The 54840-nt window shown below is 36.1% G+C and overlaps 4 protein-coding genes, 2 long non-coding RNA genes and 1 pseudogene across 19 annotated transcripts; 2 read left to right on the top strand and 5 right to left on the bottom strand.

Annotated features, from left to right (window-relative positions):
• Positions 1 to 757: 757 nt before the first annotated feature.
• On the top strand, positions 758 to 2849 carry LOC130050612 (uncharacterized; annotated as a pseudogene).
• A 2260-nt stretch (positions 2850 to 5109) lies between these two features.
• LOC130050429 (peptidoglycan-recognition protein SC2-like) lies at positions 5110 to 28281 on the bottom strand. 9 transcript variants are annotated; one of them, XM_056150505.1, is made up of 6 exons: positions 27912 to 28281; positions 21324 to 21440; positions 19340 to 19474; positions 7141 to 7257; positions 5617 to 5817; positions 5110 to 5500 (listed from the first exon to the last, which is right to left on the bottom strand). In XM_056150505.1, the coding sequence occupies exons 1-6, from the start codon at positions 28138 to 28140 to the stop codon at positions 5166 to 5168; spliced, it is 1134 nt and encodes a 377-aa protein (XP_056006480.1). In that variant the 5' UTR covers positions 28141 to 28281; the 3' UTR covers positions 5110 to 5165. The 9 variants fall into 9 exon arrangements, with proteins under 9 accessions (XP_056006480.1, XP_056006481.1, XP_056006484.1 ...); XM_056150506.1 differs by having other exon boundaries at positions 19340 to 19471; positions 27912 to 28279; XM_056150509.1 differs by lacking the exon at positions 27912 to 28281 and adding an exon at positions 21598 to 21723.
• A 1369-nt stretch (positions 28282 to 29650) lies between these two features.
• LOC130050435 (uncharacterized) lies at positions 29651 to 30295 on the bottom strand. The gene is made up of 2 exons (XR_008798863.1): positions 30046 to 30295; positions 29651 to 29875 (listed from the first exon to the last, which is right to left on the bottom strand). It is a non-coding gene; the product is annotated as an uncharacterized LOC130050435 (long non-coding RNA).
• Positions 30296 to 30470: 175 nt separating this feature from the next.
• On the bottom strand, positions 30471 to 32117 carry LOC130050431 (peptidoglycan-recognition protein SC2-like). Its single transcript, XM_056150517.1, has 4 exons — positions 31578 to 32117; positions 31223 to 31342; positions 30915 to 31115; positions 30471 to 30824 (listed from the first exon to the last, which is right to left on the bottom strand). Exons 1-4 carry the CDS (start codon positions 31642 to 31644, stop codon positions 30496 to 30498), a joined length of 717 nt encoding a protein of 238 aa, XP_056006492.1. The 5' UTR covers positions 31645 to 32117; the 3' UTR covers positions 30471 to 30495.
• Positions 32118 to 34828: 2711 nt separating this feature from the next.
• Positions 34829 to 45302, bottom strand: LOC130050432 (peptidoglycan-recognition protein SC2-like). Of its 4 annotated transcripts, none has more exons than XM_056150519.1 (4): positions 44284 to 45302; positions 38611 to 38678; positions 35567 to 35755; positions 34829 to 35281 (listed from the first exon to the last, which is right to left on the bottom strand). In XM_056150519.1, exons 2-4 carry the CDS (start codon positions 38660 to 38662, stop codon positions 34929 to 34931), a joined length of 594 nt encoding a protein of 197 aa, XP_056006494.1. In that variant the 5' UTR covers positions 38663 to 38678; positions 44284 to 45302; the 3' UTR covers positions 34829 to 34928. The 4 variants fall into 4 exon arrangements, with proteins under 4 accessions (XP_056006494.1, XP_056006496.1, XP_056006495.1 ...); XM_056150521.1 differs by lacking the exon at positions 44284 to 45302 and adding an exon at positions 39563 to 40964; XM_056150520.1 differs by lacking the exon at positions 44284 to 45302 and adding an exon at positions 40204 to 40639.
• A 1204-nt stretch (positions 45303 to 46506) lies between these two features.
• Positions 46507 to 51596, bottom strand: LOC125659578 (uncharacterized). Of its 3 annotated transcripts, XM_056150515.1 has the most exons (5): positions 50283 to 50925; positions 50112 to 50178; positions 48413 to 49751; positions 48250 to 48322; positions 46507 to 46942 (listed from the first exon to the last, which is right to left on the bottom strand). In XM_056150515.1, exons 3-5 carry the CDS (start codon positions 48767 to 48769, stop codon positions 46554 to 46556), a joined length of 819 nt encoding a protein of 272 aa, XP_056006490.1. In that variant the 5' UTR covers positions 48770 to 49751; positions 50112 to 50178; positions 50283 to 50925; the 3' UTR covers positions 46507 to 46553. The 3 variants fall into 3 exon arrangements, with proteins under 3 accessions (XP_056006490.1, XP_056006491.1, XP_048747251.2); XM_056150516.1 differs by having other exon boundaries at positions 48413 to 50178; positions 50283 to 50782; XM_048891294.2 differs by lacking the exons at positions 46507 to 46942; positions 48250 to 48322 and having other exon boundaries at positions 49040 to 49751; positions 50283 to 51596.
• On the top strand, positions 47301 to 48088 carry LOC130050434 (uncharacterized). Its single transcript, XR_008798862.1, has 2 exons — positions 47301 to 47710; positions 48031 to 48088. It is a non-coding gene; the product is annotated as an uncharacterized LOC130050434 (long non-coding RNA).
• Positions 51597 to 54840: the final 3244 nt, after the last annotated feature.

Genomic DNA, 54840 nt, shown 5'->3' with positions numbered 1-54840 from the left:
AGGTTGTCGAATGATTACTAATCTGTCTTACCCTCCAGGCGTTAATGATTTCATAGATCCTAATATTTGTTCAGTAAAATATTCAATTTTGATGATGTAATCGCATTGATTGCTTCAATGGGTCCAGGTGCATTACTAGCAAAAATGGATATTTCAAGCGCATTTCGTCTTTTACCAGTGTCACCAAATGATTTTTGTTTATTGGATTTCAAACACTTAGGGGCATATGATATAGATAAGTTTTTGCCAATGGGATGTTCGTTATCATGTGAGTTATTTGAGAAGTTTTCTCCATTTCTCCATTGGGAATTGACCCGTAGGTCTAATTTACATTCAGTTGTTCACTATTGAGATGATTTTATGTTCATTGGTGGAGCTAGTTCATCTGATTGCATGGAATTGATTATGCAATTTGAAGGTTTGTGTTTCGAGTTAGGTATTCCTTTGGCCATAGAAAAAACTGAAGGGCCAACTCATCATTTGACATTTTTAGGTTTGGGAATCAATACTGTTTGTATGACTATTTTTTGTACCAGAAGAAAAAGTCCAGGAGCTTCTAAGCAAACTTTATGCAGTTTTGGAATTGAAAAAAGTAACTTTAAAACAATTGCAATCATTAGCAGGTGCACTTGCATTTGTGGTCAAAGCATTGTCAGCAGGTAGGGCTTTTTGTACTAGGATTTACGCTTCCTTTGTTGGGATTAAGAAACCATTTCATTTTGTAAGGATAACAACAGAGATTAGGTCGGACTTGTTAATGTGGGTTCAGTTCCTCAGCCAGTTTAATGGTATCACACCGTTTCCAGGTCTTATTTGGGAGGAAGCAAATGCACTGGATTTTTATTCGGATAGTTCCGGTTCTCTGGGCTGTGGTATTGTGTTTGGTAGACATTGGTGTTGTATGAATTGGCCTACTTGTTGGATATTTCTTTGTTAGAACTCATTCCCATAGTGTTAGGAGTTGTTATTTGGGCTGAGAATTTGAGGAATAAAAAGCTCCTTCTTCATATTGATAATGTAGCCTTGGTTTACATTATTAATCGCAAATCTTCCAAAAAAAAGAGAGTTATGACTTTAATTAGGATGTTGGTTTTGTAGACGTTCAAATTCAATATACAAGTAAGGGCCCAGCATATTCCAGGTGTAAAAAATTAAATTGCAGATGTTAATTTTCGCTTGCAGTTGTCCAGGTTTCGGCAACTGGCTCCCTGTGCAGATCCATATCCCTTCACGGTTCCTATGGAGCTTTGGACTGTTATTCAGCAACCATAGACAGTCTCCTGCAGGCTAGTGTTTTTCAAAACACAGCTAGGGAATATTGTCAAGGATGGCGATGTTTTAGCTAGAATCATCATTTCAGCAAGTTTGGCCTCCTCCAATAGATCATGTCATAAATTTTATAGCCTATCTTTTAGAAAGTGGACTGGCTTTTTCTACTGCCAAATGCTATTTGTCAGGATTAAGTTTTCTGGTCAATTTACATGGTTGGGAAAATCCAGTTGACTCTTTTATTGTAAAGAAGTTATTGACAGGTTATAAGAAATCTAATATATCTCAAGCTATCAGAAAGCCCATTTCACTGTGTTTGTTTTTCACTAATTATCAATGCGTTGCCTCATGTGTGTTATTCCACTTACGAGGTAACTCTATTTCAGTCTGCCTTTACATTGGCATTTTTTGCATTACTCAGAGTGAGCAAGGTGGTGAGATTAGGTGTTGATCATGTAACTGCATCTTGGGATACTATTTCAGTTTTTATAAAAATTCAAAGACTGGCCAATCTGGCTTGGGGGCAGTTGTTCAGGTCCAAAGATCAAATGATACAGCAGTGTTGTTTCAAGCTTTGAAGAATTATTCTGCTTTATCTAAACATATGCAGAAGGTGTTTTCCTTTTGCACCTGAACTCAAAACCCTTAACCCAATACCAATTTTCATCCATGTTGAACAAGGCTTTACAATTTTTGCATATTCAATCATCTGATTTTAAGACCCATTCATTTCGGATTGGGGGCAACCTACTTGTATATCAAGGGTTATTCCGAGAAACATATTAAGCAGATGGGAAGGTGGCATTCAGTTGCTTACAAATCTTACATTAGACCATTGTCATGTACCACTTAAGTAGCTAGTAAGTTGCTAGATAGGTATTAAGAATTTATTACCTAATTTAAAGACACCACTTTACATAATTATTCCTAACTAAACATCAAATTAAATCTGTTTATCTTGGTTCATTCATTTTAATTTCTCTAGATTCCATTTGGATCATAGGTTCATCCATAATACATTGGGCCAATCTCTATGCACAGAACTCCAATAGAGAACATCTTTGTCTGGAGTCATTCACCATTTTATGGCACGGGATTCGGGGTATGGTTTGGGAGCAGTTATATCCAACAATTCAATTTTTATCATCCAGAAACAAAGCTCCAAGGATAATTGTCATTCACTGTGGTGGCAATAATATAGGTCAACCTCGCAACACATTAAGAGGCCTCCAAAAATTTTTCAAATCTACTTTAGCTGATATTGCTCATTTACTCCTCCACACTGCTCTGATTTGGTCACATATTTTGCCACGTAAAAGTTGGGTTCATTGTCTCGCAAACATGGAGGGTAAAAAATGCAGAGTAGAATCAACAGTGCTTGTGCAACATTTGTCATTAATAGATTTCAGGGGCGGGGGACATCTATTAGTTACCCAGACATTAATGCACAGCAAAGGGCTTTGTTCAGGAGGGATGGGGTTCATTTATCTGACTTGGGCAATTCCATCTTTATTAATACATTGAGCAATACACTACATCATTTTATTAAGTTTCACTTTTCTTCACCTATATTCCCATAATCCAAAGTCACCAACCCCCATATATTGTCTTCAGTTTGTATTCTAATGGGGATGGAATTCTTCCTCTCAAAATGTGTTAATGCTTGTCATGTGTCTTTGCGAGTGCAATTTATCAGTTAAATTGTATTAGCAAATTTAATGTTTTGCATTAAATTGTGTCAATCATATTACTCAGTGCGGTATCATCTGTACATTACCATTTATTTCGGTTGGTAATTTTCAGTGTTCTGAAGCGTTATCTACGCTTTCATATATATCCTTATAAATCATATAGTGGTACCATCTGTACCAAAATTATCTGTATTTCAAATATAGTGTTTTGAAGCACCATCTGTGCTTCTCTCTCTCTCTCTCTCTCTCTCTCTCTCTATATATATATATATATATATATATATATATATATATATATATAGTTATTTGTTTTGGGGCTGCAAAATTGCCGCCCCACCTTGGTTGTGGCGGATGGGTCTTGGGACAACGTCCTCTGACCCATTTGGCATAATTTTGCATAGATTGCTGTCTACGGGGGGTACTGTTTTTTTTTAAGGCTCCCTTGATGAAGATGGCACTTCTATTGCGGAATGTTTATACTGCCAAATATATCTCATCGGCGCATACATTTCTTCATTATTTGTAATTTCTGATGTATTTTATTTATATTAAATGGTCATGACAAGCACGCCAAAACACATTTTTACTTATTCATTTGTTATCAACTTGTACCTTTGTTTAAGGGTATTTTTGATCAAAATGTCTTTTGTCGTGGTTATATTGAAACTGTCACGAAATAACTCAGTGAACTCAAAATAATTGGTCGACTTTTAGCTGGGCCCTGACACCATATCACTAAACAGACTGTTTGCGCTTTGCAACAAGCTATTACATAGAATCTGCAGCATTAGATAATGTTATCATTTTTAAGTTGATTTTTTTTATCCCAATTCACAAACTGAAGTCCGTAATAACTCCAAGTGACTGAACATTGTACAACCGTCTGTACTTTCACTTATCACTGCTATTTTGACCGGTGCAACTAATTACCCCAAAATGATGAAAGGACCTTCAACGATTTAGAGAGTTCTTTGTTATTTATATCAATATCAATTAATTAAATGAATTAATAAATCAACCGCCGCGGTGTATGAGAGGTCAGAGCGTTCGTCCCGCATGCGGAAGGCCGGGGTTCGAATCCCGGCCGCGGCAGACCTCAGTCTTTAAAACAGGTAGTGACAGTTCCATCGCCAAACGCTCGGCATTAAGTGTGAATGTCACGCGTCCTAGGAGATGACCTTAAAAACGGATACATCGTGTCACAGTTGGTGTGGCACGCTAAAGAACCCTTACTGCTCAATGGCCGTAAGCGCCGAGCAAAGGCCCAAATTTCAAGCTCTTCACCGGTCTTGGTGACCTCTCCATATGAGTGAAAAATTCTCGAGTGAGACGTTAAGCAAGATACAATCAATCAATTAATAAATCATGCTAATAATACCTCTTTATAAAGAGGGGAGACAAATTGTTTTAGTATATGAAAATATTCCATGATAAGACAGTTATTGTAAAGGCCATTTTTTGTCCGAAACATAACGTTTTCCTCTTTTAAGACAGACCTTTGATAGTTGGCCGTCAGACTCTCGACCGAAAGGTCATGGGTTCGAGTCTTGGCCTAGGGAAAGGCACTTTACATGAATTTCCTCACTCCACACAAGTGTAAAAGGGGTACCTGGCTATAGACAGTGAAAGATATTGTTAGAATGTTAGTGCTCTAGCGCTTGTAATGGCAGCTTGCGCTGTATGCTTCCTAGGAGGCTGAGAAAGTTCTAGATTGATATAAGGTGTGCCGGGGTAATAATGTACATTGATTATTGTAAAGCGCTTTGAGCAGCATACGCTGGAAAGGGCGGTATATAAAACCAATCATTATTATTATTATTATTTGGTTTGTGGGAACACCATAAGACACTGGGTCACGTGTCATTTTTGATGACCTTTGACATGACATTTTATGTGAAGGTCAAATAAGAGAATGGATCAGAAGATGAAGTGTAAGTTACTTTGATAAATATTTCATGGTTCGCAATTACAATAGGTCTCTCCAAGATCAATGCCCAGATCGTTTAGCATAGATCTAAATACATGCAAATCTATTTCATTATGGTGACGTCTCTTCAGGAGTGGAACGTAAAACTTCCATTCTTCTATACATTTTTCCTTCCATGAATTAATTCTAGAAGAAACGTATTACATAGATATAAAACGGAAGTAGAGATTTTCATATCTATATTTTTCGCAGCAAATGCTTTCATTACATTTCGTTCTTCACCGTTGTGGTTTCTGGGTGTTGTAATGTGACCACGTTCTTATTTCATTATACAGATAATCTCCTGGACAATCAGTGGTTCCGACATCACGGTGTCCATAGAGACTGTAACCAGAGGTGATGTAACCCTTGTCAATACCGCATTGCATCAGGTCTTTGGTCGCATTTAAGGCTGCGTTATTTGGCTTTCTGTGCATGAAATTCCCCATGACGGCGACGCCAAATCCTCGGCTGTTGTAGTTCTTTGTGTGTGCTCCCACGTGATTCCAACCGCGGCCTTCATAGACAGCACCGTCCTCACCAACAAGGAAGCTGTATCCGATGTCTGACCAGCCTTAAAATGAATTGATATTTTTGTTTTGGAATTTTCTGTTAATGTAATTTGCTTATTCAAATATCCATTTTATTTATCATGATCCACCATCGATCGATCCCTATCTATCTATTTACCTTTTGTAGCCATATGATAGTTCTGGATATTGCGCATTTGTTTTGCACAGGAAGTGAAATCACGACAGGCATTTCCTTCTGTGTGATGGACGAAGAAGAAACCGACAGGTTTGCGCATAGTGCTCACATGCGTTGGAGATTTGGCGCCCCAAGTGGCGCGGGAGTACACTTTGACGTTAGAACACATTCCACTGTCTGTACCTGTAATTCAGTATTGTCAAAACTATACCACCGTAACGAAAAAGCAATAAATCTTAAAAGCAGTGTTCATTTTCCTATCTGATCATTACCTTTAAATTGTATGAAAATATTCTCAAGTTACTGCGTGCCAAAGAAGGTGCTATTATTTTATTAATATAATAAAAACTTAGGTCCCATAATTCTAACTCTACAGCGACATTCGGTAAATCTGAAAAATCAAAAGTGGTCTTCCTTCGCCCAATTCAAGTATTTATGAAAATGTTCCCAAAGAAACTTAAGATATCGCGTACCAAAGAAAGTACTGACGGACAGATAGACAGAGTGCTTACTCTTGGGCTCCCGCTATGTGACGCAACCGCAATAAATAAACACACAAAACACCTGTATATAAATTAGAACAACACCGAACGTGTGCTTGTTGTTTTACGTCTCATTCGAGGATTTTTCACTGATATAGAAACGTCATCAGCTGTAAATGAAGTGCCACAAATGGTGCCCTATACATGACAACCGCGACAAGAACCTCCGTTCTGGAGGTCATATTCAAAAGACCCGAGGCTTTCACTTGCAATGGCGGACGCTAGGCAAACGCCTTGGGTTAAATGCGGCGCCTGGACCTCCCGTTGACGAAACTAACGCCTAAACATTGGCTACAGCGGCCGGAACCCTCGGTATAAGCAGTAATCAATCATAAATGAATGTGTGGTACTTGTGGGAAGAGTGCTGTACGTGTGCATTTTTTAATGCATTGTAAAGAATGTAGATAAGGACTATGTCTAACAAACTATACCTGAAGAAGATTGTGTTGAACAACATTGTCGATGGGTATTAAACGGAAATCATCCCATTTGTCATGAAGTAGAGTTGTTAGTTTTATTTTTATATCTATTTTCAACAAAATATCTAAGTATGAAGCAGAAGTGAACGACTCTGTGGTGTCTTTTATTTGGAGTTCACGAAGATATATCGAATCAACATATGAGTGATATCTCATCTACATTTGTTTTAATATCGTAACGTATGACTGTAACGTTATAGTTCTATTTTTGTGCACATAGCAACAAACTATGAAGGTGTTGACTTATTTGTTGTTACAGAAATAACCGAGTTGGTAAGATTGAGTCATAACCATGCCTATCAAAATAGATAACCAAATTTTCGCACAGGGTAGTTTTCGTAACACCATCGCCAGCAAAGAAGAAGAAGAAAATAAGCTTTCTGAAAATCACCAAAAGCAGGCGTTATTTAAACTACTGTATGTTCACAAAACCATGCGGTAAATATGGTGCGCTGAATAACAATATCATAAAAGTCTTTCAATACCTGAACAACATCGTCTATTGGTTCCCCCGGAACATAACCCCGTTACGTAACTTCCAGAACAATATAGATTGTCCTCTTGACAGGTACCACCGATATTGAGACAAGGTGCGTCACTTCCTGTAGATATAAATAGAAACAACATGGAAGTAGTACACAGTAAATGGAAGATCACAATAACTGTTTGGGAAAAAAACTCCAATATTTGTATTATGTTTATCAGAGATTCAAAACTAAAACTTTCAGATGAAATATTGCCTGAAAAAGTAAATCCAGCAGTGTAGTTTTATACAAAAGATGTGTTTTGAATTTGTCATTTATTAGACGGCGGGTGTGACCGGTCGACGGGGGATGCTTACTCCTCCTAGGCACCTGATCCCACCTCTGGTGTGTCCAGGGGTCCGTGTTTACCTAACTATCTTTATTGTATTGCTTGTAGGAGTTATGATATTGATCACTGTTCGTTATCTTCACCTTTCACGAGAAACTGATGAAATAAAATATAATAAATTTTTCAAGACATCTTTTGCTCAACTTCTAGAAATTTAATGCTGGAGTCCATAAATGTTTGTGCTAAAACGGTATCGAATCTAGAATCCTCTATAGAGAAACAATCTCCATATCTAAAATTAAAACTCGGCGCAGAGGGGTTAGCAGATGCTCTGAATTCTGTCAAGGCCAATGTAAAAGTTAGTGCTAAAAAACTCAATCAGTTAAAGAACAAGAAACTCGGATCTTTGGAGGGTAAACAGGAAAATCATAGAACATCGCAGTTTTGGGTACCATATCCATGAAGGCCAAGAGCAACATGCAAAAATTAGAAAGGCAATTGTAGTAGAAGTTAGCAACAATAGCAATCTTTATAAAGAATTTATAGATTTTCAAAAACATTTAGATAATGTTAAAATTATTAGATGGTAGTTTTGAGTCATGGGGCACCTAGGCGGAGTTGATAGCAACAGCGTTTCGTTTTGATAGGGACATTTTTGTTAAAACTAGTTTGAATGTTCATACCCATTGACAAATAATACCCACCTGACGAGTCCAATCACAAAAAAGATTTCATGTGTTTGAATTTTTCTTCTAATCATTTTGATTAGTTAAAAACTTCGGATGGGTCATGTGTCTGTAACTCTGCTCAGTCCAAAAACGAAGGCCAACAACTACTGTATTCTACCAATATGAACATTTTACCCCCTAAATGCAAGGAAGTAGAAAATGAAACTATGAAATTGAATATACCAAAAGAAAAGGAGTAATCAACCTGTTTTCAAAGAAATTAACAAATGAACAATTAAATTTGTTTGAAAAAGGTTTGAAATTTGTGCCCAAAAAGAAAAATATTGATTTTATTCAGTTGTTAACGGATTTAAAAACATGGGAACGTAGGATGCGTCTGTGCGAATATTTTTTTGATAAAGAGTCAAGAGAATGAATCCTCATTCAATGATGTTGAGAAAAATGGCTTGACGAATACATTAGACAAGTCAAAGAAGACGTTATTAGAGGTCTAAGTAGAAATGTTTCTAGTAATATTACACGCGCCGAAGAAAGGGCTATGAAAGAATTACTGACAGACCAGAATATAGTAATAATACCTGCAGACAAAGGATCTGGGATAGTGGTTATGGATACGGATAAATACGTTGACCAAGTAGAGAATGAAATGCTTAACAGCGCACCTTAGAGTGAAGTAGAGTGTGACAAAAGGAAACAAATTACCAACAAAATGAAAAAAAGTTAATGAAATGTATAAATAAGGATTCATTTCGTCTGAATTAAGACATTATCTACTACCCACCGAACTAACATCAGAAAAACTCCAAACTAACGCAAAAATACACAAAAAGAACAATCTGCTTAGGACTATAGTAAATGGCCGACAACACCCAACAGAAAAGATAGCCGAGTACGTTGAGTCGTGATGAAAATTGAGAATGCGAATAGATCCCTTGGTAGTTATGCCCAGGATACTACATATTTTTTAAAGAAACTTTCAAGTGTAAAGCAACCATTACCAGATTCCACTATTTTATTTTGTATGGACGTGAAAGCACTTTACACTTATATACCTAGTAAAGAAGTTCGCGATATCATTAAAATAGCATTACAAGAACATAATGAAAAAGAAGTAGACACGGAAATTATATAAAAAATGTTGGATGCTGTTCTTGACAATAATAATTTTAGTTTCAATAACAAACACCACATGCAGAATGAATGGACCGCGATTGGATCAAAACTTGGAGAAAACTAAGCTTGTGTTTACATTGGGGAACAGGAACAAATTCTTTTCGAAAAATCAAAACAACTACCACTATTTTATGTACGTTATATTGATGATATTTTTGGCATCTGGAAGGGTAAAGACAAAGAACTTACACAATTCCATAAAACCGCGAATGAAATACATCCAAACATTCAGCTTGACGTACGTCTATCAAACACCAAAATTGATTTCCTTGATGCAACAATCTCAATTAATGACGGAATCCTTTGTAATGACTTATACTGCAAACCCACCGATAAACATATATACCTTAATAAAACATCTTACCACCCCGAATCTACAACAAAAATATATTCTCTTTGGACTTGGGCTCCGTGAGCGTAGAATTTGTTCCACAGAAGAAAAATATCAAATTCAACGAAAGGAAATAAAGAAATATTTAAGACAATATGGTTATTTAGATAATGATGTTGAAAAAGAACTTAAGAAAGTGATAAACTCCACTGATCAAATATCCTAAACTACATAAAAAGGCGAAGCAGGGTAACCGTGTTCCCTTTGTGGTAAACTATTCTAAAGGAATTCCCGATATTCAGAAGATTTAAAAAAAAAAACGTAAAAAATTCTTGAAAATTATGACCACCTCAAAAATGCTTTTAGTGGCTTTTAAAAGAGACAAAAATTTAAAAGACATTCTGGTACATAAGAAACACAATAATCTATTTTTAGAAAAGAAAATGTATGCGAGACGTGTGGTGCTAAAAGCTGTACTTATGTCACTATATCATCAAAACTAATGCATTTGAGGACTGCAATGGAAACAAGTATCATATCAAAAATCATATCAATTGTAAATCCAGCAATGTAGTTTATGGAATCTTTTGCAAAAAATGCAACAAAATTGTATATATGGGAGAAAGTGAGATAACTTTATACCAAAGGCATAGTTTTAAATTTGTCAACTGATGACCCTGTTGCTATTAATTTCTATACAGATTCTCATAGTATTGACGTTTATTCTATAATAGGAATTGAAAAACGTTACAAAGACGACATTTATCCTTTCGTTTTAGAGAAAGCTGCAATAATATAGCCATCTCCGATAATTTTATTCTGATATTTTTGGGTTGGGCTACAATTTGATAGTGTCTTTGTAATGCAAAATATTTTGATGCATAACCTATAATAAAGTCTGTGTATTTGTCGTCAATGTTGTTACACTAAAAAGAGTACCAACTCTGTGCTTCTGTATGTCTAATAAAGGTGTTTTTCATTAGATATCATGTACAACATGCAAAATTCTTCATCTACTCCGCCATACTTGTTATCACGAGATCTTGTTCGTAGATATATTGAAAAAACCTAAACATTGACAATCAGCGCGAAAATGTACTTACTCGAGACATTTCGACAAAGAAAGGAAAATCATATGGTGACGGAAAAATTACTCTCTGCTTTTTTAGAAATTTGATATTAAATTTCAACCTTTTCAATACTGACGAAATCGCTTTTTCCCCTTTACTCGTCCATTGATGTGAACACTACCTTATATGGTCTATGCAAATTACCCGACAATCGGAATTGAAATTTCAGTACATCATACATGGCACACGAATAGGAATCAAGAAATTGGAATATATCAAATTTGGAAGGAACAAAGCCTCACAAACTGTATCTTGCAGGTTCTAAAGTTAAATATCGTAACGTATGGCTGCGACGTAATCTTTCTATTTTGTGCACATAGCAACAGACTATGAAGGGGTAAGTACATAGCAAATCGTAATAACTTTTCGGAAAATATGTTGTATTATGTTTATCAGAGATTCAGAAATAAAACTTTCAGAAGAAAGTAGAAAATATATAGATAAATACCTGAAGCTGGAAGTATCAGGAGTAACATGCTAATTAATACAATTAACATGGTGGAATACAGCATGTTGATCAGAAAAATCACCGAGCGTCCTTCCCGCCAAAATTTATCTCGATATATTAATTAGGTATAGACAAAATTTCTATCGAAAGGATGTCTTCTCTGCAGTGTACATTTATCAATACCAGTCTCTTCTCGCATCGTTTTCGTTTTATAGATAATCGTCTTCAATGAACGCATAATTGATTCTGTGTGATACACAGCATAGTTTATATTCCCGTAAGAAGGCGTGCACTAATCTTACAGGAATGTGTATTTTGGCATCAGACATAAACAACAAAATGTTGCAACCTTTCAAAATACCATGAACTGAAGAATTATTCATGTTTATAAAATGAATGGAAGCATAACACTATAAAAAAAACTTAACATTAAACTTTTTTGTCGTTAATTTAATCTGACGTCTTGATATACATGTATAAGTAAACAAATTGATCACAATGCACTTGTCATCATCATAGTCTGACGCATTTCATTTGCAGTAAATAGGAGATCAACTGATTTTTGTTCGTGAATTATTTTGACTTTAAAATGGAAAAAAAATTGCAATATTTGAAAGACTTAATTTTAGAACAATGCCCGTCTTTTAAATTCACTGAACTATTTTCTATTTATCCTATTGGAAAAGATCAATGCTGTATTTATTGATAGGTGGGTTGATGGGTGGGTCTTACAAATCGATTTATTGCAAAGACATACCTTTACTGCATCAATAGGAAGTTTCTTAAAAGTTAATCAGAGACATACCTTTACTGCATCAATAGGAAGTTTCTTAAAAGTTAATCAGAGACATACCTTTACTGCATCAATAGGGGGTTTCTTAAAAGTCAATCAAAGACATACCTTTACTGCATCAATAGGGGGTTTCTTAAAAGTTAATCAAAGACATAACTTTACTGCATCAATGGGGGGTTTCTTAAAAGTTAATCAAAGACATACCTTCAGCATCAATAGGGGGTTTCTTAAAAGTCAATCAAGGACAGGAGTTTTTATGGAATACAGATGTTGTTTAAAGGGGCATGGACACGGTTGATCTGAAAATGTTATTTTTCCATCTTTATTGCTTACAGCGCCTAACTAACGTATTTCATAATAATTAAAGTTTAAATTTCAACCGTCCTCAATATGTAGTTCTAGTTATTCATACTAGAAACAATATGCATATATATATATATATATATATATATATATATATATATATGCGTGTGTGCATATTGTTTCTAGTATTGATGTCCAGGGGTCCGTGTTTGCCCAACTATCTATTTTGTATTGCTTGTAGGAGTTATGAGATTGATCACTGTTCGTTATCTTCACCTTGCATCTTTAACTTAATTGATATTAGATCAAATACACATTTATACAGTTAACCATGAAAGGTGAAGTTAACGAACAGTGATCAATCTCATAGTTCCTATAAGCAATACAACATAAAGAGTTGGGCAAACACGGACTCCTGGATATACCAGAAGTGGGATCAGGTGCATACGAGGAGTAAGCATCCCCTGTCGACCGATCACACCCGCCGTGAGTCCTATATCTTGATCAGGTAAACGGAATTATCCATAGTTAAATTCAGTGTGCGAAGAACGGCCTAACAATCGGTATGAAACACGTAAGATAGTATTTAATCCAATTATAGGACCATAGAACGTTCGAAATGCTAAATGTAAACGAGACTGTTGGAACCCCTGCACCATCAACTTGTTTGTCAGTAGCCTACTTCGATTTAAAAACTGACCACAAGCAGAACAAGCTCTTGCGTATCGAATCAGTTGAAATATAAACACCATATGCAACTGATAATGGGATATTGCGACATAGATATGGGAAGTTGACGATGGAGAAGCTGAAATAATGTCGTTTGTAATAAAGTTGAGTTGTTAGTTTGCCGTTAATATCTACTTTCAATAAAATATATAAGAATGAAGCAGAAGTTGACAACTTTGTGGTGTCTTTTATTTCGAGTTCTCTGGGATATATCGAATCAACATATGAAAGCTATTGTTAATAGATAATAACGTATGTACTTCGTTACTAACTTGAAAATACGGATGTATATTTAATTGCTGTGATAAGATTTTGAATTCATTTCAAAATGAAGGATTATCTCCTCCATGCATAGCTCTGATCCTTAGACGAATTTAACTCCAGTCTTTGGCACACTGTTTTTCCTTTTAGCTCTTACAAGTTTATTGTTATTTCGGATTTCCAAAATTTTGGCTTGAGCATCACTGAATAGACATTATTTGTTAAAATGCGAATCTGGTCCATCAAAATTGGTACAGTATAAGTTTTACACATGTAAATGTCGATTTGAAGGCCACAACAAGAGACTTTTTTTCTTCTCACGTAGAACTTTTTGAATAAATTCTACCTCATAGGAATATGAAAATAGGTCAGCTAACAAAGGAGCACAATTCGTGTCCATAGGAATTTAACAGACCGTTGGAAGACCTAATCACCAAAGACCACGAAGATATTGTCAATGAGGAACTCCAGCATATTTTTATTACAACTTCAGAGTACTTGTGCGTGGAATCAGAGTGGCGTTTAGCAAAGTAATTTTTGGATGACTGATCACTAGATAGGAATATTTGCATTTTCCATTTTTGCTGCAGAAGCAACTGCCTATGATTTCAAAAAGTATAGTCCTTAAATTATCGTTCCGATTGATCCTGTAAAATGTTTAAAAGTCATACGTTTTGATGTTGTTTATTTGAGAACAGTATTTTATTGATGATTATTTGAACGAATTTATAGAATTGCTCTATCATCCAAACATACTGATATGTTATATGGAACTGTAAAATAATATTTTGAATAATTCAGCTTTTCAGCATTGAGACAAACAATTCAGGTCAAATAATGATCATACAGTTACAAATTATTGTGTGAAAGTTTTATGTCTATGACCTAAAGGATGCAAATTTTGTATGTACTTTACATGATCAAACATAAACGGATATCGCCATTTAAAGTAATAACAAATGTGTATAAATTATGTGCATTCATATTGAATATCAGACAATTCGTTTTCAGCTTAGAATAAGAAATATACATAATTTATTTTTAGAATGCTTACTATTTACCATAAAGACACGTATCACCGTTCTTCAAAGGGAGGCGGGGTGGGGAAGCAGTTGGTTAGTAGGTTCGCTACATGCATAGTATGTCTTACTTTCGTTGGACCATATAAAAATTTCATCTGCCTGACCACATAAGTCTAGCAGATACTGGATTCTCGTACATTGATCCATCTCTTTTAGGCAATAGTTTTAATGCCTTATTTAGTCTCTTTATATGTGTTTAAATAATAGTTGAACAGAATTAGAAGATAGTTACATTTGGGACAGATAATAATTATCTTCTAAACCTGGTAAGAACAGTGGAAAAGTGAAGAGCACCGCGTGGTCACCGTTGCCAAAACGTACCCGTGGTGAGACTGAAATACGTTTGTTTCGCAGGCACTCAACGTTTTAGATTCTCTCATGGGTCAGAATTACCCTTCATCATCCAGCAGCAGAATATACTAACAAAGACAATCAAACAATCAATAAGATTTATTTACAATTAAAAATACTAACTTTCGGTAGCTGAAGTATAGATATGAAAATCCGCGCCCAACTGGATATATACACACACAAAATAGTAAATTCCAATATCCTAGTTCCCAGTATGATAAAAATCAAAATGCATAGAAAGTGTCTAACCAAAGCTTTCTTTAATCAGAGTTCTCCAGCGTATTTACAATAGGAATGAATTCTAAACATTTATGTAAAATGATTGAGTAAGTGTGAATCTAATCTGGATTGGTAAAATTGATGTTGTCTCTTTTTCGTGCGAATTTACCAGCGTTCAGATTGTTGGAAATTGAAATGCTTACCATTTCTATAAAACATTTCTTTTTCCTAACACGGCAAGATCAATTAGAATTGTCCTAGCGAGACTAATACCCCTACAGGACACATTGCATGGTGGGAAATAGTGAATTTGTGCTCATTGCGGGAGTATAAATATTTGTGTCTTAAATGAAAAGGTATATTGCAGTAATTGATTTCTTGGCACGCAATATTATTAGCTTAATATTTCACGTCATATGACGCTACAATTTCTTAACGTTGACTTTGCTATCATTTTTACAATTGTACATTAAAACGAAATTTCTATTTTTAAATTCTAGGAAAATCTAAAAACGTGAAATTTTGACCGTAAGAGCCCTTTTCTCATGACGCCAGACAATTAATATTTTTGTCAGTATTTATTCCCTCTATAGGTCAGTGTGACTGTAGTGGGGCCAAGATTGAATCTCCTGATACAGCCGGTTCCCGGGGCACTCCGTGCTACCGACGTCACGATGTCCATACAGACAGTAATCATGGACGATGAATTCTTTCTGAATACCACATTCGATAAGGCGTTTGACCGCATCAAGGAATGTTGCGTTGGATTATCATTTCTAATATCGGCCGCTTGATTTTCATTTCTATTACCGGGCGCTTGACTCTCATTTCTAATACCGGGTGCTTGACTCACTTCTAATGTCGGGCGCTTGAGTCTTATTTCTAATACCGGGAGCTTGACTCTCACTTCTAATACCGGGCGCTTAACTCTCATTTCTAATACCGGGCGCTTAACTCTCATTTCTAATAGCCGGGCGCTTAACTCTCACTTTTAATACCAGGCACTCGGTGAGGAAACAGTGATTACCTATATTAAATGTCTTAAGTTTTAGGTGGCGCTGCGATCTAAAAACGAACACGGGCCTTTCGGTTACAGCTAAATATGATGACGGGCCTTTCGGTTACAGCTAAATATGATGACGGGCCTTTCGGTTACAGCTAAATATGATGACGGCCCTCCCGGTTACAGCTAAATATGATGTTTTAGCGATATTTTCAATGTAAAAATGAAGGCAGGTGTATTATGCCTTATTTGTGTTTCAAATGACAGGAATAGATACAAGAATTATTGTAAATATTATCCTGGTTTTGTCACAAGAATTCAAAATTTCCCCAAATTGTTCTACATGCATTTTCTTTTGCAATTTTAAGGAGGCCATATTAGGCCTTCGTCGTTTCCTTTAAACTTACTACCAAAGGAATAAATGTCTTAGTTGTAGGAATGCCCAGTCTCGAATTTCGTCGAGTTTCAAGTTCGAATCTACACCCTGCGTTTCCGCCAGATGTGTCTCTACTGTTGGGTCTGAGCTTTTTGATTTCGCAGTGCCCAGATATAGACCGTCTTCGATAAAACCCTTTTACATTTTCTTTTCTTCTTTTAACAATAGTCCAGCTGGACGTGTCATTAATGGTAATATAAAGGTAAATATAGTTGAAAATGACTGTCTGAGATCCCTCATTTTAACTTCACAAAATCTGTTATTTCGATTGATGATAGTAATGTTATGAATTCTTCTGAAGATTATTCTAAACAATGGGCTAAATATGAAGAGGAAGAACTTGGGAGTTTTGTCAGAATGGATATGGAGTATGAGAGGAATATTAAAATCTGATGTCGGATACGTTGAAACAAAAATATGTAACATAAGTTCTTGTGATGAAAATAATAGGTAGGTTACATGAGGAATACGTACTGGTTCCAGCTGAAAAAGTCTGTAACAACATTGTCTTATATAGTACATGTATCTCAGCCAATGAGACAAAAGAATTTGAATTACTGTACTCATACTGGATTCCAACCCTGGTACTATACCACGAAACAGAATGTTTTTGCATTGCAACAAGGTATTACAAGAATGTGCAGCATTAGATAATATTATCATGTTTAAGTTGAATTTCGTATCCTAATTCATAAACTGAGGTCCGTACTAGCTGCAAGTGACTGAAAATTGTACAACCGTCTGTACTTTCACTTATCACTGCTATTTTGACTGGTGCAACTAATTACCCAAAAATGATGATAGGACGTATAACGATTTAGAGGGTTATTTTATATTTATATCAATGTTGATTAATGAAATAAATTAATGAATTATGCTAATAATAAATCTTTATAAAGATACAAATGCCTTATTATGACTCCCCTTCTCAAAGGGGGGGGGGACACATTGTTTTAGCATATAATATTCCATGATAAGACAGTGCGTCACGTGTCATTTTCTATGTAAAGGTCAAATAAGAGAATGGATTTGGAGATGAAGTGGAAGTTACTTTGATCAATATTTCATGGTTCGCAATTACAATAGGCCTCACCACGATCAATGTCTAGAGCATTTAGTATGGATCTAAATACATGAAAATTCATCTCATTCTGGTGACGTCTCCCCAGGAGTGGAACGTAAAACTTCCGTACAATTTTCCTTCCGTAAATTGATTTCTAGATGAATCGTATTTCATAGATATAAAACGGAAGTAGAGATTTTCATATTTATATTTTTCACAGCAAATGCTTTCATTACATTTCGTTCTTCACCGTTGTGGTTTCTGGGTGTTGTAATGTGACCACGTTCTTATTTCATTATACAGATCATCTCCTGGACAATCAGTGGTTCCAACATCACGGTGTCCATAGAGACTGTAACCAGAGGTGACGTATCCGGTGTCAATTCCACACTGTATCAGGTTTTTGATCGCATTTAAGGCTGCGTTATTTGGTTTTCTATGCATGAAATTCCCCATGACAGAGACGCCAAATCCTCGGCTGTTGTAGTTCTGGGTGTGTGCTCCCACGTGATGCCAGCCGCGGCCTTCATAGACAGCACCGTCCTCACCAACAAGGAAACTGTATCCGATGTCTGACCAGCCTTAAAATGAATTGATATTTTTTCTGGAAATTGCTGTTAATTTGATTTGCTTATTCAAGTATCCATTTAATCTTCTCATGATACACGATCGATCGATCGATCGATCGATCGATCTCTATCTATCTATCTGTCCATCTATGCATCTGTTGATCTATCTACCTATCTATATATCTATCTATCTCTTTTACCTCTAGTAGCCATGTGATAGTTCTGAATATTACGCATTTGTATCGCACAGGAAGTGAAATCGTGACAGGCATTTCCCTCTGTGTGATGGACGAAGAAGAGACTGACTGGGGTGTGCATAGTGCTCACATGCGTTGGGGATTTGGCGCCCCAACTGGCACGGGAGTACACTTTGACGTTAGAACACATTCCACTGTCTGTACCTGAAATTCAGTATTGTCAGTACTAAACCGCGGTAATGATAAAACAATAAATCTTAAAATCGGAAGGGGTTCTCCTTTTCCTATCTATTCCTTACATTTAGATTCTATGAAAATATTCTCCAGTTACTGCATGTCATAGAAAATGCTAATATTAATATTTAAAAAAAATTAGGTCCCATAATTCTAACTCTATAACGACATTCGATAAAGCTGAAAAATCAAAAGTGGTCTTCCTTTGCCCAATTCAACTATTGTGTAATAGATTTATGAAAATCTTCCCCACAGAGTGGTTACCATGTGACGCGACCCCGATAGATAAACACCAAAACACATGTATATACATGTAACAACAACACCGAAATAGAACCTCCTTGGCGTACGTTTGTTTGTTGTTTTACGTCTCATTCTAGAATTTTTCACTCAGAGGCGTCACCAGTTGTAGGTGAAGTGTCACAGATTTAGACTTATACTTAGCGTTCAGGGCCGTAGTAACGCCGACCGTGACACAGGACCTCCGTTCTTAAGGTCATATTCAAATGGCGGACGCCTGGTGACAGTCACTACTTAGGGTAACGTCTTGGGTTAGATGCGACGCCGGAGTGGAGATTTAAACCCGGACCTCCCAGTGACAAAACTAGCGCCTAAACACTGGCTACCGCGGCCGTAACCCTCGGTATAAGTAATACGCAATAATAAATGAATGTGTGGTACATGTGGGAAGAGTGCTGTACGTGTGCGTTTTTAATGAATTGTAAAGAATGCAGTTAAGGATTTTATATATATATATATATATATATGTGTGTGTGTGTGTGTGTGTGTGTGTGTGTGTGTGTGTGTGTGTGTGTGTGTGTGTGTGTGTGTGTGTGTGTGTTATGTATAATAAACTATACCTGACGAAGATTGTGTTGAACAACATCGCCGGTGGGTATCCCCAGAACACAAGCCTGATACGAAACTTCCGGAGCAATGCTGGTGGTCATCCTGACAGGTACCGCCAATATTGAGACAAGGTGCGTCATTCCCTACTGGTGCAAAACAACAACAAAGGTTTGACTTAATGATGTGATTATTTGAAGATTTCAAAAATACTGATTTTGGGTATAGCTTGCGCTAACTTTAGGAAAGACATTTTTCTGGAATAACTATGATTGGGTACCCACAAAACTCGAGTGTCAAGCTAAATTTGTCAGTAATCAGTCTTATGTCACCTAGACTTCCCCTACAGCCGTCAATCAAAATGAGACAACAATTTCTAGATTGCGTGGATATCCAGTGCAACTAAGAACAGATACATTGGATTCTCTCCCATTCTTTTGTTGCTGCATGTCTTCCCTATCAAACTGATTTGTTACGAGTTACAGCACTTGGATAAAGTGTATACATTGTATTGTCTCAGGTGGATCAGGTAAACGGAATAGACCGGAAATGGAAAAGAATAAATCAATAAGCAAGAAGGATACACTGTGTCGTGACGTTACTTACCCCGAATTCAGCAGAGTATACGGAAATGTCCACCTACACGTACCTAGTTAATCAATCAAAACTCATCTTACAAGTTACAAAGGAAATGGCATAATCTATAGTCATAGCTCAATCGGATCTCACCCGTCCTTTTACGTAGCCGAAAGGAAGACTCGGGCGTAGATCAAGCACAAAGATTGCATCAAATTGATGACATTACTCACCGGATGCGCGGATGTGGATAATACCAAAAGGCTACAAACGAACCCCTGTATAATGTATTCTTTTTAAGATTAATTTTCATTAAACTTCCATTTTTGATTTATTGATATCTTACTCTAGTAAATAACATACGACGTGGATATTGATAGTGGTAGAGTAACTTAGCTATGAAAGATGAAGAAATTGAACATTGATCAATCTCATAACTCCTATAAGCAATACAAAATATAGAATTGGGCAAACACGGACCCCTGGATATACAAGAGGTTGGATCAGGTGTCTAGGAGGAGTAAGCACCCCCTGTCGACCGGTCATACCCACCGTGTGTCCTATATCTTGATCAGGTAAACGGAGTTATCCGTGGTCAAAATCAGTGTGCCACGAACAGCCTAAAAATTTGTATAAAACACATCAGACAGCATTTGACCCATTGATAGGTTGTATTGGTAAACAAGATCGTCACAACGACCATAAAATTGGCAAAATGGTGACTTTGAACGAGACTGTGGAAACCCCTGCACCATCAACTTGTTTGTCAGTAGTCTGTCTGGATTTAAATACTGATCATACGCATAACAAGCTCTTGCTTATCGAATCAGTTGAGAGACATAAACAAGATATACATTTAATAATGGAATATTGCTACATAAATATGGGAAGTTGACGATGGAGCAGCTGAAATCATCCCGTTAATCATAGAGTTGAGTTGTTAGTTTGCCGTTAATATCTACTTTCAATAAAATACCTATGTATAAAGCAGAAGTGGATGACTCTGTGGTGTCTTTTATTTCGAGTTCACAAAGATATATCGAATCAACATATAAATGATATCTCAGCTACATTTGTTTTAACCCCGAAACTCGTGTTTCATATCGTAACATATGGCTGTGACGTCATACTTTTATTTTTGTGCACATAGCAAAACACTATCAAGGCGTTGATTTATTTGCTGTTAAGGAAATAACCGAGTATGTAAGATTTAGTCATCACCATGCCTATCAAAATAGATACCAAATTTTGCCACGAAGTAATTTTCCTAGCGCCAACGCCAGCAAAGAAGAAGAAAAAAAGACGCTGTGCGAAAATCACAAAAAGCAGGCGTTTTATTTAAACTACTGCATGTTCACAAAATCATACGGTAAATATGGTGCGCTGAATAACAAAACGTGTATTATAAAGTTCTTACGATACCTGAACAACATCGTCTATTGGCTCCCCCGGAACATAATCCTGATACGTAACTTCCGGAGCAAACGTGATGGTCATCTTGACAGGTACCACCGATATTGAGACAAGGTGCGTCACTTCCTGTAGATATAAATAGAAACGACACGGATGTCGTAAACAGTACCTGGAATATCGCAATAACTGTTTGGGGGAAACTCCAATGTTTGTATTGTGTTTATCAGAGAATCAGAAATAAAAGTTTTACATGAAATATTGCCTGAAAAAGTAAAATATATACCTGAAGCTGGAAGTATGAGGCCTAACATGCTAATTAGTATAATAAACATGGTACAATACAACATGTTGACCAGAAAAATCACCGAGTGTCCTTCCCGTCAAAATTTATCTCTATATACATGTATAACCGCTATAGATAAGACTTGCATTGAGACGTTGCCTTCTCCGTACTCTACAATTATCAATTCCATACCAATCACTTATATATATATATATATATATATATATATATATATATATATATATATATATGTAAAACTTATACCAATTTTGATGCACCAAATGCGCATTTCGACAAATAATGTCTCTTCAGTGATGCTCAACCGAAATGTTTGAAATCTGAAATAACTATGAAGTTTTAGAGCTAAATATAGCCAAAAACATCGTGCCAAAAAAGTGGAGTCAAATTCGTCCAAGGATAAGAGCTATGCATGAGGGAGATAATATATATATATAGAGAGAGAGAGAGAGAGAGAGAGAGAGAGAGAGAGAGAGAGAGAGAGTGCTATTTCTATAAATAGACATTTCTAGTACTCATACACTGCAACCGTGGGAATGCTTAACTGTTGTTATATAGAACGTTTTGATTCTTATATACTCCTGTCTAGTCAGATTGAAATAATCAGGACATCCTTTTTACACGAAAAAAAAAGAAGAAAAATTTTGATACTGGCGTCATGAGAAAAGAACCCTTATCTTTCGACGTCACAAAACGACTTCAAAGTCCTAAACTTGAAACGTAGAAATCGCGGAAACATAAAAAAGAAAACTCAATTTGTCAGTTGTATGAGATTGGTCACTGTTCGTTATCTTTATCTTGTAATTGCTTACAGTCTGGGTGCATTGTTTATATAAATAATCACATGACGGTTTTATACAATATACAGGTATGTCCTATAAGAATTATATAATCTATACAATGTGCATGTATGTCCAATAAGAATTATATAATCTATACAATATACATGTATGTCCTATAAGAATTATTGAATCTATACAATATACATGTATGCCCTATAAGAATTCTAGTTATGGATATTATATTTCATTAATTTTCTTGAATGGGTACAAATGATAGCACAGTCTAGTAAATTCGTATAGGTTTTCAAATGAAATGCTACACGGTCGACTGGGAATGCTAACTCCTTATTGACTCCCGATCCCACCTCTAGTATGCCGAGGGTCCCTGTTTGCCTAACATTTTATTTTGTACGATCGACAGGGGATGCTTACTCCCCCTAGGTACCTGATCCCACCTCTAGTATGGCAAAGGGTCCGTGTTTGCCCAACTCTATTTTCTATTCCTTGTTGGAGCTATGAGATTGATCACTATTCATTATCTTCACCTTTCATACACCACTTAAATGTGTGTATATATTAAGTTAGTATTTTTTAATCATCTTCGTGTATGTTGTTTCGGGTATTGATGTATTTTTAACTGAATTTTAGATTAAAGATACATGTGTACATATTACCATAGTATTTGATTTATCTCGCATACACTGATGTATTTACAGTCATGTATACTTGTAGCTTACATTTATATAAGAACGAATTATTTATAGAATCAATCTATTATCCAAACACACTAATACGATACATGTATATGGAACTGTAGAATTCGATTTCTAAAAATTCAGCATTTCAATTTAATTTGAGACAAACATTTGAGGTCAAATGATAATACAACCACTAATTATTCTGTCGAAGTTCTATGACAAGGACCAAGAGGATGTAAATATTGCATGTACTTTACATGATTAAACACAAATTTGTATTGCCCATTAAAAGTAATAAAATTAGATTGTGTATATATTACATGTAGCCAAAATGAATATCAAATTATTCGTTTTCAGCTTAAAATAAGAAATATAAATTAATTTATTTTTAGAATGCTTACGATTTACCATAAAGACACGTAGCATCGTTTTCAAAGGGAGGTGAGGTGGGGGAGAAGTTGGCTAGTATTGTCGACAAGCCAAAATATTTTGTCCAAACGTCAAAATCCGAGAAAAATTGAAAGTCATTAAGTAAATCTTGTTTTTATGTAGAAATAAATAAGTTTGCATGTAAAAAATAACGTAAAATGGCCAAGATAGCATGGCTATGTTGGGTCAACGTTGGCAAAAGGTCGTACTGTTGGCAGATGGTTGACATCGGGCATACAACGTTGGGCCAACCTTGGACCAACGTTGGCGTGCTTGCGTAGGTGATACTAAAATGACGAATTGGGAACACATCACTGGCCCAACGTAAGTAAATAGATGTAAATCAGTAGTCAAAATGACGTTAGAAATTCTACGTTGGCCCAATGTTGACCCAACGAAAGTCATGATAAAAGGTGAAGGTAACGAACAGCGATTAATCCCATAACTCCATAATGGTAGCCAAAGTCAAAATGACGTTGGGGACACAAGATGTTGTCCGAACATTGGCCCAATGTATGCAATCACTCTTTTAACGGATTAATTTAAATTTCGTAGGTATGCTATCTGGAGAGGACAGTAGGGCTCTTACTCGCAGGAGTAGTATGTGAAGTTGTGCGTGATATAGGTTTGAAGCAGGTGAAGAATTCGGTAACACACATGAAACTTAACGGCCCAGTTTCTAGGTCATATGGCAACAAAGGTTGAAAACCGAAGCACGCCCTTTCATTTCCGCACGTCATTTCCCGATACAGTGGATAATATGAATTGGCACTACCTGTGGTACCCTATGTCCAATATACAGCCCAAACCCCAGTTCGTTTACCAGCATTCTCGAAAATATGATTTTTCACAGGATACAATTCTGTCTGTGAGGAATTAGTTGTTTTTAATGATTATATTGGTGAACTTCTACAAGTTTTAAAAAGTGTGATTATTTATACAATCTCTGCATGTGTATGTAAACTTTGAGGAGCGTGAACATTACATAATCATACACAACCGCTACATGTATTTCTTTTTACTACTGCATGACTGGTGGTTACGCTGTCATTGTATTGTATTGTATTGTATTGTTTATTGGCTTTAAGCCTTACAGCTCATCAGCATAATACATATTCAATTACAAAATATAAACAAAAAAGATGTATACAGTATGAAAAGTGGAGTGAATATTAGAGGATGGACATACATGAAGAGAGTTATAAGACAAGTTTACATAAAAAAGAAACCAACAAAAACCAGCATATACATTAGACGATAGTTTGGCTAGATCGTAAGAGTAAAGCACCTTTAAAAAATTTACCCAGATTACAGATTTGTTTTCTATTATGAATTGACATCAATTGTACCAGTTTAAACATAGAAGCATGCGACCAATAATATTTTTATTATATATGCAGATCTGAGGTTTTTGTACAAAGGACATATCAAAATAAAATGATATTCGTCCTCAACTTCGTTCAAATTACAAAATTCACACAATCGATCTTGTCTTGCTGTGCCATTATATCTACCTTGTTCAATTCTAAGCTGGTGAGCAGACAATCTAAATTTTGCTAAAAGATTAATAAGATTTTCCGGAATAGATTTTGTCAAGTAAAATTGAATGGTAACATTATCAATAAGGTGTCTATACAGAATACATTTGGGTGAATTATCAAAAAATTCATCTCGTGACTGCATGAAGTTGTCAGTTAAACGCTGTTTGAGACATTCTAGAAATAAAATTTCACTATTAACATAGTGGTTAAACCATACATCACCAAATCCTTTCGATAATAATAAATGCTTAACTTGGCAGCGCCAATTACAGTTCTTGTGATTGCAAATCAACATGTCATCATATATAGATTGAAGGATACAATTGTCGGTTTTGATAACTTTCAACCAATATTTAATAATTTTTATCATACGTAAATTATACATTGGCACAGGACCAAGTTCCCCGTAAACCATATAATTTGGAGTGCACTTCTTTGCATGTAAAATTCGCTTACAAAAGTCCACATGTACCTTTTCAACATCGTTACCTGGGTTAAAACCCCAAATTTCACTACCATAATTCAAAACACTTGAAACATAAGTATCAAATACATGAAGTTTTGTTACAATATTCAGTGACAGATTATCACAAATTCGAAGAATATGGTACATACATTTTCTACCCTGCTCGGCGATAATACACTGAGACTTTAAAAATTTACCATTAAAATTTAAAGTAAGACCAAGATGATTAAAGCTGTCAACAACTTCTAGTTCGCTACCATTGTAAAATCATTTGCTGGCGGCATTTATTTTCCCTCCGTTACGAAAGACAAGAACTTTTGTTTTTTGAATGTTAACTTTTAGGTCCCATTCGTTACAATAAACTGATAAAGTATTTAACATGTTTTGTAATCCTGTGGCTGATTCAGAAAAAAGTACAGTATCATCAGCGTACATTAGCAAAAACAGTGATATATCTTTAAAGTCAATTCCATCACATAAGCTATTAATAAATGCATTCTCAAAATCATTCACATAGAGAGAGAACAAAAAGGGGGACAACCCCTCACCTTTCATTAATCTGTTTGTACATGAGAAGAAGTTCGATAATTCGGATTGAAATCTAACACAGGATTTTAAGTTACTATATAGTGATTTGATGATTGTAAGTAATTTACCAGTGATGCCACAGCGTGATAATTTAAAAAATAACTTGTTTCGGTTGACATTATCGAAAGCCTTTTGATAATCAACAAAACAGCAAAATAACTTATTTTTGCGTGATAACGTTCTACTAATGACACTTTGTAATGCAAATATAGCGTCTGTAGTGCCAAAACCTGGTTTGAAGACCACTTTAACAACCTATCATTTAAAACAGAAGTAAATATTTTTGCCAAACAACTCACCAGAGTTATGCCTCTATAGCTATTAGTGTCGTTAGCATTTCCTTTCTTAAAAGATGGAAAAATAATTCCCTCAGACCAACATGTTGGAAATGTGCCACGATTAAAGATAATATTGAATAGACGTGACAACAATGGAGTAAAAATAACTCGAAATTTACAGAAGTATTCATTTAACAAGTTATCAATGCCCGGTGATTTAGCAGCTTTCGTTTTCTTTAATACATTACAAACTTCATCACATGATATTGGAACATCTAGCTCCTCGAAAATGCAACTTTGAGCTCGGTCCACATTTGTATTATTGTTATCTCCATCATTGTTACAGACAGACTTGAAATGCTCAAAAAAATTATTCAAAGACAACTCTGTAGGTGGAGACCGTGAATTCTTCTTAAACGCTTTGTAAAATTGCCTAGGATTATTCCTACGTAACAGACTAAGTCGGTTCCCCTCTGATCTTAAATACTTACGTCTGACCTGTCGTTCATAACGTTTGTATTCACCTTTAACTTCAACCAGATTACATCTGTTTTCCGGACTACGCTCAGAATTACAGATGTACATAAAATGACGATAAGTGTTATACAAGTGCTTACATTTTTCGTCAAACCAAGGTTTATCCTTGCTGGTAGAACTTTTCTTATTTGGTGATTTTTTTTTACAACATGTTACATTTCTAGAACAAGGTTGAAAAACATCATTTAATATAGAATTAAACTGCTCAATACCACGATCCAGTGTTAGGGTAGATGATTGTATTAAGTCGATAATATTATACAGATCACTGACTTTGTCATTGAGGTCACGTTCCATTTGTTCCACATGCTCGTCGTCCCATCTGAACTTCCGTGTCGTATTTGGACCACTCGTGATTACATCACTATTATTGGAAAAGCTAGCATTCATACATTTCAAAGTAAATTCTACTGGTGCGTGATCTGACCATTCGTTAAACTCACAGACGTTAAGCTTAGTGACATTGTTAAAGTACGCATCTTCTACTAAAATGTAATCTATAACACTTGTACCCAAGTGATTGTAAAAAGTTAACTGACCATTTTCATCACCTGGTATTCTACCATTACAAAGTCTTAAACCAGTAGATTTACATAATTCTAAAAGCTTTCTGCCAAACCTATTAACCATCATATCTTCTGATACTCGATGTGGCATGACCGAATCGGTGTTATAATCAAAAACATTTGACAGCATATCATGAATAGGTATAGCAAGAGAGTCTTCTACAATATAATCAGGTAAATTACCAACTCTACTGTTTAAGTCACCGGCAACAACAACAGTGCCGTTCTGTGTAAAAATTGACATATCATTTAAGATGCAATCAAATAAATCGCAATTATACTTTGTGAAGTAAACGTTATGATCATGAGGTATATACGCAAAACAGATATAAATATCGGGATGATCTCTTTGTTCTACTCTTAACCATATGAGTGTGTCTTCAACACATTTAACAATTGATACAAACTTACGAAGTGTTTTTCTGTATAACAGCACAAGGCCACCGTCTTTACCCTTCAGTCTAGGAAAACATTTGTATTCAAATTCGTCGTTTAACCAATCGCACTTTAGAGATGTTCCAGGTTGAATCCAGCATTCTGATAAAAATATTACATCGTAGTCAGATATGACTGCGCAAAAGTCACTGTCACATATCTTTTGCTCTAAATTTCTGTTTACATTCCATGCGACTATACGCATTGAATGTCCGACCCCCGCAATTTCCTATCTCATCGGTTCCTGGATCCGTGGGTTGGTAGGTCATATTGTAAGACATTCCGACTACACCCATAGAGCAAATATGAGAGAAGGGCGGGGCTGTCAACAAGTTATGCCTTCCTTACATTAAAATCGCCTTCCCCAGATCTGATGTTTGTTTTTTATGTAAATACATTATATACTGCGTGGTGGCGGCTGTCTCAGAGGAGGAAACACTTACTACAAAGTCTAATGGGAATTTCTTAAGGTACAGTCACATACCAAAGTAAAAACTTCTTCAAACGCTTCAACAGACATTCAAATTACCACACCATATGTGACTTTGCTGCATTTCAAGTCTAAATGTTTTTATTCACATTACTTTTTCTTAACTTGGAAAACGATTTCGAAATACAAGTATTACAAACGACATATTGCATGATAATGGGGTGTATATATATTTTTTTTCAATTCAAAATATAACTTTATGGATATATAAATATCTCTATCTCAACAGCTGAACATGCAGTATACTGTGAATGTATTAACCTCGCTCGAGAGAACAGCAAGTATACTGTCGCCGTCCGATGGACTGTTCCTTGTCCCCAAACTGTCTCGGATTCATTACACCTTTGCATTTCTTCCAAAATTTCATACACACCCCCATTACTCTTGACAAGAGCAGAGAAGCTGAAAAGAAAACTCGGACGTGGATCGAGTGTAAAGATTGCATTGAATTGATGCAATTATTCGCTGGATGTGCGCATGTGGATGAGATTAAAAGGCTAAAAACGAACCCTGTATGCTTAATTTTCATAAAACTTCAACTTTTGGTTAATTAAAGTCTTACTCTACATGTAGTAAATAGCATACAACGTGGAGATTGATAGTGGTAGAGTAACTTAGCTAGAAATGTTATCTCAGCTGCATTTGTTTTCACCGCCAAAGCTCGTGTTTCATATCGTAAGGTATGGATATGACGTCATAGATATAGTTACCGCCGCAATGGTCTAGAGGTAGAGCGTTCGCCCCGCATGCAGAAGGTCGGGGTTCGAATCCTGGTCGCGACAGACCTATGTCGTTAAAACGGAAAGTGACAGTTCCATCACCAAACGCTCGGCAACAGGTGTGAATGTCACAGGTCCTCGGAGATGACTTTAAAAACGATGTCACAGGAGGTGTGGCACGCTAAAGATCCCTACCTGTTCAACGACCGTAAGCGCCGAGCATAGGGCTAAATTTTAATCCCTTTACCAGTCTTGGTGACGTCTCCATATGAGTGAGAAATTTTTGAGAGGGACGTTAAACAAGATACAATCAATCAATCAATCATATATTTCTATTTTTGTGCACGTAGCAACAGCCTATGAAGGCGTCGATTTATTTCAGTTACGGAAAAACCCGCGTAGGCAAGATTGATTGATAAACATGCCTGTCAAAATGGATATCCAAATATTAGCCACGGAGTAATTTTCCTAGCACCAACGCCAGCAAAGAAGAAAAACGAAGAAGCTGTGTGAAATTCACCAAAAGCAGGCGTTATTTAAACTACTGAATGTACACAAAACCATGCGGTAAATATGGTGCACTGAATAACAATATCATAAAGTCCTTATGATACCTGAACAACATCGTCTATTGGCTCCCCCGGAACATAACCCCGATACGTAAATTCCGGAACAATATAGATTGTCATCTCGACAGGTACCACCGATATTGAGACAAGGTGCGTCACTTCCTGTAGATATAAATAGAAACGACACGGGTGTAGTACACAGTACATGGAAGATCACAATAACTTTGGAGGAAAAACTTCAATATTTTGTATTATGTTTATCCGAGATTCAGAAATAAAAGTTTCAGATGAAATATTGCATGAAAAAGTAGAAAATATATATCGATATATACCTGAAGCTGGAAGTATAGAACTAGCACTCTAATCAGTACAATAAACATGGTGCAATACAGAATGTTGACCAGAAAAATCACCGAGTATCCTTCCCGTCAAAATTTATCTCGATATAAGGTCGCCTTCTCTGCACTGTACAAAATACCAGTCTTTTCTCGCATCGCTTTCATTTTGTAATACACGCAAAATAAATTTAGTATGATAATACATACACCTCTGTATATCCAGGGGTCCGTGTTTTGCCCAGCTATCTATTTTGTATTGCTTACAGGAGTTGTGAGATTTATCACTGTTCGTTATCTTCACATTTCATACACACAGAATTATATGATAGTGTGCTATTTCTAAAAAGATATATCTGCAGTATTTATCGCCTTGGGAAAACTTAATCAATACACCTCCTTTACACAAAACAGAAAAGTAATAATTTTTGTCATTATTTATTCCCTCTATGGGTGTGTATGACTGTAGTGGGGCCAGGACTGAATCTCCTGATACAGAAGGTCCCCGGGGCACTCCGTGCTACCTACGTCACGATGTCCATAAAGATGGTAATCATGGGCGATGAATCCTTTCTGAATACCACATTCGATCAGGCGTTTTACCGCATTAAGAGATGCTGCGTTCGGTAAATGAGTCATGTAGTTTCCCATGAATGAGGCGGCGAATCCTCTGCTGTTATATCCCTGCGTGTGCGCACCCACGTGATGCCAGCCACGGCCCTCGTAAATATTGCCGTCCTGACCAACCAAAAAGCTATACCCGATATCACTCCAGCCTGTAAAGACATTTAATATAATAGCAGAACTTTAAGAGTAGAAATCCCAGAAGATTTCAGAAACATCTACCAGACAGGTGTTATATCAACCTCTCGTGTCCATATGATAGTTTTGAATTCCTCTTAGAGTCTGTGCACAGCTGTTGAAGTCATGACACCCATGCCCTGCGGTATGGTGAATAAAGAATAGTCTGGCCGGAGTATGAAACGTTGTAAAGGATTTTGGAGGTCGAGCCCCCCAGCTATCACGAGAGTAAATCTTTACATCACTGCAACCTCCGATGTCGATGGCTAAAATGTATGAAATCTGTGTATTTTAACATTTGTTACTAAGCTGAACTAGCCCTTACACGCTATTTTAACAGATTCTGATTTTAAAAACATTGCATATTCATTACTTGGTGTGCAACATCGACGATGGGTATCTCCTGAACACAATCCAGTTACGTAACTTCCTGTACAATGCAGGTGGTCATCTTGACATGCGCCACCGATATTGTGACAAGGTGCGTCACTTCCTGCAAAGTACATATTAAGTATTTTCATTTATGTATTGCTCTAACGAATTCTACAGGTGTAGATAGTTTTTCTTTCAAGAAAATTTTATTTTCTCGCTTTTGTGATATATACACCAATATTGAAAAAGCAGTACTATTATAATATATTTATGACAGGACATAGAGCTCTAGAGCTCTCTCTCTCTCTCTCTCTCTCTCTCTCTCTCTCTCCTATATAATCAAGGCATGTACTTACCAGTTACATATGGTAAAACTGAAATAACCGAAAAAATCGCGTTGACAAGCATTGTTGTCCTGCACATAAAGTCTTATCAATAACATGTCCCCACATAAATATATCACCGACGTTACTACAGGTTTATGAAGATAAGACGTATATCTTGTGATCTGAGTGGGAAAATACATATTGTGGTACCTTTGCTGAACAATTTGGTAAATTGCATAATACATGTACATGTAATTGTATATGATACAAAAATACAGCAAAATTTTATTCTATCATGATGCTTTTATTATAAAATCAATTATAATAAAATATGCAATTATATTTTATAGATTTAATAAAAAATTAAAGCCGTACTTGAGTATAATAATTTAGCAAGTACTGAACATGATTATTCACATTGGAATATTGAAATACTACATTCACTACATTCGTACATGTAAATAACCCTTGTAAAATACGAGTACCATTGATACAAAAACGCTGGTGTCGCCTGTATGTATTTCATTATTCAGGAAATTTAATACTTTTAGATGAGAAATAATGAAGTTTTGTTTATTTTCTTTAGAATGTAATCCTTAATCCAGAGGTACTCCCGCCAGGTTATCCATACTCCAGAGGTACTCCCACCAGAGGTACTCCCAGCAGAAGTACTCCCACCAGAGGTACTCCCGCCAGAGGTACTTCCACCAGAGGTACTCCCACCAGAGGTACTTCCACCAGAGGTACTCCCGCCAGAGGTACTCCCACCAGAGGTACTTCCACCAGAGGTACTCCCGCCAGAGGTACTCCCACCAGAGGTACTCCCACCAGAGGTACTCCCGCCAGAGGTACTCCCACCAGAGGTACTCCCACCAGGCGCAAGATAACAACAAATTAGACCCTGTGTCTGCTGTGAAAAAAAACTTAATTTTATCATGTAGTATTTGTAAATCAGCTTTTCCACCAGGAGTGATACAAAAGTAGTTGAACCATTTATACACTGTGGCTACAGGTGTACATGTTGACCAGACAGAACATAGGGATTCGTGTAACTTAATGTTGACCAGACAGAACATAGGGATGTGTGTACCTTAATGTTGCTTCTTCACAGCTTCATTTAGCTTAGATCGGTACATATATGTGTCCACGTGACTATGAATACCATGGTGATAATTTGGCCCTATCATGTGATCTTATTTTAACCACAGAATATTCTGATGGTATAAGCATTGTATACACATTCTACGTTCTCATGCATGTTGTTTTGAGGGAAATGTAACTGACCCTTATGAATGACATCATAATTAAATGTTTGTGTAAAAAAAAATCATATTCCTAAAATTTTGATAAATATGTAGATATTTTTGGTACCATTTTTCTTTTTTCTTTTTTTTCTGTATGTATTTGAGAACATTATGTATTGTGTTAATTCGTGGCTTTACCTTATCTTTCAACAATACAATAAAGGTAGAAAATTAAATCAAGTTTTTCAGTGCCGGTGATACGCTTTACAAATCAGAAACAAGAATTAGAGAAACCTCTTTACATATTGTTTTGTGTCTAATTCGATTAGTTTTGACTCATGCACATATGTCAGCAGCTTTAGGTAAAGTGCCACAAATTTTGACTTGTGAATGGCCCTCAGGGCCGTAGTAGTGAGGCTTCAGTATTACGCCAACGGCTACAGTGACACGGGGTCTCCATTTAAAATGTCATATTCAAAACACGCTTGACTCTCTCCTCTAATGTCGGGCGTTGGAATATCACTTCTAATACCCGGGCGCTTAACTCTCATTTCCAATACCGGGCACTTGACTCTCATTTCCAATACCGGGCGCTTGACTCTCAGGTCTAATACTGGGCGCTTGACTTCAAAATACGAAATTCTTCAAAATCACGTTTCAGTTTTAAACATACTTAGTATCTCAGCCAATGGGACAAAAGAATTTGAATTACCGTAATTATACTGGATTCCAACCCTCCATAAAAACCCTTGCAAGGAAAGATACTTCTCAAGATCCATTAAATGTTCTACCAAACCCTCACGAAAATGTTAACTGCGCTGAAGGAGACACTTCTGACGTATTGTGTCATAACATATGCGCCAGTCAAATATGAATTCTTAACAAATCTAAAGAACTTTTAAAATAAACAGTATAAAGATTAATTACTCTTAAGTACTTTGCAAACAAGAAAAGTGTACCTCGGAAATCTTGTCCCAGAAATTACTTCGTGAGACACCATTATGATTCTCGCGCAAGTACTTTGTAGTTTATATTTAAAATCTGTTGTGGTTCCTCATTGGCAATACCTGGGTAGTCTTTCGAGATCCCAAAAGTATGTTGGAATTCCCATAGGCACAAATTGTGTTTCGTTACTAGCTGACCTGATTTTGTATTCTTGTGCGGCAGAATTTATTCAAAAGCTTCTACTATGAGAAAAAGAAAGCTCTTGCTGTTTTCAACGCGACATTTAAATACATTGACGACGTTATATCTATCAATAATAATCATTTTTATTCATATTTCGATTCGATATATCCCAGTGAACTCAAAATAAAAGGTGCCATAGTCTTCCGCATCTGCTTCATATTCGGATGTTTTATTGAACATAGATATTAACGCCATGCGATAAAATTTTATGACAAAAGGGATGAGTTCAGCTTCTCCATCGTCAACTTCCCGGATTTATATAAAGCAAAACATTGTATTCCATTATCATATAATTATGTCTCTCTACTGATTCAATACACCAGAGCATGTTCTGCGCACTATCAAGTTTTAAACCGAGACAGGCTCCTGAAAAATAAGATTATGCTACAGGATATTGAATTTAAAGTCAGCATTTCGCAAATCATATGGTAGTTATAATGATCTTATTTGAAAATACAACACGTCATTCAGTCGAGTGCTGCCTGGTGCGAATCGCACCTTTATAATGTGTTCTTTACTTCCTGATTTTGACTCCGAATAACTCCATTTACATGATCAATATAAAGGTCACAGCAGGTTTTATCGATCAACTGTGGATCCTAGGCACCTGATCCCACCTGGTATATTCAGGGGTCTGTGTTTGCCCAACTCTCAAGTTTTATCCTTTATAGGAGTTACGAGATTAATCATTGTTTGTTATCTTCACCTTTTGCATATCGCTCTTTGAAAATATAGAAAAGGAATATGCCAACTAGGTCACGGGTTATTCGGTATTCTAACTCTCGGATTATAATGTAAAATGTTTAAGAAGCGATTTTGAAATTATCTATACAGGAGAATACTTGCATCAACAGACGAAACATATTTAATAAAATCTGTAATACGCATTTTCTTGCCACATGACTAACAATGTAACGCGAACAGAAAGTCAAACACTGTACGGAATAATTCACGTTAGCTTTAATAGACTGTTCTCGGGTTTGGTGTGAGTGTAGTGTGGCCACGTTTGAATGATTGGATACAGAGCATCGCCTGGGCATGCTGTGTTTCCCACGTCACGGTGTCCATACAGCTTATATGTAGCGGCAATATATCCCTGGCTGATTCCGTAGTCTATTAACTTCTTAACCGCAGTAAGCGATGCATCATTTGGTGGGTGTGTCATGAAATTTCCCATAAAGGAGGCTGCGTATCCACTTGTGTTATAATGCAAAGTGTGCGCACCAACGTGATCCCAGCCACGCCCCTCATAAATATTGCCGTCCTGTCCAACTAGGAAACTGTATCCAATGTCATCCCATCCTGAAGATAGTGATCTTATTGCATGAGAATCAACATACATGTAAATAAAATTAAAATCAGGATTTACTGCATATTTATACAATTTGTGCTATTGGTTCTTGTACATCCCATTTGAGAGTATTTCATTCATAAGGGGGCGTCACCAGTTGTAGGTGAAGTGCCACAAATTTTGACCCAGGCTGTGGTAGTAAGGTTTTTTTTTTTTATCATGCCGACTCATCTTTTAAAAACAACCTTGACAATCAATATCACTATAACAATATCATGTGTCAATGCATTCAATACCTCTCGTATCCATGTGAAAATGTTGTATCTCTTTTAACGTGGTGACGCAGGAGTGGAATTCATAGCACAAGCTGCCATCAGTGTGATGGATGAAAAAGAAGCTGGCTGGCTTCTGAAAACTCTGAAACTGCTTTGGTGCCCTAGCTTCCCAACTTTTGCGAGAATAAATTTTCACGCCACCGCCTAAGTCTGAAATATTTAACGAGTTTACGTAACGTATATCCCAAACTGATAGATTTTCAAAGGTACAGGGTTTGTATTGCTTAGAGGGGCGTTAGATGCCGTATTTAGGCGCGTTAGATGCCGTATTTAGGGGCGTTAGATGCCGTATTTAGGGGCGTTAGATGCCGTATTTAGGGGCGTTAGATGCCGTATTTAGGGGCGTTAGATGCCGTATTTAGAGGGGCGTTAGATGCCGTATTTACCAATTGTTAGCAAAATAACTAAAACAGTTTGCAGCATAAGAATCACCATTAATATGTTAAAATTCATATATCTCGCCAACTTCGTTGTAATTTTGAGATAAGAATTTCTTTTATTTATATAGAAACAATGGCTGAAGCATTATTGTATGGAAGAAAATCATTGTGGATAAATTTTATATGTTAACTCCCTAAAATTTTCAAATTCAAGGTAAATTGTGCTCTCTTGTTTAAAAAGTGTTTACGATTAGAGAAACAATAATTTCTTCATTGGGAGAACATATGTTTTTCCAAAAACCCTTAAAATTTGCGTCATTTTATTAATTTTATCTTATTAAAAATGACAGAAAATAGTAAAAATGACTACACAGGATACATAAAAAATCTGTAAAATCCAGGAGCTTTCGGGGCTTCACCTCAAGGCGGCCCCCAGACCCCCTGCCTCATTAAGTTGCGTCCCGCCTAACCGCTATTCCTGCATCCGCCCCCGGTTACTAAATTCTAGTGGAGGTCGCTTTTTTCTCACTCTCAGATTTATATTTGTTCTTTTTTTTACTCATTTCAGCATTTTAAATCAGGATTCAGAATTAAAAAGTTTCAACATCCTAGTTGATAGCTCATGTTCCTTTAAAACATACAGAACAATGCCATGTGTTAAACTATAAAATCCAAAACCACGTCCTAATGACATACTATGAAATCCAGAATAACGTCCTGTGTCATACAATAAAATCCCGAACAGCGTCCTAATGACATACTATGAAATCCAGAATAAAGTCCTGTGTCATACAATAAAATCCAGAACAACGTCCTCGTGACATACTATAAAATCCAGAACAACGTCCTAATGACATACTATGAAATCCAGAATAACGTCCTGTGTCATACAATAAAATCCAAAACCACGTCCTAATGACATACTATGAAATCCAGAACAACGTCCCCGTGACATACTATAAAATCCAGAACAACGTCCTGTGTCATTCTATAAAATCCAAAACCACGTCCTAATGACAAACTATAAAATCCAGAACAACGTCCTGTATCATACTATAAAATCCAGAACAACGTCCTGTGTCATACAATAAAATCCAGAACAACGTCCTGTGTCACACTATAAAATCCAGAACAACGTCCTGTGTCATACTATAAAATCCAGAACAGCGTCCTGTGTCATACTATAAAATCCAAAACCACGTCCTAATGACAAACTATAAAATCCAGAATAACGTCCTGTGTTATACAATAAAATCCAGAACAGCGTCCTGTGTCATACTATAAAATCCAGAACAACGTCCTCGTGACATACAATAAAATCCAGAACAACGTCCTGTATCATACTATAAAATCCAGAACAACGTCCTGTATCATACTATAAAATCCATAACAATGTCCCGTGACATACTATAAAATCCAGAATAACGTCCTGTGTCATACAATAAAATCCAGAACAGCGTCCTATGTCATACTATAAAATCCAGAACAACGTCCTCGTGACATACAATAAAATCCAGAACAACGTCCTGTATCATACTATAAAATCCAGAACAACGTCCTGTATCATACTATAAAATCCATAACAATGTCCTGTGACATACTATAAAATCCAGAACAACGTCCTGTATCATACTATAAAATCCACAACAACGTCCTGTGTCATACTATAAAATCCAGAACAACGTCCTGTATCATACTATAAAATCCAGAACAATGTCCTGTGTCACACAATAAAATCCAGAACAACGTCCTCGTGACATACAATAAAATCCAGAACAATGTCCTGTGACAAACTATAAAATCCAGAACAACGTCATGTGTCACACAATAAAATCCAGAACAACGTCCTGTGACAAACTATAAAATCCAGAACAACGTCCTGTGACAAACTATAAAATCCAGAACAACGTCCTGTGTCATACTATAAAATCCAGAACAGCGTCCTGTGTCATACTATAAAATCCAGAACAGCGTCCTGTGTCATACTATAAAATCCAGAACAACGTCCTGTGGCATACTATAAAATCCAGAACAACGTCCTCGTGACATACAATAAAATCCAGAACAACGTCCTCGTGACATACTATAAAATCCAGAACAACGTCCTCGTGTCATACTATAAAATCCAGAACAACGTCCTCGTGACATACAATAAAATCCAGAACAACGTCCTGTGTCATACTATAAAATCCAGAACAACGTCCTGTGTCATACTATAAAATCTAGAACAGCGTCCTGTGTCATACTATAAAATCCAGAACAACATCCTCTGTCATACTATAAAATCCAGAACAGCGTCCTGTGTCATACTATAAAATCCAGAACAACGTCCTCTGTCATACTATAAAATCCAGAACAACGTCCTGTGACATACTATAAAATCCAGAACAACGTCCTGTGTCATACTATAAAATCCAGAACAGCGTCCTGTGTCATACTATAAAATCCAGAACAGCGTCCTGTGTCATACTATAAAATCCAGAACAACGTCCTGTGACATACTATAAAATCCAGAACAGCGTCCTGTGTCATACTATAAAATCCAGAACAGCGTCCTGTGTCATACTATAAAATCCAGAATGATGTCCTGTGATATAAAATCCAGAACAACGTCATATAACATACCGTAATATTCTTCAAATGTCTTGTGATCATTTTGACATGCGCCTCCCAGCATTACGTAAGGTCGCCTCCTTAAAAAAATCAATAATAACGAACTAAAACACATTATACTAGGATACATTTTCTGTGTTTTAAATAATTTCCTTTTTCATATGAAATTAACACTACTACTGACAATAATTCTTTATTTACAGACGGTGACTCGAGTAGTGCAACAACTTTCTTTTCTAGGGCTTTTTCTCAATAAACATATGACAACGTGCAGATAAAGAACAGTGATCAGTCTCACAAATCCTATAAAGAGTACCAAATTGAGAGTAGGACAAACAGGAACCCCTGGATATATCAGAAGTGTGGTCAGACAAACAGGGACCCCTGGATATATCAGAAGTGTGGTCAGACAAACAGGGACCCCTGGATATATCAGAAGTGTGGTCAGACAAACAGGAACCCCTGGATATATCAGAAGTGTGGTCAGACAAACAGGAACCCCTGGATATATCAGAAGTGTGGTCAGACAAACAGCGACCCCTGGATATATCAGAAGTGTGTTCAGACAAACAGGGACCCCTGGATATATCAGAAGTGTGGTCAGACAAACAGGAACCCCTGGATATATCAGAAGTGTGGTCAGACAAACAGGGACCCCTGGATATATCAGAGGTGTGGTCAGACAAACAGGGACCCCTGGATATATCAGAGGTGTGATCAGGTGCCTATGAGGAGTAAGCATCTATTGACTTCCACAACTGACGTAAGCCCTATACCTTGATCAGGTAAACAGAGTAATCCGTAGTCAAAATCAGTATGCAGTGAACGATCTAAAAATTGGCTTGAAACACGTCAGACAGCATTCGATTTAATGACAGATTGTGTTTGTAAACTATGATAATATAAAATTTGAGAAATTCTTACTGTAAACAAGACTGTTGAAAACCCTGTAACATCAACTTACTTGTTAGTAGCCTCCCTCGATTTAAAAATTGATCATACGCAGAACATCCTCTCAAATATGAAGCAGGTATAGAAGACTGTGCTGTCTTATTATGAGTTCAATGGGATGTAACAAATGGACGCAAGAATGAAAGTGAATATTGTTAATAAAGAGAACATCGTTGACTTGTATCTGAACGTCGAGATTAGATCCCAATGATTATAGACCCATTTCTATTTTACCAATATCAAAACATTTAGAAAAACATGTAGCGGTATACATACGATCTCTTTATTGCCAAACAGCTTTCGCGAAAATTACAGGTCACTGGTTACATGAAATGGACAAAGGGGAAACTTGTTGGCACCGGTTTTCTTGACTTTAGTCAGGCTTTTGACCTTGTAAATGATGAATGTCACATTCTGATATACAGTGTAGGAAAATTGTGTTTGATTATGAGTGATTTCCTCTTTACTTTGATTCACAGTACGAGTGTATATATGACTGTCATCCACTACCTTGATGTATGACCCAGTCCATTGTACACATTGTACGGGTAGGGTGCAGGAAGGGGGGGGGGGCATATCAGTCCACGGAGGATAGTTCCGGTTGTTTTAGAATAGAAAGATACATCTCTAAGATTAGTACCACGGTTCAATCACCTTTCAATGCTTCTAGCTCCTACGAATGGTAAAGTCTGCTCATTTATTTTCCTAAAACTTTAGAATCTTTAAATTTCATCAAACTTCCTGGATTGTTAAGTGTGATTGACAAATAACAAAAACAAGACAAAGTTTCCCTCACAGAACGGTAGCCGTAAAACAGGCGCGGGGTACTATCATTCCATCTCGTACCTCGTCACAGCAAACAAGACAAAGTTTCCCTCACAGAACGGTAGCCGTAAAACAGGCGTGGGGTACTATCATTCCATCGCGTACCTCGTCACAGCAAACAAGACAAAGTTTCCCTCACAGAACGGTAGCCGTAAAACAGGCGTGGGGTACTATCATTCCATCTCGTACCTCGTCACAGCAAACAAGACAAAGTTTCCCTCACAGAACGGTAGCCGTAAAACAGGCGTGGGGTACTATCATTCCATCGCGTACCTCGTCACAGCAAACAAGACAAAGTTTCCCTCACAGAACGGTAGCCGTAAAACAGGCGTGGGGTACTATCATTCCATCTCGTACCTCGTCACAGCAAACAAGACAAAGTTTCCCTCACAGAACGGTAGCCGTAAAACAGGCGTGGGGTACTATCACTCCATCTCGTACCTCGTCACAGCAAACAAGACAAAGTTTCCCTCACAGAACGGTAGCCGTAAAACAGGCGTGGGGTACTATCATTCCATCTCGTACCTCGTCACAGCAAACAAGACAAAGTTTCCCTCACAGAACGGTAGCCGTAAAACAGGCGTGGGGTACTATCATTCCATCTCGTACCTCGTCACAGCAAACAAGACAAAGTTTCCCTCACAGAACGGTAGCCGTAAAACAGGCGTGGGGTACTATCACTCCATCTCGTACCTCGTCACAGCAAACAAGACAAAGTTTCCCTCACAGAACGGTAGCCGTAAAACAGGCGTGGGGTACTATCACTCCATCTCGTACCTCGTCACAGCAAACAAGACAAAGTTTCCCTCACAGAACGGTAGCCGTAAAACAGGCGTGGGGTACTATCATTCCATCTCGTACCTCGTCACAGCAAACAAGACAAAGTTTCCCTCACAGAACGGTAGCCGTAAAACAGGCGTGGGGTACTATCATTCCATCTCGTACCTCGTCACAGCAAACAAGACAAAGTTTCCCTCACAGAACGGTAGCCGTAAAACAGGCGTGGGGTACTATCATTCCATCGCGTACCTCGTCACAGCAAACAAGACAAAGTTTCCCTCACAGAACGGTAGCCGTAAAACAGGCGTGGGGTACTATCATTCCATCTCGTACCTCGTCACAGCAAACAAGACAAAGTTTCCCTCACAGAACGGTAGCCGTAAAACAGGCGTGGGGTACTATCACTCCATCTCGTACCTCGTCACAGCAAACAAGACAAAGTTTCCCTCACAGAACGGTAGCCGTAAAACAGGCGTGGGGTACTATCATTCCATCTCGTACCTCGTCACAGCAAACAAGACAAAGTTTCCCTCACAGAACGGTAGCCGTAAAACAGGCGTGGGGTACTATCATTCCATCTCGTACCTCGTCACAGCAAACAAGACAAAGTTTCCCTCACAGAACGGTAGCCGTAAAACAGGCGTGGGGTACTATCACTCCATCTCGTACCTCGTCACAGCAAACAAGACAAAGTTTCCCTCACAGAACGGTAGCCGTAAAACAGGCGTGGGGTACTATCACTCCATCTCGTACCTCGTCACAGCAAACAAGACAAAGTTTCCCTCACAGAACGGTAGCCGTAAAACAGGCGTGGGGTACTATCACTCCATCTCGTACCTCGTCACAGCAAACAAGACAAAGTTTCCCTCACAGAACGGTAGCCGTAAAACAGGCGTGGGGTACTATCACTCCATCTCGTACCTCGTCACAGCAAACAAGACAAAGTTTCCCTCACAGAACGGTAGCCGTAAAACAGGCGTGGGGTACTATCATTCCATCTCGTACCTCGTCACAGCAAACATATTTTTCCTTTGGAAGTTGTGATACTTCGTTAAAAGATAATTATCTAGAAAACCTGAATAAAACTATTTTTATTGTTGTTTACATTTCTGCTTAAAACATCTAAAAAAAAAAAAAAAAAAAAAAAAAACCCATTTAGATCAAGGAAACTCGATCCCTGTCGCTTTCAGTGTTTCGACAATCCAGATGTAGCCCACCCGGGTAGTAGTATGTCATCGTGCCCAGTACTGCCAATAAAGCACGTTAGTTACATATGAACTCGAAACTCTAAAACAGTGTTGATATAGCAACTATCCCGTCTTGTTGAGTCATCTGGGTTGGTTTTTAAATTTTTTTATTTTTTTATTTTTTTGGTGTTCGTATTTTTAATCAGTTGTGTCCATTGTATTTATCGTGTGAAACAGCTGTCTCTGATGCTCAATTTCTTAATCATGCACCAATATACAGTTCTAATTATCACAAACAAGGTCCAATTTTACTTGCTGTTTCTAATCCGGATATGGGACTTGAGATTTACTCTGTCAAGCATACCTCTTAAAAACTTTGAGTAATCAATTAAAGGGAAAGGCAACCCAAAAGCTTTTCACATGATAAATGATAGGATTAATCATATGATAAACATTTGTCATACAATTATGTTGATATATGGTCTAGATATGCTTCAGTACTAATTTGAAAACGTCAAAAATTGAAATCCCCGCGATCTATAGAGGCTGCCATGATGTGTAACTCTTTTGTATTCAAGACCACAAAAATCAATAATTTTGACGTCATACCGTCTGTTCCAGTTTTGATGAGATTCTAAGATCATCCACGGGTGCTTGGGTTCAGGGACCCCCCCCCCCCCTTCCGAATAAGCTACATGAGTTGATTTAATATTATTATTTTCTCGAAAATATTTCTAATGCATATCAACAACGTCTTGCATACCCATAAAGTCCAAAATAAGTCCTTTAAAAAAATACCCTCACTGTATGGTTATTATAACAGAACTTATAATAACCAGTGGCCAAGGGTATTTTTTTAAAAGGGGTTTATTTTGAATTATTTTGGACTTTATGGGTATGCAGGACGTTGTTGACATGCATTATAAATATTTTCAACAAAAACATAATTAAATCAACTCATGTAGCTTATTCGGAAAGGGGGGGGGGGGGGGGGCTGAACCCAAGCACTTACGAGATCATCAAAGACGTGCATGTGGTAGATCTTACGAATATATAGGTTGATGTCTTCCTGGCAAGCAGTTAATTACACTAATGCGAAGGGGAGATGTGAACAAATGTTATTTTTCGAAATTCCCGACTCAACCAAGTCATTTGAAAAGAAAAGACTACGTAAACTGTGGAATGACATTTGCGTAATGACAAGTTGAGGTTCGAGACATTTGTATGAAGAACGTGTACCGTCTGCCTGGTCTGCGACTCGACTGAACGCCTTCTTTTTTCAATTTCTTCTTGCGAAAGAACGGGCTCAAATCTATACGGCTCCAAACTACAGTACTGTTGATGAAATAAACCGGAATAGACGGTGTGACGTCATAAATTAAACTCCAATGGCTACTCTCTTAGCGTTGGGTAATTTAAAATACATGATAGATTAATATTGATTTAATTGCTAAGCAAGGATTTTTGTAGTTAAAGACTGTCAATTATGATATCAGTATGTGATACTTTATTCATAAAAGCAACTATGTGGTTAGGGTTGCCTTTCCCTTTAAGGGCGGTGAGGTTTAACTTTGTCAATTCTCTAAAGCAGAGACATATATAACTGTCACGTGTCCCTGTCTACGTATTGTTGATCAAAGGACACGAGAGTCTGTTAAGCTCTTCTTACAATAGCCCCAATGCTAAGGCAATCAAACCGGCTGTAACAGGTTTGTCGATTAATGCTTGTCGATATTGATGAAAAATAAAACATCATATCAAAGAAAAAACAAATTCAAAAAGGTACCAAAAGAAAGATGAACCATCCATTCCAAACGTATGCGCTAGGTTAAAGATTTCGCGGACAGACAGACTAGCAGACAGACAAACATATATCCCGAATCTGAAGGAAGTCCTGACAACGCTCCAGGACAATAACGTTATATCTGTACACTGTACTTACCTTAAAATGTTATCTGTATACGAGCGGTGTCAATGTTTGATGGGCGGGCAGAGATTAATAGGCCTCCACTAACAGGTGCTCGAAAATGTATAAAAATGTTGACTTTAACAATTGAAATACACACGTGTTTGTCATAAATTCGTACTTCAGTACACACATATTTCTACCTACTATTAAAAGCACGGTCTCTTGACCCGTACTCAATTAATTTATTGTTCCATTTAAATCTAAGAGGATACACAATCGGGAAATCCAACTAAAACGAAAGTGAAACTCGAGGATAAAAATATCTTTTCTTGACTAGTGAGATGAGATTAGCTTCTATTTCCAACCCATTGCTGTAGGTTTTTTGGTTGTTTTTTTTTTGTTTACTCAGATACGTAGAAAGAGTGTATAAATTCACAAAGTATTAGATTTAAAAAACGGAAAGAAACAAACTTAAAACTAAAGAATTAAAATTATTTCCTTTTGCAACTGTACACGAGGTACATGTGTCTCTAAACTGTTTTTTTTTTAAAAAAATGAAGTTTAAAGTCAACCAATATATTAGGTACACGTAAAAGATCGAGGTTCCTTTTGTAAATCAGGTCACAAACTTTAAATATCCATTGATCATTTAATTTGTTACCGCCTTCCTTGCGAAAATCCTCGTCACTCTTTCATCGACCATTCGTAATTGACAATGCATGTATACAGATATGTGTACTTCCTGTTTGTAAATTCAGGAAGAAGGCACTATAAGATTATTTTCCAATGCTTCAAAATAACCATATATACCATTTCATCTCATTATCTTTATTATCATACATTGTATACATGTAATTCATGGTACGTAAATGTATCCAAAATCCAAGCAAAATGTGTGCCCCCGCTTAAATTTACAAATTTTGATTCGTTCTTTTTTGAAAAGAGATAAGTTGTTCGAGAATATTATCGCAAAATGTCAGCATCATGTCCACTCCACAGCTCTTATTTGTCAATATGTAGATGAAGTGTGTAAATAAGGTAGTTGACCTTGAGTTTTAATGCGAGTCTTTTTTTTATTAGAGACTTCGTGTAAAGTCTTTGTGATGCTAGAGCTCTAGTAATTAATGGACTGATTTCTCCACGAAACATTTTGTACAGATTTAATTCCCAATGACTGCATGGGACGCCTTCATTTGTATTATCTGAGCCTCGCGGGTGAAAATTGTTGGTGGGTCAAGTACAATATCTGTTTTTGTTGTTTGTTTAATTTTTTTTTTTTTTTTTTTTTTTTTATGGTTACAATATTGGCTCATAATTTGTAGCAATAATCAAAACTTTTTATTTCAATACACATTTCCGACTTCAACCAGATAGTGACCGTCAGGATTTAGCGTTTTGTATTGGTCAAGTTAGATCACATATATCTAATAGCATATAACTTTGTCAACATCGAAATAAATGTTATCCATGGTAAATAAATTAAGCCCCTAAAACCCGAGTTTTCAAAAATATCTAATACTACTTTTACAACAAGTTGATCGACGAAGGTCGCATATGACGTCACTGTACCACGTGATTACCTATCTAATTAACTAGGCTTTTTGAAATCCGGGCTTAGACTTAAGTCCGTATTGTGGTTAATTATCGCAATACTTCAGCGAATGAATTATTACAATTAATTTCTATAAGCATAAGGGAGACAAAATGCATATAATATCTGTATACTTTGAAAACACGAGATGTGTCCTTCAAGTAGTACCACGTACATCGTTAGAATGTGTCCTAGACGTTATATCTTTGAGTTCTATTAAGTTAACTCTCTCTCTCTCTCTTTCCTTCTCTCTCTCTCTCTCTCTCTCTCTCTCTCTCTCTCTCTCTCTCTCTCTCTCTCCTCTCTGATTTACATGTATATATGAAATATGAATTGAGACACAGGTGATTTGTATGCCAATCTTTAAAGAAACATACATAGGTGTTCATGATTTTCACATGCTTGAGTTTTGCGCTGTATCTAAACTGTCCAGAAATTACATATGTAAGAGAACAGAATGATTTAAACGCCCCATTGTTCAATGCGTGTTGATAGATCTGAAAGGATGTTAGTACACAGATATCATGCGTATCCCCAAACACTCATGCAATAAGATAGGCGGTCCTTACGGCAGATCATCCTGGGATGTGTCTATACTCGTATTTTGAACCATTTGATAATTGTTACCAAACCGTGTTTGTTTGATAAACAAAGGAATGTAGACGAACAATATCAATATTTATCATCATCTAAATGTCCTATATACATATTATTAAATTCGATGTATAGTTAAACCGTTACAACCATAGAAATTATACACAGACGTCGTATCAGACACTAGAATACGATACGTTCCTGTCGAGAGGCGGATGTTCTCAAACAACATTATGTTTTCGTAGCCGCCACTCGGTAATGGCACTTGTAGTGCGAGTTTCTTGGAAAGAATTATATTCCCAGTGTTGCTGTTAATGTGCACTAGAGACACGTTCAGTGCCATTTGATTAAAACTTGTAGAGGTTTCGGGGACTCTGAGAGTTAAGTGAAAGTACACGCTGTATAGTCCGACTTCCGGAACTGTGAAATTGAATTTAGAAATGGACGTTTCCGCTATGTTACTCCCGTTCACTGTCACTTGTATATTTCTGTTTTCATTTTGTACAGCTGAAAAAAAAAATAAAGAGATAATTTAAACCTTGTGTAGTTCTATCTGAACAATTTGAAATATAATGAAGTTTTCTAAACGCTAGATTATTCCAAAAGTTATCTGTCGTCTGCGAGTGCTATAAATAAAACATATTGCTATGAATCTGGGATAGTAACACCCAGTTTCACTTTCAAAACATATTCATGGAATAAACTGCAACCTTGCTTTCAACATTCATCACCATCTTCAAACAAAATCAGAATTAAACTTTTTTTATTATTATTATTTATCTATCTATCTATCTATCTATCTATCTATCTATCTATCTATCTATCTATCTATCTATCTATTTATCTATATATATATATATGTAGTAGGGTGAATTAATATCAATAATTTATTTTATTTTTAGTGTAAATAAAATATGTAAGTTGCAAAACATAAACTTTTATTGGATTATATAATGGTCTTCCATATTTCTCTATTTAGATATGTAGTAATGTAATTATGACCTTAATGGCTTTCCTTATGATTAAACCATGCATGCAGTTGTTGTTCATGGTCTATTTAATTCATTTTGGTTGGCTAAGCTTAGTGTCAAAGGTTATATGTCATGGGTTTTGTGAGTTCTGTTGGATTTTTAGATAGTCAGTTGTATTCACTAGCAGAGTGTTGAAGGGTGGTTTTCTTTGCATATCTTTTGACATCTTTTTTCTGACTTGAGGTTCCTTGAAAATCAGTTATCTTCCTATTTTTGATATTTTGGCTCTGGTACCATATATCTGGTAAGATCATTGTTTTGTATGTATTTCTGTGATGTCTAACTTGTATTTGTCATATAATTTCTTTTGTGTGTGTTCGATGTGTACTTTACCATTTAGTTTGCATAAATGTCATAAATGATAAGATTTATTATATTTAAATGCATTATGGGTAAAGAGCCTCATTTTGAGATTTAAATGTTATTTTATAATTTTTCTTTAACTTTACACAAAATAATGGACGAATAATTTTGTGTTCATTGTATTGAAATTATTTCCCTAGTAATTGTATATTTTATGTGGTGTGTGATTGTGTATGCTTATAATTGTTTATTATGTTTCAGAGCTGCTATTTACATGTCAGAAATAGATTTATTTCTTCAATAAACTCATAACCTGTCACGGATGGTCTGTGTGGTCATTAGAACCGGTTTGCAACCCCGTAACATATATATATTTGCATGAACAAAATCAGAATTTAACTTGTTTTATTATTATTATTTATTTATTTATCTATTTATAATTTTTTTATTTTGCATGATTGATCCATTTAATAAAATTACCATAAGGAGATTCTCCGCTCTGTAATGTATTTCTTTCTGGGGAGGTTGTGTTTGTTTCCAATTGCCCCCGAAACTGAAAAATAATACATTCATTTTGAATGGAAAGTACAGTCGAAGGTCATTGGAACAGACATGTCCATGCTATCGTGGGAAAAGTACTTACCAATTTGATTAATGAAACCAAAGAATCATTATTTTCACAACACAAATTTAATTTGGAAGAATCCACAGTGAATTTGGCGGGAAATGTTTGCGTGTTCCTGTCACATGGTATACAGATCACATCCCCTGGAAGAGTTGTGTAAGAAGCACTTGAATGTGCTGACTGTTTATCCTCTTTCCGATGCACATATCCATTGAATGTTATAATCAATGTTATCAAGATTGTAGAAATCATTAACGATACGACCGAACAAATCACCTGAGATTTCTTACACGTGGTGTGTCCATTTTTCAGGATAAAAGTTTGATTTGAATCTTTTTCAAGCCAACTTGATGATTCTTCCGTGTTCAAGTCCATATCTCTTCTCTGCTGATATGTTCTTCGCTTGATTTTAGAAACTTCGTTCAAAATTCCCCTTTTGATCGAAACCGAAAGTACAATTAAATCTTTAGATAAACATCTGAGTTATTCAATCCCACGATGCAACATCAATTATATAACTGTACCTTTCACCTATTGTAATCAGTTTTATACTCAGTCATTGGACTGTGATCAGCACATGCCATATATTGGCATCAGTGCACGAAATATCGACAGCTCATGCGCTTCCCAACAACCTACAGGAATAGTAGTTTCGGTTTTGTTTTCCCGGGGCAAAAATAAATAATTTGTATCGTCGATAGCGCTTTATCGATGCGTAGGATTCTTATGTGTCTGTTAATTCCATTGATACTGTTCAAAATCACATATCAAACTCCTTATATACATGTCAACATTTCAGCACGTTTTTTTAAAAAAAGTAATATGTTTGACCTAAATTCCAGTCACTCTTCACTTGTTTCCAAAAATTCAAAGCATTCCAACAGATTTCACTTTTTTCTAGTGAATCAGGATATGATCAACGTGTGTGTGTAAGATAACGCTAGAACACTTTGATGGATGATAAAACACTGATACCATTAAGTACTCCTGTAAATGCCTATTGAATTACAGCCCGGTATGTTGTATATTACATTTGGATGATTGACAAATAAAAGAACATCTGTACCTTTCTGAAGCCAAATATTGTTCATGAAATTTACATAGATATAAGCATTCGGATCCCAGTGAACAGATACCGATTTCTGAAGTATGTTTTTTTTAGAACCCGAATAAACCGTTTCTAATTTTATAACCACGGTTTCGGGTTTTCCCCTATAGTCTTTTTCTGAAAAACACATCGATCCAAATATATTGTACCGTCCAGTCGTCGCTATTTGTATTCTATTCGCGGTAGCCGGAATAATTGATGACGTGGGGGCACTTTTCAGAGTAGACTTGAAATGAATGGGTCTTTTATCTGGAGAACAAAGAAATGTAAGACAATAACAATAGTCAATTTGATATCTAAGTAATTAATTCTGGTACAATTTTGATGAAAGCCAATTTACTGGAATCAGAATTATTGCTAGTGCATTGTAATCAGAGAATTATAATGAAGCAATGATATTAAATATAAGATGAAATTTCACATTCCAAGCTGTAATTTACAATATACATTTTTGTATAAACCAAACACGCTAATTCACAATGGCTGATAATGATGCACTATATATACGTCCATACAACTGACTCTAGGTTGTGTGCCACTGAATATATCAGAACAATCTTTCACTTTTGTTCAAATTCTGAATGAAGACAAAAATAACGTATACTTTACCACGTGTTGGGGTGACTTCATATTGACCGTACAACGAGCTCGTCTTGTGTTGCTTTTGATCTAACATCTGTATAAAAAAAAATTAAAATAAAAATTTTAAAAAACAAGACTAATCATATGGTACTTGACGAATGAGTCACAGCAATTTTCATCGTGTCTACAGTCACTCACCAATGTGATGAGAAGAATAGCATGTTTATTGCTATGGTAACAACAGAGGGAAGTTTCAGGAATAATTCCTAGTTTGGTTTTCGGTGGACGACAAGGCAGACATATATTCGTCCTGTTGAAGGCTGTGTCCCTTCTTGAAACCGTAGAAAAGTCCTCTCCTGTCGCTTGATTTGTATCAAGAGATCTGCTGCGTGTTAAACACGTTATACAAATGACGAGGACTGTTAATATGAGATTACTTATAATCGATGCTGACAGAACCACGGTGAACACGTTCCGGGGTGTCCTACGTTCCTCTGTTGAGATTTGTCTTATTTGAAACGCGTTGAAATCTCTCGAATTGTTCACGGCAGGCGCGGGTAGAAACCGATCATAGAAGTCACAGCGACTCTCGTCTCTCATCATCTCTATAAACGCGCGTGTTCAGCAATATTATGTTTCTTCCAGGACTGATTTTGAAGTTGTAAGAAGGATTATAAGTTTCAAAGAATAAACGAAAAAAGATTATGGGTTTTGAAATCTATTTTCAGTTTATTTAAAATTCCCCAAGGGAAATAATCTCGAGTTGACTAACCATATTTGCACATGTGAGATCATATTACTTCCTAGAACAGTTTACCTGGAAAATCAAAAATAAAATAGAATATCGTGTCTATTGGTTGCTTTCTGTAACCATTCACACTTTCGATTTGATATTTAAAGTTAACCAATGCACCGTACAGTATCCATGCATTATATATTTGATAACGAACCCATTGGGACCAGGAACACATATAACATCTACATGTTATATCTAATCAGTGGAATCGTAATGCCATAGTCTTTGTAGAATAGTAAAAAAAAAAAATGCGGAATCGTAATATTTTGCTGTTGTTGTTTCGGAATCGTAATATCAAATTGCAGAAACATGATGCGCCGATATCTCTCTCTTTGGATTCATGTTGATTGGTAAATGTATATGTGTGCCGACTCTATCTAGATTTAACTTATACTATACACTTAATGTGTATAACTTACTACCATCATTAATTATTTCTTGATACCAATATGATATATTTAGAGAGCGGAATGACACCTTTACGTGTAGTACAAAATTAGCATTATGGAATTTTTTAATTATCGGGATACAAAAATGCGTAATGTTAACTGATTAAAGAAGTCCAGGTTATCAAACAGAAGACGTGGTACCCGAGAGCTGAACGAGATCAAAGTTAGGGAAGACGTGGTACCCGAGAGCTGAACGAGATCAAAGTTAGGGAAGAAATCGAACAGAGGGTGTGGTTTCCGAGGGAGGGGGCGCCTTTATTAAGTGAAAAAAATATCCGGTATATGATACCCGAGACCGGAGTGGAAGCAGAAAATTGATAAGATTTTTAAAATGATGAAGAGAATGGTTATTCAAAAGCCAAGGCCCGTAAAATGAACAGTGGAAATTTCGAAACTACTATGAAATATACAGTCACGCATAAATAAGGAAGTGTCGATAAAAACTAAAGTGTATATTTAATCGTGAATGGATTCGCTGTAATAATAGAAAAGGGGGATTCACCCTTAATTTGTACTAATTGTTGAAACTCACACATGTTTAAAATCAAAAACAAATATGGTTTTCTTTTTAAAGGTGCTGAATTCTAAGAATTCTGAAATATTGAGTAGTAGATGATGTTTTTGGAACTTCTGTCACAAGCTTTTCATTGGTTGACAAGTCTTCATCAGGGTACCTGAGCATTACAATATACGATTACACGTATCAACCACGCCCCCGCCGAAAACCTGCCAAATGAAATCACGCAAAACAGGGGGAAATTGATCCCGGGTGTATTTGCGCACTCCTTGATTAATGTTTCAGAGAAATTAACACCATCCTCTTCACAATATACGGATTATCAATGCGCTGTAGTAACACCCGATTCTCATTGTGTATAAACATGGCCTAAATATTTATGGGAACTAGGTTAATGCGCCTCGTCGTGTGAAGTCATAGAGCGTGACCATTGATTGGACTCTCGATGACTCTCGTGTTTATTCATGTATGTTTCTCCACAGTTTCTGGTTTTTATGTTTTAAACTTTTAAAAACATTAATATTCAAGAGAAAATATTAAGTTCTTGTAATTTTGCTTCCTTATGAGAGTTGTACAGTGTACATACATTCGTCACAGTATTCATAACCTGTTTAATTAATAATTTCTAACCTAACTGAAAAGATTTTATTGAAAGTATTCAGCAAAAAAATATTTGTGGGGAAAGGGAAATATGGTGAAAGTATTAAAACACATGAATTACTGAAATCATTACAGGGTTCAATTCAAAATGGACGCATGGGAATGCGTGGTTTAGAGTTTTAGATACAATGTACATGTACATTTTATGTATAAGGAAAGTAATCCAGGTCAACTCCTTTTCGATCATTTTTGATTGGGAAAAAAATCCCATCAGTATCTATTTAGTTATTGATAATTCTTGGTCTTCTACTTGAAATCAATAGATATCATTAATAAGGATGGAAGGGGTGGGATGCGAGGGTGTTTCTCAACCAGACCTTGAAAGCGTGCTACCATATATCAAAAATAGCATTGTACACAAGGTACTCGGTCGAGTAATGTCTCACCTTTACAATGTACATATTGATATTATATCATTAAGTTAAGGGAGCCATATTCAATCAAATCCTTTAGTATGTTGTATGACACAATGAGCATAGACTAGGAAACATTTTTAAAAAACACCCCAAAAACAAAGACGTATGATATATCTAATCATTTCTTAGCTTGAGTGCATGGTGTGTATTTTTTTTTTTTTTTTTTCATTCCGACCAAAACATGATCTTTACACCATCTTTACGAGAGAGCGGAAATCTGTATATGCATTCTATTATGATATGGTTTAATATACATGAAGATCTATCTATTTTTCAGAGAAGCGTGCATAGAAGATTCAAGGAAAATATGATTTTCATATTAAATAACTTCCGGCTTCTTTCAATGTTTTTGTATTTATCACTTTCTACGTACATGTAACACTGGAAGTGAAGTCTTATTCCGAGAAAAAAAAATTAAATCATAACCACAAACTGCAAACTTTATTTATAATTCTTATATCTTATTTTATAAGATATCTGATAAACTTTATGAGATATCTTGTTTAATATATAATATATCTTATAAAGTTTATGAGATATATTGTATAGTTTATAACATATCTTTTATATTCTATGAGATATCTTATAAACTTTAAAGTATATGAGATATCTTATAAAATATATTAGATATCTTATAAACTTTCTTTTATAAGATATCTTATAAAAGTTATAAGATATCTTATAAAATTTATGAGATATCTTATGAAATATATTATATCATGTAAAGTTTATGAGATATCTTATAAAACATATAAAATATCTTATTTGTTTTACAAGACATCTAAATAAAAATGAATTTATAAGATATCTTCTATTTTTTATAAGATATCTCATAAATTTTATAAGATATCTTGTTTGATATAAAAATATCTTGTAAACTTTATGAGATATCTTATGTAGTCATAAGATATTCTATATATTTTATAAAATGTCTTCTAAGCTGTAAATTATATGAGATAGCTTATACAATTTATTAGATATCTTAATTATAACAATAGAAGATATCTCATTAACTATATAAGATATCTTTGTAGAGGAATAAATATGGCGTGTCATACATTAATTCTATTTTTGTACACCGTATAATCACATGTACAGTAATGTACTATTTTTACTGAACTTAAAATGAAAGCCCTTTATTTCAGGTGACTTATGAAACCCGACATTTGACAAACACATTTAAAAATACATTTTTATTATTTCCTACTTATACGAAGTCCTTGTGAGTGTAAGGTCACACTAACTGTAAGGTCCTACCTAAAGCAAACTCGCAAAAATACACACCTCTGCCTATAATGTTGTATTGATTTCTGCAGAGTATGATAATTCATTGAATTAAATATATTGAACTTATGTTTTGATAATCAATATAAATCTCTTCGAAGTCTTATTTATTAAGATACGGGCAGTCTGAAGAGATTTTTATTCCATTTCATCATTTCTAAAAAAAGATTTTATCTTATTGTTTTCTTATTTGTTTGTCTTTTGAGGGGCGATTGCTATTGAATACTTTTTTAACGATCATTTTGTAATGTTGATTGTGTTGTAAATATACAGCGGTGTGCTGACAAAAGTAAAGTGCGTCATACGTTGTCTCAATCGTAACTTCTCGGCTATGCTACGTGTTACATGTAGACGTAGTACGTCACAATAAATTACTGTTACGTGTTACATGTAGACGTAGTACGTCACAACACAATACTGTTACGTGTTACATGTAAATGTAGTGCGTCACAATAAATTACTGTTACGTGTTACATGTAGACGTAGTGCGTCACAATAGATTACTGTTACGTATTACATGTAGACGTAGTGCGTCACAATAGATTACTGTTACGTGTTACATGTAGACGTAGTGCGTCACAATAGATTACTGTTACGTGTTACATGTAGACGTAGTGCGTCACAATAGATTACT

This window comes from Ostrea edulis, chromosome 9 (genome assembly GCF_947568905.1).
Source record: "Ostrea edulis chromosome 9, xbOstEdul1.1, whole genome shotgun sequence".
NCBI lineage: Eukaryota > Metazoa > Mollusca > Bivalvia > Ostreida > Ostreidae > Ostrea > Ostrea edulis.
Note: the sequence above shows the minus strand (reverse complement) of the source record. Positions and strands in the feature narration are given on the sequence as shown.

Coding starts and splice junctions, on each gene's coding strand:
- LOC130050431 (XM_056150517.1), bottom strand. CDS start 31,644: ATGTGCAGGACAACAATGCTTGTCAACGCGATTTTTTCGGTTATTTCA. Junction 31,343..31,577: donor AGTTTTACCATATGTAACTG/GTAAGTACATGC, acceptor TGTACTTTGCAG/GAAGTGACGCACCTTGTCAC. Junction 31,116..31,222: donor TCGTCGATGTTGCACACCAA/GTAATGAATATG, acceptor CATACATTTTAG/CCATCGACATCGGAGGTTGC.
- LOC125659578 (XM_048891294.2), bottom strand. CDS start 50,687: ATGATGAGAGACGAGAGTCGCTGTGACTTCTATGATCGGTTTCTACCC. Junction 50,179..50,282: donor CTATTCTTCTCATCACATTG/GTGAGTGACTGT, acceptor TTTTTTATACAG/ATGTTAGATCAAAAGCAACA. Junction 49,752..50,111: donor TGAAGTCACCCCAACACGTG/GTAAAGTATACG, acceptor TTTGTTCTCCAG/ATAAAAGACCCATTCATTTC.
- LOC130050429 (XM_056150505.1), bottom strand. CDS start 28,140: ATGCGTATAGTCGCATGGAATGTAAACAGAAATTTAGAGCAAAAGATA. Junction 19,475..21,323: donor CAATAGACGATGTTGTTCAG/GTATCGTAAGAA, acceptor GTTTTGCACCAG/TAGGGAATGACGCACCTTGT. Junction 5,501..5,616: donor CTATCATATGGCTACAAAAG/GTAAATAGATAG, acceptor ATTCATTTTAAG/GCTGGTCAGACATCGGATAC.
- LOC130050432 (XM_056150518.1), bottom strand. CDS start 38,728: ATGTATCCTAGTATAATGTGTTTTAGTTCGTTATTATTGATTTTTTTA. Junction 35,756..38,610: donor GACATTTGAAGAATATTACG/GTATGTTATATG, acceptor TAAATATTTCAG/ACTTAGGCGGTGGCGTGAAA. Junction 35,282..35,566: donor TTTTCACATGGATACGAGAG/GTATTGAATGCA, acceptor CACTATCTTCAG/GATGGGATGACATTGGATAC.